This window comes from Adiantum capillus-veneris, chromosome 22 (genome assembly GCF_014529385.1).
Source record: "Adiantum capillus-veneris isolate H3 chromosome 22, ASM1452938v2, whole genome shotgun sequence".
NCBI classification, from domain to species: Eukaryota; Viridiplantae; Streptophyta; class Polypodiopsida; order Polypodiales; family Pteridaceae; genus Adiantum; species Adiantum capillus-veneris.
Window position 1 is genome coordinate 4,274,902 of NC_140952.1, and position 72,089 is coordinate 4,346,990.

Here is a 72,089-nt window from a genome sequence, read left to right on the forward strand (position 1 = left end):
CCACTATTGTAGGTGGAGGCTGTGGAGAAGCTTTTACCTCTACGGATGCATTACATGAGGAGCTAGAAGCTTCATGGGACTCCCCCCTTCCTGAGCTAGGTGGAACAAATCGTTCTTTCTTTGGTACCCAAACTAGCTCGGGAGCGGGTGTGTAGCATTCTATGATTTTTTTCTTTCCACGATCATTGATTCGTTTTGGAGCTACGGGATTGGGCTCACATGGGTCAGGTGATAGGTAAGAGCACAATCTACGTTTTGGCACCCAGATTTGATCATTTCCTTGATAGTAGCCTTGGGCTTCCAACAGTCGTTTAGGGATCCATCGCAACATTTTCTTACTTTTCTTGGAGCGAGTGGTACGTTTCTTACAAGGCTTCTGTTTTTTAGCACTAGCTATGGTCACTAAAGAAGCTTTAGGGACCCACTTGTATGTTTTCTTCGTGACATTAGGATGAGTCTTGTCAGAAGCTATATGCATTGCTTATAGCATATTTAAGGGTACATGCATTTCATCCCCCTCAGGTGTTACCCAGGTCGTCCCCCTATTTCCCCATGTATCTATAGTTGCCGCTAGATGTACCCAATCAACATTGTCTGACTCAACCATTCCGGGTAGGATATCCATATAAGGAGAGTTCTCCCCAATATCCGTGTCTTCGTTACACGTGTAACAATACTGTAATGGAGCTCAGTGAATTGTTGTGTCTGATCGATTATCAATGATGAATTTATTTCCTAGAGGATGCGTTCGACCACTTAAAAGATCAACTCAAATGACAGAGTCTTGGAACTGTAAGTAGACGTGGTTTTTGGACCAGTCATGCACCATTTTTGCTTCCCTCATGAATGGACGCCCTAAGATCATCTCAAATGACATAGGATGCTTGGAAAAATCCATAACAATGAAAGTCTGCCTTACCTTGTGTCCCAAGAGCTTGATCCTGAGATCCTTAAGCATTCCAATAGGCGTAACAATAGATCCATTAGCCATTTTTACCACTACGCTTGTGGCTTCAAGGTGAGGTCGCCCCATAGACTCCCAACAACTCTTTGTCACCATGCTGACTCCCGCACCACCGTCAAGGACTCCCTTTACAGTTAATCCTTTAGTAGTGATTGGTAGAGTAGCATTAGATTCATCACCTTCAAAGTATTGCCCCAACTTGTTAACGGGTACTTCAATTACAGATTCATGTCCCGCTAGGTCAGATGGTGGTGCTAAATGTTCCTCATCATTCATTACCAAGTCAGGTTTGTTCATATGTGCAAACTGTGGTAATCCGGCCTGTAATTCTCCATTGAGGAAGGCTCAAAGAGCTGAGACTAGCTCGGGGTCTTTATATAGTTTGGACATGATGGTGGTTCTAACTTCTGAAGACATGAAATCCATCAATTTGGCAACATTTAATGGCATCTTGTGGGACGTAGGACCCTGACAAGAGAATGGTGAAGATGGAATCTCCCCTTCCTCAAGGGGGTCGGGCATTCCCTCACCAAACATTCTCTCTAGTAGGAAAGGTGTGTGTCCACTTTCAGATGTCCTACCCTCACTTTCTTCCCGAATGATACTGGGTATAGCTAACGGCCTATAGTTCTTGTGAGGTTGAACTTGTGTGGGAAACACTGTGTCCGACATCTGGATGTGTTTGGGTTCAGGTTCTAATGTTCGTTGAGTTTCTTCCACCAAATCCCTCAGTTGTTAGACTCGTTCAATTTCCACTGTTGGGTTTGGATAGGCTCCAATCTTTCTCTTGCAATCCTCATTTTTTGTCTCTCGTGGCTTATCTTGGGGGTTCACAACTGGGTAGTTTAACTTTGAATACTCTTTTGGTGTTCGTCGTAATTCCCTCTCGTGATCCTCCTCACTGGCTTTTTCCTTTGTAGTAACAGTTTTGGTCTCCGTGGTCTCTATCGAATCTGAGTCATCCTCAGGGTCATTCATATACACGGGATCCTCTCCTGTCCCTATGTTAGTCTTTGAACTAGGTTTTGAGCTAGAAGCATTAAGGGATTTCTTTCTTCGTGTTTTCTTCTTTCTCGCTCGGCCAATGGACGCAGCATCTCTCTCTTCGAGGATGTAATTTTGCTTTTGGAGCATCGACCGTGTGAGTGCATTCACTGGTGCTATGTTTATAGTTGGTGGTGTCCCATCAACAATCTCTATTATGTTCAATGGTGTGATTTTCGGTGCGTTTGGATTGTTAGGACACTGTGCGATCAAATGATCTATGCCACAACGATTACAAGTGAGTATTGGCATTGCCAATGCACTCCCTTGACTGGTTTGCATTAGTGCGGCATTCTTTTGTATTCTAATGGGGCACTCAGCTACTCGATATGGTCCACCACATTCGTAGCACTGAAGAGGTGGTCTCCTGGCAAAACTATTAATGTTTTGGCCTCTTGCTGCTAGCGCAGTAGCTTGATATACCGGTTTGATTTGTCCCCAATGGTCTTCCATATAGTACATGGGACACTCCTCAAGCACGCGACTCCATAGGTGATACTAGAGTCTATGTCCTCTTCGCAATCTACATAAGTACTAGATGACTCGCAACCTATTTGGTTCATAGGTGTAACTCTTCGATGAGGGGGTTGCGGTCCTAGCACTGGAGGTGGCAACGGTGTGGTTTGGACCACATTTTGGGTTCTAGGGACCATGTGCTGTAATGGCAATTGTTGCTCCATGGGTGGGGTAGGCATCAATGCAGGAACTCGAGGTGAGTCTACCCAAGCTATAGGCGGTCTATTTTCCATGATGCGTTTAAGCATTAGGCAATCCTTCGCTTGATGGCCATACCTACCACACGCGTTACAAGTCCCGTTAAACTTTACTCTGAAAGTAGGGCATTCACTCGTAGTATGTGGGCCCAAGCAAATTGAGCACCATTGTTGCTCCCTTCTTGGATACATATGAGTGTTTTGTGGAGCACGATTACCCCTAAGGCTTTCTTGGATGGCCTTTGTGAGATCTGCCAAAGTCATCTCAGATATCGTTTGCTCTTTCACGATTGGCTTTATCTTCATTGGCTCATGCCCTAATGCTTGGGAGCTACTTGACTTCGGCTCGGCAGACACTCTTTCTCCTGCAATCATTAAATTATCCTCCAATCGGATTGCATTCATGGTGACTGCTTCCCAAGTAGTGATACCTCTAATGACTAGGCCATTATAGATACTTTCATGTCGTAGTCCCCTAATGAATCTATCGAGCAATTGGTTGTTGTTGAATCGCTCGTTTGGATTGCATCGAGAATTCAAATTCTTTAGGCGACTAATGAAGTCTCTCACGGATTCACCTTCTTCTCGTTGGGCTTTCTGGAGCTGAGAGGCTACACCCCAAAGTACTCCCTCTCGTATGTATTCTTTTAAGAATAGTCTCCTAAGAGTAGAGTAGATCGTTTTTTCTTCTACTCTTAAGGTTCTATACCAATCTCCAGCCTTTCCGCTTAGGGTCAAACTCAAAGCCTTACACTTATGTAGCTCATTGTGCTCTTCCAAGGAATCGCACACATGTTCAAAGACTTCCATATGCTTTCTAGCATCTCCGTCTCCATTGAATTTCTGTGTGAGCTTAGCTACTTGAACTGCCTTGCTCCTGGGCTCTCTATCAGGTGCACCACGCATGTTTTCCGCAATAGAGCGACCGATAGTTTGAGCAAATGCTGCCAAATCTCCTATTTGAGCAGGTATAATGGGTGTATGTGCTCCTGGAACCACATGTGAGATGGGAGTTGGCCTTGGCCTTGGCATACGCGCGGCTCTTGGGTCCCAAATTTCGTATGGTGGTGTACCAGACGGTGGTCCAAAGTTTACAGGCGTGGCCCTAGGCATAGGGGGTGCTTGATATGGCATGTTATTATTAAATGGCATGGCTCCACTTGTATAAGAGCTTGGATAATTCCATTGTGGATTGTAAGCTCTTGGAATAATCGGAGGTGTAGGAGCTACATGAGGCTGAGGTACGACAGGTGCACATGATTGATACATACATGTAGGTATAGTTGGGGGCACTGTGCTACTAGGCATCGGCGCAGTGTTAACAAATGAACTCCATGGTGTACTTCTTGTCATGCTCACCATTGGGATATGCATGGTAGCCGTAGTGTCATTAAGAGAAAGATGAGCTAGATCTGGGAAGGTAAAGCTGCCACTTGTGGGCTCAGATTGTACCGAGGCTCCTGGCGAAACAACATATGGAGGATCAATGGGGCTCACTGAGGGGGTCTCCATTTGTGACAGGGTTGGTTGGTTGGCCTTTCCCGTATCCAAGAATCTCATTAGGCCTGTTGAAGGCATGTTGATCCCTGTGTTCTGTCTTTCTAACTCGACAATCCTATGGAGGACATCACAGACTTTCTGTTGTTGCTCATCTTTGCTAGTAGCACCCGATGTGGATTGTAGAACATCTAACCAACCCACATGATAGGTGTGTCCTGTGTACCGATCAGTTAAAGCTTCTGCTTGTAGGTCATACTCCCAATTTTCGTTTAGGAATATCCCATCTAGGCCTGGCGTGCTGGAGGTTTCCCTTGAAGTGGAAGCATTATTGCTCCCCATTGCTTGCCCCTCCGTGACTACTACCTTGGGAGCACTCGGTTGCTCGGCTGGTATGATTGTTGTCATAGGAGCCTTTGCTTTCAGGGCTCGACTTTGTTCTAGCCCTCGTAGGTTCTCAATTTCCCTCTCCCTTGTTGCTTGCATATAGCGTTCGATCTCTTGCACTTCGGCAAGACTCCTACCATCGGGTAGTAAAACCTCAGAGGGAGATAGTCCTAAAGGATCAGGAGGTGCAGTGGATGGAACATTCACATGCACACTCTCAAGAAGCATAGGGTCCATTTTAGGTATGAATGACGAATTTACTTCCCCACTCCCTTCATTTATTTCATTAACCGCATGTTCGGAGCGAGTAGCTCTACTAAGGGTCTCTTTTAAGCGGCTAAACACGCTGGACCCGGGCCGTGGACCCATGGCATGCATGTCTTGACTTGAACTATCAGGGTTTGGTGTAGGATACCCCTGCATGACTTCGTAGTCAGAGGAAGAATCACTAGATGCGATATGAGGATCTTGGGTCGCGCTACCTCGAGTCCCAGCCGAAGGTCCAGAACCTAGGGTGGAGGAATAATGGGTGCCCGCGTAAATGGAGGCACTACCAATATGCTCGTGCTCTAACACTCGTCTAGAGCGTAGGTTCATATGACTTCCACACTCTAAGCGCGTTGGTGAGTGCCCGTGAAGGCCGCTCACTTAGTTTTTTATTTTTATTTTTATAGTTGTTTATAACCCAAGTTTTTCGTTATTTTTGGTTATTTTTTGTAACCGAGCCACAAAATATGGCGTGTAATAGCTCAAGACGAGCGTTTTAGCTAAAGGAACGTGCCGTGCTTTACAGCTCTCTATTTGGCTACGTGAAGCCCTCGAAATCCTAAAAATAGTTTTTATAGTCCTCGAAATCCTAAAAATAGATTTTAAATATAAAAAGGTGTATAAACTATTTTTTAAAATTGAGGACTAAGGTCTGGGTTTGGGCTTGAGCTTGGGGAATGATCCCCAGCCCGAAAATAAATTTTTGAATTTTTTTTTTTTTAATTTTTTTTTTTTAAAGTCGCCGCGACCGCGCCGCGCGCGCACACACACACTTAACCTACACCTAACTTATCTACTTACAGCTAATGAAGATACTGCCACACACACTCTAACACTGTTTACACAGTACTACAGTAGCTAACAGATCTACAAAACTAACCTTACAGAACTAACATTGAACCTTACAGAACTAACATTCTATAGCTAATACCTTAATTCTAACAGTACATTGCAAAAAAAATGTAACTCCTTCTTTAACAGAAAACAAAAAAGACAGTACAGTGTAACAAAAAACCTTCTCCATACAACCACACACCTTCCTTCTTCACAAATCCTTCTCCACACAACTACACACACTCATTCCCTACCTTTCCTATGATAGAAATTGCACCACTAGAAAGAGTAAAGTGCTCAATCGAGCTTAGTGTAGGGCATTTCCCCGGCAACGGCGCCAAAAATGTGCGCTCCTTGTCGCACTGTCGAAGCAAAGGACTTGCCGATACACCGTGTGCGAGCCACAAATGGCTCCAAGCACACAACAAGCCTAAACTAGCAAGCTCAAGAGAGCAAAGGGTGTGTCACTCACCGCTCTACGCTCGCCTTCGTGGTGGATTCCTCGCCGCGATGAAGAAGAAGCTGCAGTCGTGCCGTGCTCAACCGCTTCGCCGCCGTCGTGCCTTCGTAATGCTCGATCGCACACACTCTCCCTCTCTCTCTCTCTCTCTCTCACACATACACACACACACAAGGAGGTGAAGAAGAAGAAGATGGAGATGGAGATGGAGCAAGAGCACTCTTCGATTGCACAAATGAGAAAATGAGTGAATTTTAGGTTTAGTTGGCTTTTATATGAGCTCACCCCATTCACACTTGGGCGCCCATGCTTAGCCAACTAATCCCTTGAATGTCCCAGTTAGAGTGCGCCTCTCATCGGCGATCACTCTTACCCTTTTCCTATTGGTCCGACAAGCCCGGTACCTGACTCTACCAAATACATAATACACGTCCGTCGTAGGTGATGGGGTGTCCATGAGCCGTGAGGGTTAACAATTCGCTTTTGTTTCTATTTTGAGGAGATGTGGCATCATGCAAGATGATCATTTAAAAAAAACTTAGCAAGAAATTGGTAGTCGGAAGCTATTGGAAAATAATGTTGTGCTTGGCGGAAGTGTTTGGCAACATGTATGGCAAGTGTGGTGTGGCTTGGAGGGAAAACAATAAATAGCACCTTTAATTGACTACAAAAGTGGTCTTTGTCCATCACTATCTATTCTTTCGGCTATACTAGCCATTTTTACGCTCTCCCCTTGCTTTCCATAGGCCCTTTGGCATATGTGTGTGTGTGTGTGTGTGTGTGTGTGTGTGTGAGAGAGAGAGAGAGAGAGAGAGAGAGAGAGATTCTCACAAAGTGGGATCGGCAAATGGAAGTTTTCAGGTGGATTTTTCTTCATCTTATGTGAAATGTTAGGCCAAGTTCAATACATAGCTTGGTCAAAGCTCAATAACGTGGTATGCGCAAATCTAAAATGGAAAATCTAATTATTAAAGGCCAAATTGCTAAGTTGCTCTTGTAGCCCATGGAAGTATAGTTGGTTTTTTGCTTGCTATTCAAGACGGGCCAAATTATAACTAGTAGGAGCATTACCTAAGCACATCATAAAGATGTTCATGGCTACTTATTGATGGCCATGGTCCTCTCTCTCTCTCTCTCTCTCTCTCTCTCTCTCTCTCTCTCTCTCTCAATCTCAATCTAACCATCAAGATGAAGATGGCGAAGTAAAATATGCGGATTAATAGAGTAAAAAATCTATCCTATATATATAATAAGTATTTGTAGTACTTAGGACAAAGAATGGCAAGCTCTACATTCTAGTGGCTATAGACTACATGATTAGATGGGTGGAGGCACAAAGTGTGGCAAAGATAAATGAGTGAACAATCAGAAAATTTGTCTACACTCATATTTGTTCAAGATTTGTCACACCTTTGGAGATTGTTTTCGATAATGAAAGGATTTAGAAATGGTTTATTGAGGACAGAAGTTTGTGAAGAGCTTCATATTTTACATCTATAGCACACCCTACATTTCTTAGTCAAATGTATTAGTGGAGAAGACTAATGGTCTCATCGCAAGAATCATTAAGATGATGAAAAACAAGTGAGAAGACACAAAAGTGTTGCAGGTTGCATGCTTTGTAGCCCAAGAAAGATCCGTACTTAGCTGGAAATCAATGCAGAGAACAAGGACCTTCACCATCAGCCGGTCTGTGCTCCCTCGCTGCTCTCTTGATCAGAAAAAATTTGCGCTTTGACTTTTTTGTCATGACTTGTCGCCCTCTTTCTCTATATAATGTATCACAATCAGTTTGCTGCCATGCAGGGATTGTGGAAGAAGTTCATGATCTTGCAAGACTTCGCACCAGCTGGCCCAATACAAAAAATACCCCAAAGAGCAAATGTTCTGAAAGTTGCATACAACAAGATGGATTTATTACAACTCCTCAAACAAAGACGATTGAGTAGATGCGACAGCCCAAGACCCACCCTTGGTCTCTTCCAAGGTAGCCCTATCAGAGCACTATCTAGCTGGTTAACACATCTCGATTTCTCCAATTGTTTTATATAGCAACCTGCATTCAACGTGCTCCCAAACATCCCATTCTCTTGGGATATTATGTTTTCTTGGTTTGCAAGTGATTTTCAAATGTTCTTGTTTCGAGTATGTTCAAAGAGATGGGAGCTATTGTAGCTTTGTTGCAGAGGTGCTTGGTCTTTCCGCTTTGATCATAGTTGTGATGTAGAATTGCAACCCCACAATTTATCCTATCTTTAAGTGTTCAATGATAGTCTTTTTTTAAAATTAAGTCTTGTTGACCAATCCTCATCATCACACCAAGATCCTTTTTGGGTTATTATGACGCAGCCCCTAGTTGTTCCTTGTCTTGTCCATTACATTGGGATATAGACCTAACGTTTGCATAAGCAAAATGCGTGTGTGCCATGTCCTGCCCCTCCTGTTTGGCATGTTGTCAGGTTTTTTTTTTTTGAGTCCCTACTAGTCCCAAGCTCAAGCCCTTGTACAATCATTCCCCCCACATGAGGAATTGGAGTTGATGTTGTCCTTGCAGTCATGTCAAGTCCCTTCTCAGTCCAAACTTGTAAAAAGATGTTCATCTTTTTCTCCCTAAGGGAGGAGGTGTGGTGTGTCGTCATTTAGGTAGAGTCCAGCCATCTAGTGTGGTCAGACATGTTATGGTTGTAACCATTCACTCTTAATATAAAGAGGTGCCTAACCATGTTAGTTTGGTCTAGTCTCTCTTTCTCAACTCCTCGTGAGTACGAGTACACCACAACATAATAAGTGAAACTCCATCTTTGTCGACAAAAAGAAAGCATTTCTTGATTAGAGATAAAGAGAGAAAGAGCCCACAAATAAGTTCATCAATAAGGAGAGAATTTTCAAACCAAAATAAGAGTTTGTGTTTTAGGGCATGCAAATTTTTGAGGTTACATTAAATTTTGACAACAACTGGAGCTCAACTGAGCCTTTCTAATCGCGAGCTACAACTTTTGGCTTTTTTGTAGCAAGAGCAAGAGCAAGAGCAAGAGCAGTCTACTGAGATTCAAGAGCATTCGTCTGCATAAAGAGACTGGTTAGGTTGGCCTGTGGGACACGAAGCAAAATGCGAGCAAAGAAGGGGGGGGCGACAGGTAGGGTTGGCTGCTTGGAAGGACTGGTCACGACGATGAAGCATGGGGATGATGGCAGAGCACGAATGCTCATCTATAGGCATTTGAGATGCAGAAGACGACATATTTGAGCTTTGCTAATGGAGGTCCATGCCAAAAGATAGAGAGGGCCAAACAGAGTGTGATGGGGCAAACGAGCAAAAAATAGCTACTACCTAGGGTTAAAGAGAAAGCAAAGCAGAGATGAGGGTGTAGGAAAATAACAACTACCCTGTGTCAAGCGAGAATTTCATCGCTACTAGTAGGAAAGAAAATTAAGAACCTCTCTCTAACCACCCAAGGATGCTCGTCAACTCCACCAATGTGACATACCCATCATGAGGAGTTGAGAGAGAGAGACCATACCAAACTGAGCGTGCCTTCTACATGGTTAGACAAAACGATTACAACCATAACATGTCCGACCACACTAGATGGACGGACTCTACCTACATTACCACACACCACAATATTTCAATATTCAACCGTTGCTTTCTCTCTTTTTCTCTCTATGCCTATTATTAGCTCTCGAGCGGAGCAAACCCCTACGCAAGGCCTCTCCCTCTCTCTCTCTTTTGGGATAGTTCCTACGACGTTAAAACTCTCTTCTTCTTCTGCTTCCTACGACGCTAAAATTCTCTCTTTCGCTCCGTCGTGATACGCACATGCTCCCTCTCTTCACAGCTTAGTGCAGACCGCGTAATGCTTGCCATGGCTTTCCATACTTGAGGGACGAACGCCTGCCACACGGACATAACATGTCTGGAAGACGATGTTTTTGCTCTCAGGTAAATTTTCTTGTAAGAGCTTTGATGCTCGCACTGTTGCAACTTCAACTTCTGAGCTTTTGCATTTTCGTTTGTTGCATAGCAGCGTAATTCTGTACATGTTGCGACTGAATGTGGACAAGGCTTGTCCGTGTTTCTAAAGACAAGCGAAGAATGGATGCTACATTTAGCCTTGACCTGCAGCATAGCCTTTTACCTCACTCAAGCTTGAACGCCACCGTCTCTACAGCAGACATGGAAGATCTTCAAAAAACCCAGAATGTTCAACAAGAATCTTCCACTCCACCGGCAAATGTGCAAGATGAAACACGGAAGCAAGCAGAGGTGTTGGATGGAGCCCTGACCAGCACAGGCGCACTGGATTCTACTGGTCAATGTCCTGGTATTTCGCCTACTGTTGGAGCATATACTGCACAATGCGCAATGTGCATGAAATGGAGGTTCATCCCGACGAAGGTGCATTTTGAGGCAATTCGGCATTCTATCCTAGAGAGGCCTTTTGTCTGCAGTAGTGCTACTCCGTGGCGTCCCCGTGCCTCTTGTAATGATCCCTTTGAGATTTCTCCAGATATGCATGAGCTGTGGGCATTTGATAAGCCAGGCATTCCCTCACCTCCTGATGGATGGGAACGTCTCCTCGTCATTCGCCCAGTAGGATCAATCAAGTTTGCAGACGTGTAAGTACTTGTAACTCTTTATGACTTATTTCTCATGCGATATCCCTTTGACCTCGTATGTGACTTTTTTCTGTGTGCAGAGCTGTGTGTTGAGACATTTCTCTTTGGTTATCTTAATTGTAGGCTAAGAATCAAGAAAGTCTTAAGTCTGTGTTTTTTGTTGCTTTCTATTGTATGCTTGTCTCTATGGCATATTTTCTAAGTAATCATTATGCCTTTGTGCTTCTCTCTTTTATTGGTTTTTTTTGACCTTCTGAAGGTTTTTAGAGCTGGTTTGATTGGAGGCCCTCAGGAGCAGTGAGTGGGACTGAATAAGTCACTTCACATTTAGGATCCTTCTTTCAATTGGGTTCCTTGTATGAAAAATGCCAAAACTTTGCAAAGCTCCGTTTTCTTTTTGAGTACTCTTCTTGTCTGAAATTTCTTTCTTGTTGCTTGAGTGCCTTCTTCTTTTTGAAATAAGGGGTAAGTTACTAGATTTCGCGTTTTGCTAGCCTTCTCAGAGATTGTACGTTCAGATCTTCTGACTATATTTGTTAACATATGTACGTAAGTACATAGATACACATCCATATACATATGTGATTCATATTATATGCTTATTATGTATACGTATGCACATATGTGTGTGCATGTACAACATATATATACGTACTATTATGTGTGCCACACATATATGTGTCTGGACGGATATACTTTTGTCTGTAGAAACATATATGGATATATACAAATATAGGTTGGTACGGTGTACATTCTCATTTTATTCTTTAGCTTACATTAGGATTTAAAAATTATCTCTTTTGTTTCTTGTTTGTGTTGCTATATTGAGTTTGAAATGTAGGTTCTCTCATTTCATTTGCCCAACTCTTTTCATTAAGCATTTTCAAGCAACTGTTGTTTTGTTTTTTCTTGCTCTTTGTTTGAAACAAACAATTAGTGATTTAGTCTTGTGCCACTATCCTTTTTCTTACATGTCTTAATTTTGTGTTTTGTGCAAGTGTTTGTCCCTTGCTAGTTCGTTTTGTCCTAAGTTAACTCGTTTTGGACCTTCTGAATGTACATACATTTGTATGTGTCTGTATTTGTACATACATGTACTCACACAGATATATGTATATTTTTGTGCTCATACATAGGTTATGCTGGTTTCAAACTAGAGTGACAGAGTTTTTATAGGTGAACTATGCTTCATTCATCCCAGTCATGCTTGAATCTAGGCCTTCTCCATGACCATATCGTCCCAAGGCAGTGCCTGTGCTAGCTGTCTTCTGCTGCACTCAAAACGCAATCAAGTTTGGTTGAATGGTTGTATGCTCATGTTGGATCTGCCTCAAAGAGGCAGCGAAAAGTGAGCCGGATAGCGAACGGAGTGGTGACCGGTACGTGGACAGTCTTCTCTTGATCTGGACGTCAAGATAAATTTGCTCGAATCGTGATGGATTTCCTCCGAATCTGCCCCCAACAGTGGGCAGCCCTGTGCCTCGCTAAATCTCCCTTTGAGAGATGGTACATTAGCCCAGGGAGATGGTGGGAGAGGAGCCTCAACATCCAAACACTTGCACAAAGCAAAACAATGCAAAGGGGGTGGCACCGGACCAACACACTCAGCGATGACTTGAATAATTATTACAATGGGGATTGGGGTCTCTTATATACCCCCGATAGAATTGCTCGATCCAAATAAGTAAGAAAATACGTAAAATGACAAAATAAATAAAAAGGATCACATTGGCGTTCACTTGAGATGCATGACTTTAACGCCTTCATCCTATGTGTTAAGGGGAGCCTCTTTGTGATAGATCGAGGTTATGGGTATACCTTGAACCCTTGATTGTGGAAAACCCAAAACCCACAAATTACAAGTATCAAAAAAACGTGGTTGAAGGTAAACCTACAATGCTAGCTATCAAAAAGAGGAAAAAAGCCAAGTTTGGCTTAAGGAGGCAGTTGTAGGGGTAAGTCCATGTAATAGACTTGGACAACAAGCCAAATATCTATTGCAACATACTTGAGAAAACTTCAACAATTGAATAAACTGAGAGAGAGAGAGAGAGAGAGAGAGAGAGAGAGAGAGAGAGAGAGAGAGAGAGAGAGAGAGAACACGATGGAGTTCCGAGCCAAATAATCTGTTGACGTGCTCCCAAGCTAATCTGCTAAGAGGAGAGGCCCTGTCATGCTTATAAAGGCCCTTGGTTTATCCCAAAAGCAAGTACATGAAAAGCATCAGTTCTAAAAGCAACTGGGCCAAAAACTGGCGCCTCAAAAGGTGTAGCGCAATTTGCGAAAATATGTACAATTGCCACGTCAATATTCAACGCAAATCGTGGAAATTTGTACAACGTTGCCATGTCATCTGTTAAGAGTTCAATTTCGTGTCTGATGGGAGCTCCAGTATCTCCTAGGAGCACATCATGCAGTGGGGGCTGTTTTGTGGTTGTGCCCGGCCATACTTGAGGTAGACGTACTTGTTCAAGGCAGTGCACTTCACCGTGTTGCTCACTCGGTAGGCTAGCATGAGCATTGAGACGAGACCCGCGTCCTAGGGTTTCTCGGGTCAGAGTCTCGAGTCTTCTGCAGTTCTGCTACTAAATATGTGTCCGAGGTCACTTATAGCGAGTTTAGATATTTATTAGCATTTTAGGTCATTTTGCCAAGGTCGTGGGGTTCTAGCTGAGGTTGGGCTAACTGGGAGTTTGGCTATATTGGGAAGCCCACAACAAATGTTCAATCTGCTCCTTAAAATTTATCTTCTAAAAGGATGAAACAGGTAGAAAAATTTCCCAGAATCTTTTACAGTAAGAATCCAAAGATTCCGTCTTAACCATCCGAACATGGTTCTAGTCAGTAATCACATCTCGTTTGTATTCTTGTGTGAGCCATGAAGAAATAAAGAGTTTCTTAAGTTTCAACCACTTTGTCGGCGCTTGTTTCCTTAACAAGAGAGTGGACCACCATGTCCGTGCATTGCCTTTCAGAAAGGATGCCGCCCTTCTGATCTTGGAGTGCTCTGTATAGCGGCCTCCAGAAAATGCTATGTCAAACTGTTGGACAAAGGCTAAAGCCTTGGGAGCATCTCGAAACCCTGAAAAGTGCTCAAACTTTACTACCTGCCCTCCCTCTTTGAATTCTTTGGGCTTTTTGCCCTTGTCGACGAGGAAATCATATTGATTGGCTCTCTAAACATGCTTTCTTTTTGCATAAAACATGTGATCTTTCCGTCGTTTCTTGCCCTTTCTGTGCTCATCACTCAAGTGAGAAGAAGATGAGGTGTCATGTGACACATTCAACCCTATGTGTCCGTGGACAAGCTACAGCATAATAGGGTTCCGTCAGTCCAGTCAGTCTAGATTAGAAGTGATCTGGCACTTTTGTGAGTCTATTCGTAGACCTTGCATGCCCAGTCACTTAGTGTAGATGCATAGGTTGCACACAGCATGATCATAAGCATTTCCATCAGAATCCATTAGATTTCTTCAGGGGAATTTTCCAGTGCATTTAGCCTATTTTACCTATTTTTAAAATTTTCACTTATTAATTTAAGTGATTTTTGTTGGAAAGTAGGTAGGGCAAATTGGGTAAGAAAATATATAAGCAAACCAAGGTTAGCACTAAATAGCAAATGAGCAAGGAGAACAGCAGGCTTCAGCGACAGGTTCCCTCTCTCTCAGCAAGACTCCCAAGCCCTTGGGCGATTTCCCTCACACAGGCATCAGCGTTTCCAGACCATCATCGCCAGCAGCCATTTCCCTTGGCGTTTTTTAGCAACCCCCAGATCGCCATAGCATCTGGCATCTAGCGTTTTCGAGAGCCCTCATTGCCCACTTTTCCCTGGCGTTTTCAGCACCAACCCGCCGCAGAAAGACAGCGTTTTCAGCACCAAAACGCAGCAGACATATCAACGTTTTTATCAGCCAAATCAGCGTTTTTTTCAACAGCACAAAATCAGCCCCGAATTCAGCGTTTCAGTCGCAGCAGATTTCAGCCTTCAGCGTTTTTGGACAGCAGATACACACGTGCAGATTTCAGCCCTTAGACCGGTTTCGCCATCCCTGTCGTCATCTCCGGCATAGCATAGACTTGCATTAGTCACATGCATCATCATTGTACGAGTTTGTGCAATCTATCGTAGACCACTCCCGCCAACTAGAGTGGGGCCTTTGGAGGAGGGTTTTACAACGTGTCTGGTGTCGTATCTCTCTTCTCTCTCTATCTCTCAGTCTCATACACTTGCACGTACAGTGTCCACTCACTTTGTTCGTGATCATAGCGCTCTCCATTAAGAACGGAAGGCTCTCCCTTCCATGAGAACTAAAAAGAACCTTGAGCAAAATATGGAACACTCATCTTGAGAAAGAACAACATTCATTCCGCTGCACCTTACATTGGTATCAGAGCTTTGGCAGTATTCTGTATCACTTAAGGAAAGAACCACAAGAAATTTTTTTGCTTGTTGCGGTCGCACGAACCCAAGTTCGCTTGGGCGTGTCGATTCCTAATCGTGTTTTTGAAGAGTAAGAGGAATCCCAAGAAAGAAGGGCTTGTCCAACCTCCCCTTGTCCTCTTTTTCACTCATTAAGAGTGGAACGTGCACTTCGCGGCCGGCCAATAGACGTGAGGTGGGAAAAAGCAACCTTGGTGTGAGTGTAAGGCCGCCAAGGGGTGCGCCCGCAGAAAGGAGTAGAACTCAGGTGAAGAGAAGATCCTTCTCAAACACAGATTGCAAGCGAAAGAAAACCCTCAAGAACCTCAAGAACCTCAAGACCCTCAAGAACCAAAGTTCCTCTAGAACTTAAGAACCAAAGATCATAGTGCATGGTCATCACCCGAAGCGGAATGGATACTTCGCATACATGTGATGAGCATGAGAGGCGCGACGAAGAGTTCTTCCCACCAAGAGATTTTTCCGACCCTCCCTCTTCTCCATCTACGCCTCGAGTTGTACCAACTTCCATGGAGGCGATGGTCAAGTCGATGTTGGACATGATGACCCAACAACAAGAAGCGAATCGCGTGCGCGAAGAAAGAAACGAAAGAATTGCCATACAACAAGAAGCGAATCGCATTGCCTTGGAACGTGACCGCGATGAACGAGAAGAAAGAAAAGCACAAAGACAAGAGGAAGCTGAAGCAAGACGAGCGGCCTTGGAGGCCGATCGGGAGGCTCAAAGAGACCTCCGCACTCAAGAATTGGTTCGACAAGTACTTGCCTCGAAGTCGGAACCAGCCAAAGATCGTGGGAGTTCCTCAAGTGGCGCAAGCCACGAGGCGGATTCCAACAATCTAGTCACAGAGAAGTTGACCTCAGTAAATATGATGGTAAGATGGATGCTACGGTTATTCATTCTTGGTTGCATCAATTTAATGCTTATTTTGCGACAACTAAGAAGACAAGGAATAGCAAGGTTTTGACAGCAGCTATGTACCTTGCCGGTGATGCCATCAATTGGTACCACGCATGGCAAGAGGCACAGTTAGCCGCGCACCTAGAGAAGGCCGACGAACTCACGCCCCTTTCCTTCAATTGGGTTGATTTCCAAGACAAGCTCAAGGCGCGGTTTATGCCACCTCAGTACCTCGCACAATTGAAGGACGATTGGCGCGCTCTAAAGCAAAATGGTATGCCGGTTATGTCTTTCTCTAATCATGTTTTGTAGCTCGGCACTCAATTACGCAAATCGGATTCGGAGCGCAAGGAGGCATTCCTTTATGGATTGGACGAGTATATCAAGTATGATGTCGAGGTACTTGATCCAATCGATCTCAACAAGGCGGTAGCGATTGCTCTCGCACACGAGATGAAGCACAACAAGGGAAAGCCTAAGGAAAACAAGACTTCTCAAGGAACCCCCAGAATTCTCTGACCACGCAGAATGGTAAGAACGGTAAGAATGGTAATTCTGCTAGCCCTTCTTCCTCTAATTCCTCGGAAAAGAACTCTGACAATGAATCTAAGGGTAAAGCTAAAGCACCTGCAAAACCTAAGCTAACCCCAAATGAAAAAGCTGCACAAGGAATTGTAGGAGGATACATCACGGCTGAAGAACAAGTGATTTATGCTAAGGAAGGAAGATGTTTTCAATGTCACGTCAAGGGTCACATTAAGAATGTTAGGTGCAGCGGAATGAATGTTGTATTTTCTCAAGATTAGTGATCTTTACTGCTCAAGGTTCCTTTTAGTTCTTAGGGAAAGAGAGAGCTTTCCGTCTTGTAGAGTGTTGTGGTCACGAACAAAGTGGGTGGATATTGTGCGTGCAAGTGAATGAGACTGAGAGAAGGAGAGAGAAGAGATACGACACCCGAGAGGTTGTAAAACCCTCCTCCGAAGGCCCCACTCTCGTCGGCGAGAGTGGTCTATTCTTTGATTGCACAAAGGTGTACAATGCGTATGCAATGGACTATGCAACTTGGTCTATGCCGATGACGACGACGACGACGATGGCTGAAATATGAGATCTTCTAATCGTTGAATTTCGTGACTGTTTCGGTGGCTGAAAATGACTGTTTTGGCTGCGTTTTCTTGGCTGAAAAATGAGGTTTCTTAGGGCTGAAAACTGATGGTCTTTACGGGCTGAATCTGCTACACTTTAGGTGAATGATGCCGGTCTTAATTTGCTGCTGAAATCCAAAAACGCCAAGGGCTGAAATTGGTCCTTCCATCGTCGGGGTTCTGCAAATGCAAAAACGCTAGGCTGATCTGCTGTGTCGTGATGATGCCGGGGCTGATCTGCTGTGCACAAATCGCCAAGGCTGATCTGATGCAAAAACGCTAGGTCTTCTGTGGAGAAAACGCCAGAGTAGTCTCGGGGGGTTGGTCTTGCTGAGAAGTTACCTGTTGAGCAAGGTGCTCCTGCTGCCTCTTCTGCCAGAAAGGGTGAACTTTGGTTTGCTTATATATTAACTTAGCAAAATTGCCCTACCTACTTTTGTTGGAAAGTCACTTAAAAATAATAAGTGAAAATACCAAGAAATAGGAAAATAGGCTAAAGGCATTGGAAAATTCCCCTAACTGATGCTAATGGATTCTGATGGGAATTCCGATGATCATGCTGTGTGCAACCGGAGGATATACATCTATGCTAAGTGATTGGGCATGCACGGTCTACGAATAGACTCACAAAAGTGCCAAATCACTGCTAATCTAACCGACTGAATTGATCGAACCATGCTGTGGTATAGCTTGTCCACGGACACATGGGGTTTGGATGTGTCACGTGACATCCCCTCCTTTTCAAAGTGAGGTACTGGTACCGAACTGTATGGCATCGAGGGAGATCGTCAACAACATCCAGAATCTTGGAAGGGACTCTTCGCTGGCCCACTCTGCTGTGTGGGTTGAGCGGTACTTGAACTTCATAAAGGTCTGCAACGCTTGCTTCTTTGGGCCGCGTCGAAAGCGACACAAAGTCTTCTGAATCTCCTTTCTTGCTTCAACTTCGTCTAGAGTCCTGCTTCTTTCGTCTTCAAGAATCTCCATGGCTGAAAATGCCTGAAACAATCTCCAACACAAAACCATGAACATATCCATTCCATGTAAAGTGAAGGAAAAAAATCTTGTCTTCTCTAAAGACTGTGTATGCAATGTCGATGAACATAGAGACGGAGTGACAACCCGTTCATCAAACACACCCATACAATGCGATTGAATCTTTCCTGTTTGATCGAAATCAATTAACTGTGGCAAATCACAATGGAAATGCCCATTCTTGGTGCTCATACTATCATGTGCTCTGTCTACAACTGTGTCATGCCAAAGAAGAGACATGGAATGTGACTTCCTGACATACAAACTTTTCAACTTTTCATGAACAATCCGCATACATTCATGCTCATCCTTGAGAGAAACGTGCTCAACATACAATATGTCATGCCTAATAAAAGGGATCACACACCGATGCTGACTAAAATACAGGAAACCTTCACGAATAAAACACTCAAACAATGCGTGCGTACCAATCATGCGAACACATAATACTTCCTGTGATGGTTCTTTGGACCAAGGCTCGAGAGCCAAAATCGCTTCTTCAAGATCTATCGAATCTTCTTGTGGGGGATCTGTGGACCTCGACTCGAAAGCCAAGATCGATTCTTCTTGAATGATCGAATCGTCCTGTGGGGGTTCTTGAGACCTCGACTCGAAAGCCAAGATTGGATCTTCGTGATTGATCGAATCTACAACGAGGTTAGCTTCGCTCGAAAAAGCATCAACTAACACATCATCCTTGTGAACAATCACATCATCTTCATGCAACTCATCATGCTTGTGAGAAATCACATCTTGATCATCATGCAAATCATCATGCTCGTCTTTATCATTCAAATCATCATGCTTATCATTGGCATCCAAATCATCATGCTTATCATTGTGCTTCAAATCATTGTTAATCAAAACATCATGCAAGTCATTGTCAATCAAATCGTTTTAGCAAGTTTTGTATGTTGATTCCTTGTAAAGCCACAGTTACTGCACAAGATGTAGCAGGATTGTTCATTAAGCATTGGTATCCCCTCTATGGTTTGCTAAAATCAATTGTTTCAGATAGGGATGTTTTAAGTTCACATCCAATTTTTGGCGTGCACTCTTTGAAAATTTTGGCATTTAGTTTAATTTTTCATCGGCTTTTCATCCACAGTCAGATGGTCAAACAGAAATTTACAATCAATTGGCTTTTGATGTTTTAAAGTCGTATGTGCATGATCAACAGTCTCAATGGGAGCTCTATCTCCCATTTGTTCAAGCTATTTGAATGACTCTTTTTCTTCTGCTATTGGTCGAACTCCGTATGAGACAGCTTTTGGCCGTCCGTTCCAGTCACTTTTGACCCATTGGGTTAGTCAGATGCCTGATGCCAATGCTGAAAGTTAGTGATTGGATAAGATTTCTGAGAGTGTGAAGCTTTGGCTAAGCAAGGCTCAGGAATCTTATTCACGGTAGGCTAATAAGCATCGTCAGGATATTTCGATCAAGAAAGGAGATTGGGTGTATTTAAGAATCATGAAGCAACGTCTTAAGCAAGTTGGAAAGAAGTGTCCAAAGTTGTCTTTTCGTATGTATGGTCCATTTTGATTCATTAAAAAGATAAATGAGGTTTCAATGAAATTGCAGTTGCCTAACTGATGGTCAATGCACAACGTTTTTCATGTTTCTTGGTTGAAAGTGTTTCAGGGAACACCTCCAAGGGACATTTCGGAAGAAGAAGAACCGGATATCATTGATGAAGCTGAAGTCATGGAGCCGGAGCAAGTGTTGTTGCATCGGTTTCGACATGGTTCGAAGAAGCAAGTGAGACAATACTTTTTGAAGTTTGAGAATCGAGGAACCCACGAAGCGGTGTGGGTCGATGAAGAGTTTTTCAAGGATTATCCAGAGTTGTTGGCAGACTACAAGGAAGCCATGCAGCTCGGTACCAATACCTCACTTTAAAAAGGAGGGGATGTCACGTGACACATCCAACCCTATGTGTCCGTGGACAAGCTAGAGCATAACAGGTCCGTCAGTCCAGTCAGTCTAGATTAGAAGTGATTTGGCACTTTTATGAGTCTATTCGTAGACCGTGCATGCCCAGTCACTTAGTGTAGATGCATATTATCTAGTTGCACACAGCATGATCATAAGCATTCCCATTAGAATCCATCCTTCAGGGGAATTTTCCAGTGCATTTAGCCTATTTTACCTATTTTTGACATTTTTCACTTATTAATTTATGTGACTTTTGTTGGAAAGTAGGTAGGGCAAATTGGGTTAGAAAATATATAAGCAAACCAAGGTTAGCACTAAATAGCAGATGAGCAAGGAGAACAACAGGCTTCAGCGACAGGTTCCCTCTCTCTCAGTAAGACTCCCAAGTCCTTGGGCGATTTCCCTCACACAGGCATCTAGCGTTTCTAGACCATCATCGCCAGCAGCCATTTTCCTTGGCGTTTTTCAGCAACCCCAAGATCGCCATAGCATCTAGCATCTAGCGTTTTCCAGAGCCCTCATTGCCCACTTTTTGTCACGTGACACATCCAGTCCTATATGTCCGTGGACAAGCTACAGCATGATCAGGGTTTAGTCAGTCCAGTCAGTCTAGATTTAGAAGTGATCTGGCACTTTTGTGAGTCTATTCGTAGACCGTGCATGCCCAGACACTTAGTGTAGATGCATATCCTCTGGTTGCACATAGCATGATCATCAGTATTCCCTTCAGAATCCATCAGATTCAGTCAGGGGAATTTTCCAGTGCATTTAGCCTATTTTCCCTATTTTTGGTATTTTCACTTGTTATTTTTAAGTGACTTTCCAACAAAAGTAGGTAGGGCAATTTTGCTAAGTTAATATGTAAGCAAACCCAAGTTAGCACTTTCTGGCAGAAAAGGCAGCAGGAGCTCCCCGCTCAACAGGCAACTTCTCAGCAGAACCCGCAGAACCCCCCCCCCCCCCCCCCCCCCCCCCCCAACCTTGGTGTTTTCTCTCACAACAGGTAGCGTTTTTGGTTTCCCCGCAGTACCTCCACAAGATCCGGCGTATCAGCCTTGCATGTGTCGCCACCAACACAGAGCCCTAGCGTTTCCAACTCTGCATCACCTCCAGCACTTCAGCAATTCACTAACGCTAGCAAGAGCATCAACGTTTTTGGATTTCATCAGCAGTACCAGTTTGCTAGCTTTTTCAGGTCTGCCATCGTTTTTGTTTTCAGCCATTCCGCAGCAAAAAGCTCATCGTTTTCAGCATTCCGGACAGTAGCAGATTCAGCCCTAGCTGGTTGCAGAAGATAGCCATTTTCAGCCATAAAAACGCAGCCAAAACAGGCATTTTCAGCCACCCAAAACTGCCCAAAGATTTGCAGATTTTCAGCAGTTAGAAGACCACAGATTTCAGCCCTAATGTCGTCGTCATCATCACCGTCGTCGTCATCGGCATAGTCCCAGATTGCATCAGTCCATTGCATCGTCATTGTACCACTTTGTGCAATCAATAAGTAGACCACTCTCGCCGACGAGAGTGGGGCCTTCGGAGGAGGGTTTTACAACGTCTCTGGTGTCGTATCGCTCTTCTCTCTCTATCTCTCAGTCTCATACACTTGCACGCATAGTGTCCGTTCACTTTGTTGTGATCATAGCATTCTCTCATTAAGAACGGAAGGCTCTACCTTCCATAAGAACAAAAAGGAACCTTGAGCACAGTTCGGAGCACTCATCTTGAGCAAAGCGCAAACAATCATTCCGCTGCACCTAACACTTTTCCCTGGCGTTTTCAGTACCAACACGCAGCAGAAAGGCAGCGTTTTCAGCACCAAAATGCAGCAGACATATCAGCGTTTTTATCAGCCAAATCAGCGTTTTTTTCAATAGCACAAAATCAGCCCCGAATTCGGCGTTTCAGTCGCAGCAGATTTCAGCCTTCAGCGTTTTTGGACAGCAGATACACACTTGCAGATTTAAGCCCTTAGACCGGTTTCGCCATCCCTGTCGTCATCTTCGGCATAGCATAGACTTGCATCAGTCACATGCATCATCATTGTACCAGTTTGTGCAATCTATCGTAGACCACTCTCGCCAACGAGAGTGGGGCCTTCTGTTAGGTGCAGCGGAATGAATGTTTGAACTTTGCTCAAGATGAGTGCTCCGAACTGTGCTCAAGGTTCCTTTTACTTATGGAAGGGAGAGCCTTCCGTTCTTAATGAGAGAGTGCATTGATCATATACAAAGTGAATGGACACTGTGCGTGAAAGTGTATGAGATTGAGAGATAGAGAGAGAAGAGAATACGACACCAGAATGTTGTCAAACCCTCCTCCGAAGGCCCCACTCTCTATGGCGAGAGCGGTCTACTATTGATTGCACAAATCTCTACGATGCTTGGACAATGAGGACGATGACGAGACGGACTGAAATCTGAAAATTCTAAGGGCTGAAATCTGCAAATCTTCTATCTGCTGAATTCTGACTCTATGTCGGTGACGATGTCGATGACGACGATGCGACGATGGCGCATCTGCGTTTTCCGGGATGAAACTGTAAACCTTGTGAAACTGACCGTGCGGCGAGGAACTGCTGCGAGAAGGTGAGGTCTGCGAGGTTCGGGACTTCTACTGCGGGTGCTAACTGTTGAAAACTGAAAACGCTGATGTTCCTTGATGTTCCGTCGCGGTAAATTTGCAAAACGCCGGGGCTGAACTGCAAACCAAAAACGCTGATGTGCTGTCGCCGGATGTCCTGCAAATGCAAAACGCTAGGCTAATCTGTGGTTCTGTTGTCACCGAGAATTTGCAAATGCAAAAACGCATGTTGATATGGGGTCTTGATGCAAAATGCTAGCCTCTCTGCTGTGTAGCAAAAACGCTAGGCCTTGGTGGGGGTTCTTGTTGAGAAGGTGTCTGTTGAGCGGTGCTCCTGCTGCCTCTCCTGCCAGAAAGTGCTAACTTTGGTTTGCTTATATATTAACTTAGCAAAATTGCCCTACCTACTTTCTAACAAAAGTCACTTAAAAGTAATAAGCGAAAAATGTCAAAAATAGGGAAAAGAGGTCTATGCATTGGAAAATTCCCGTGAAGGATTCTGATGGGAATGCTTATGATCATGCTGTGTGCAACCAGAGGATATGCATCTACACTAAGTGATTGGGCATGCACGGTCTGCGAACAGACTCACAAAAGTGCCAATTCACTTCTAATCTAGACTGACTGGACTGACTGAACCCTTGTCGTGCTGTAGCTTGTCCACGGACACATAGGGTTGGATGTGTCACGTGACACCTTCGGAGGAGGGTTTTACATCTCTGGTGTCGTATCTCTCTTCTCACTCTATCTCTCAGTCTCATATACTTGCACGCACAGTGTCCACTCACTTTGTTCGTGATCATAGCACTCTCCATTAAGAATGGACTCCCTTCCATAAGAACTAAAAAGAACCTTGAGCAAAATATGGAACACTCATCTTGAGAAAGAACAACATTCATTCTGCTGCACCTTACATGAGGTGTCCGAGTTGTCAGAAGATGAGGACGAACTGGGCAATCCTTCGAAGCGTAGACGCTTCTTTTGCTTTCCAACGTTTTCAAATGTGGATTTTTGACCCAATTAACCGGGGAAATTAGTTCCCTTCTTACTTTGCTTCAGTTGCTTTTCCGACGGCTTCTTCGTGTCCAGAAGCTAATTGATTTGGGTCTAGAGCGCATCATGGATTCTTGATCGCCGGTTTAATGGGTGGTTGTGTGGCTTTTTGCCACTGGGTGTGCACTTTTGCGATGGATTGCTGAGATAAAAATTTTGCAAATTTCGGATCCTTCACAATTTTAATCATCTGCTTTGTTGCCTCGTCAACCTACTGTCGATGTTCCATCTCTTCAAGTTCGTACTTGGTAGGCTGAGGTGGACCATACTCCCACTCTGTTTGATCATGAGAATCTTCTTCGTGATCTCCTCCCGTAGTAGCGGATGCAAAAGAAGTCGACTGATTCTTGTTGGAATCCATAAGTAATGTGGGATTCTCTATGGCTTTATGTCCTGTAAGACAGAGCGATGAAGATAGGAGCGCGCTCGATGCGCGATGTATGAAGGGTGGCAGTGGCTAGTAAGTCCGGGGTGGGGACCGAAGATGCCTGATGCTTTGATACCACTGTAACAAACTTGGGCATCCCAAGTCTAGATTCTGTCGTCGCGACACGAGAGAGAATCGCTTAAAATACTTCACAACTTGAAAATCACAGTTTAATTTGGTAGACACGGCTTGGCGTAGTTCTGTGCCCAGGAGATTGGCCCCAAAGACTAGCGCCCTTTTCGGTATTTCTTTTATATGAATCTTTGAGCAAAGCACAACTACCGCAGGGTCCTCCGCTCTCAGACTTTGCGTCCAGATGCTCTGTAGAGTGAGGCCCTTAGGGCTCTTTTATTCTTACAAGGGATGCCAAAAGCATAGCCCCAAAATTAGTTAAACTCAAAAGCAAAGGTTCCAAAAAGCTTCAAACTTAAAAGCAAATAAGTTCCAAAAGCAACTAGTCCTCAAAAAACTGGCAAAAAGCAGCCATCACAAATTACGGAATTCCGTATAACTGCCATGTTAGCTTGTCAGTGCAAATTGCGGGCGTCTGTATAGCTGCCACGTCATCAGCCAGTGAGCCTTTTTATCGTCTTGCCACGTCAGCAATCTGCGTGTGTTTGTTCTGGGACCTGCCACGTCACCAGTTTGTGACAACACCAGATCTACATCCGCAGTATCCACCCGCTTGGCGGAATCTTTATTGGTTATGTATTCACATGCATCAGAAGCATTCAGCATCAGAAGTACAGATAGAAGTTCGGCAATTGTGCCTCACCTTTAACGGGGGGATGCCACGTGCGCACCTCACTTGCGCTACGTGGACATGCTTTTGCTACAGTCTAGCATGAGTCATTAGCTTAGGACCTAGCTTGGCACCTTTGTGAGCCTCTAGCTGGACTTGCATGTCTAGGCCGGTCACAGTTGCATTACCCTCTCTTGCACAAAATAGGCATTTCATCATGCAGGCATTTTACCTCGTGAACCACCTCTTAGTTGGGTCATTTAATTAATAAATGACTTTAGCCAATTAATGGAATCGTGGGGGCTGCCTTTTGTCTGCTCGACCCAGCCTTTGGAGAGTATAAAGGGCAGCCCATGGCCAGCGTCTCCGACAGGAAGCAAAAAGGGGAGAAGGCCAACGTTTTCCTCTCAATTCTCCTTAGCGTTTCTAACCAGGTTGCTCAGCGTTTTTTGTAACAAACTTGGACACCCCAAGTCTAAGATTCTACCGCGAGCGGCGACACAATAGAGATTCACTACAATACAGTTCACAATTCACACTTGAGTCAACACGGCCCGGCGTAGTTCTGTGCCTAGAGATATTGGTCCCAAAGACTGGCGCCCCTTTCGGTATTTTCTTTTGTATTAATCTGTTTTTGAAGTACAAGAGAGTGGGTAGGTGCTTTCTCTCAGACTCTGTGTCCAGATGCTCTGAGAAGTGAGGGCCTAACCACTTATTTATTGGTTACAAGGGCTGCCCAAAAGCAGAGCCCCAAAAGCAGTATCGCACACGACAATGCTTGAGGCAAAAGATTTCTCGCACACGATAGTGCTTGAGACGAATGACTACTTGCACACATCAGTGCTTGAGTCTAATTTTTTTAAAAAAAAATCTCTATAGACATAATCGCAATATGGGATTAGTTAACCTGACATCAATGAGGTCCATAACGGATCTAGATGTGGTTACTAAATACGAGCTGACAATTATTGTCTGAGATTTGGAATGAATGTTTCTGTGATTGATTGTCATGTGATGTCCTGTGATGTCATGTGCAGTGATGTGAGTGTCGTCTTTGTACAAGTGCTAGATGTGTCATGTCTAGTGCATCGGTACTAACAGTCAGTGTCTACTAAGACAGTTTATGGCCTCTATTTGCTTTGCAGGTGTAATCGAGGGCGATTAGAATTCTTTCAAGAGGGGGGTATGTCACAAACTGGTGACGTGGCAGGTCCTCGGAGACACACATACACACGCGTGCGCGCTGACTGTTGACGTGGCAGGTCGGAAATAACGTCGACTGGCTGATGACGTGGTAGTTGTACGGACGTCCGCAATTCACATTGACATGCTGACGTGGTAGATGTACGGAATTCCATGATTTACGTTGGTTGCTTTTTGCCAGTTTTTGAGGACTAGTTGCTTTTGGAACTTATTTGCTTTTAAGTTTGAAGCTTTTTGGAACCTTTGCTTTTGGGGCTTTGATTTTGGCATCCCTTGTAGATGATCTTTTTGTCCCTGACGTCCTTCTTTTCAAGATTTCATGTACTTGAATTCGAGTTCTGTAGACAGAGGAATTTATCCCAAGGAGTTTTATGAACTTAACTGTACCACATATAGTGATTGTTGTGCCTTTTTAGACCTTAAGATTTTTCAGACTCCCTTAAGTAGATATCTATGATAAGCGCCTTGAACCAGAATATGCCAATCTAAATATCATGCGTATGCCTCACATTTCTTCGAACATTTCTCTTTTAGCTAAGTATGGTGTCATTTGCTCTCAACTATTTAGATTTTTCCGTCTTTGTTCTAGTAAATCTGCTTTTGTTGTTCAATCTTGCCATCTTATTTCTTTACTAGTTGAAAAAGAATACTCATTCAAAAGAATCATGAAAAAACGTTCGTTCATTTTTGCATCGTAGTAAGTTTATCTTTAATGTTTCTTCCTTTGGAATGTTCAAGATAATCAATAGTAAATTCAATAGAAGTGGGGAGCTAAAAAGTCCACTTATTGTTTGACTTAATAACACCTTATGTTGTTGTTTTGATCTTTAGCGCTTCTAGTATTTTTACTATAGCTTGACAAATGCTAGCCTTTATCATGGCTGAGTATGCCCATCACCTCCGGAGGGTGATAGAAACTCAGCTCGTTGGTTTTATAGAGTACATTCAAAGCATGAATGACCTCTATATAGATGTGCACCTACTCTTGGGCACTGACGACGTGAGTAGGGATGTGATAGCTGTTGTCCAAGCTATGCATGATAAAGGTGATAATCTTATTCTTCTTGTTTGGACAAGCAGCGAAGTTGAGATCACATATTGTCAAGTTTGGTTCTTTGCTCTTTGTAGGTTTGTAGTAGTATTTATTTTTCGATTTCGTATTTAGCTTACCTGAGGACTTAAGAATGTGTTCTATTAGAAGTTGTTGTGTGAAGTTTGATTTCTAGGATTAAGTTTTTAAGATGTCTTATCCTTTTTTGCGTAAAGTTGAGTACTTGTTTTAAGCCAAGTAAGTTACGTCAACTTATTTTACACATGCCTTTTCAATAATGTTTTGTTTTATCTGCTTTTGTTTCGTAGCAAACTAAGTGATTTAGTTAGTTTGTTTGTTTGTTTGTTTTTGTTTTTCTTTTCTTTTCTTGTGTCCCTTGCTTTTATAGTTTTATGAGTACTTTATTCCCTCTTATAATTCGTGAGTCCGGACTATTCTAAACTTATGAAGATATATCCCTTGTAAGAATAAAAGAGCCCTAAGGGCCTCACTCTACAGAGCATCTGGACGCAGAGTCTGAGACATAGTGGTCTCGTACGGTCCCGTACGTTTTGTACACGTACGATGATGTGCGGTACTAAACGAACTAAAAAATATTAAGATGTACGATGATGTTACGTACGTTCAAAATAAAAAAACAAAGAATTCTTACGTCTAAGGCTCAGGCCCTTGGGTTTAAACTTTACACTTAAAGAAACTTGACGTTATGAGATCTTCAATGGGAGCTTGAGAGGGAGAGACCCAATGGAGAGAAGATGGAGAGGCAAGACTCTAGTCTCTAGAGCTTGTCACTTGAGAGCTAGAACATGGGAGCATTGAGCAGTGAGAGCATTGAGAGCAATGAGCATTGAGAGCTTGGAAGTGTTGGAGAACAAGATGGAGAGGCATTGCTTAAATAGGAAGAGACTAGAGCATGAGAGAGAGAGAGTTGGGCTGCTCAATGTAATCCATTCACAATTGTGAATTTTGCTTTTATTATATATATATATATATATTTTAAAAAAAGCATACAAAACGTACGGGACGGTACTTGACCCGCAGTACGGAACGAGATGTTCCGTACGTCGTACGAAAACTACCCTGCGGAGGACCTGCGGGAGTTGTACTTTCCTCAAAGATTAATATAAAAGAAATACTGAAAGAGGCGTCAGTCTTTGGGGCCAATCTCTCTGGGCACCAAACTACGCCAGGCCGTTTCTACCAAATTGAACTGTGATTTTAAAGTTGTGAAGTATTTTAAGTGATTCTCTCTCGTGTCGCGACAGAATCTAGACTTGGGGTTCCCAAGTTTGTTACAGGTGTGATGTAACCACCTACTATACGAGTTACCCCGTAGCCTTACTACTGTCGCGGAATACAAACCTTCGTGCTGACTGTGCCTTGTGAGCAAGTACTACCACTTGAATAGTCTTGTCGTGAGAACATTGTGAGTGAAGCTTAAAGGTAAGGATGCTCGGAGGTAAATCCAAGGGTTTCTTGTCGACGGAAGTGGACGTACGCTACATGCGAATGCGAACGCAGAAGAGGTTAGGGATCCATTCACCAACTTCTTCCATATCTGCAGAAGAGGTAAGTAGATCTTGGTACTTGCAAAACTTAATAATTTTGACCTAAATACATCCTATACACCTAAACCAAGTCCTAAATTGAATTTGGTCAAGTTTGGTCTTGTTGGCATCACTTTGTGCCTTGTCGACTCTAAAATCACCAATTTCTGTGACTACACTGCCTGTGGAGTTGGTTTGTCACTTGTGAGGCTTTGGACTTGTCCGCAACATAGTCGTGAAGCAACTCATCCAATTCTGGCTCATTTGGAGTCAGTTTGACCTCGTATATCGAATATGATGCTTTGTAGCCTTTGAGCCGTTTTCTGCTTTTCGAGGGCTTTGCTTGATTGATTTCACATGTCGATCTTTCTTCAGAGACATGGCAATGAAGGTGGGAGCTTAATAATTCCATGATCGGGTCTTATAACACTGGGAGAGGCTCTTTGGGTTCTTGGTTCTACCTGGGTTCTTTAGGTTCTTGGTGTCCTTGGGATCTTGGGGTACTTGGGTTCTTGGTTCTTGATGGTTCTTCTTTAGGTTCTTCCTGAGTTCGCGAAGCCGAAGCACACACAAAGCTTTGATACCATTGTTAGGTGTAGCAGAAGTGTGTATGGATTTAGCTCGGATCTAGTACTCGAATACAAACACAAGGGACACTTTACTTCACTTGAAAGAACTGAATTGAATTGAAAGAAAGAGAGAGACACAAGAGAGATAGAAAAGAGACGACATTGAATGTCGGGTCCCAAACCCTCAAGGCCCCCCTTGCTCTGTTGCCAGAGCAAGTACTTTCTTTATTCTTGCACAAATGCTCATATAATGACTGAATGCTGAGATTCTGATGCTAATGGGTACTGATGCTACTGATGTGGGGTTCTATTGGTTCTATGTCGAAGTCGACGACAATGACGACGGCGGTGACGAGGCTATGGCTGAATGCCGAAGTGCTAGCTCTGTCGAGTGCTTGCACATGCAACCATGATGAGGCTAGGGGCTGAAATCTGCTGGTAAAATGTGGTACTGTGCAAGAGAGGGTATGCACATGATTGGCGTGGACATGCACGTCCTGCTAGAGGCTCACAAGGGTGCCAGGCTAGGTCCTAAGCTAAGACTGACGCTAGACTATAGCAGAAGCTTGTCCCCATGGCGCAATTGCAGTGTGCACATGACACCCCCCCTGTTAAAGGTGAGGTACAACTGCTACACTTCTATCTATACTTTTGATGCTGAATGCGTTTGATGCTTGTGGATGCATAAGCCGATGGAAACTCCTCCAAACATGTGGATACTGTGGGTGTAGGTATTGTTGCTATGTAAACACCAACCAACCGAGTTACTAGGTAGCCTTACTACTGTCGCAGAATACAAGCCTTGATGCTGACTGCCTTGCGAGCAAGTACGACCACTCAAAATAGTCTTGTCGTGAAAACATTGCGGGTGAAGATAAAAGGTAGGTTACTTGTCGACAGAAGTGGATGCACGCTACATGCAAATGCAGAAGAGGATTAGCGATCCTCTCTCCAACTCCTTCCATATCCGCATAGGAGGCAAGTAGATCTTGGTACTCAAGATCTGGATTGTCATGTGTCCGATGTTGATCTTAGTTCAAAGACATAGCACTGAAGACGGGAGCGCGCCCAATGCGCAATGGACAGAGGGTGGGAGTGACTAATCAGTCCGGGCTCAAGACATGAAGATTCTTTGAGGCGGGAGAGGTTCTCTGGGTTCTTGGTTATGCTTAGGTTCTTGGTAATTCTTCCTTTGAGTTCGCAAAGCCGAAGTGTAACAAACTTGGACACCCCAAGTCAAGATTCTACCGCGACACGGCTCGACATAGTTCCGTGCCAAGAGGTATTGGCCCCAAAGGCTGGCGCCCCTTTCGGTATTTATTTTTATATTAATCTGTGTGTAAAGTACAAAGAGCCCGCGGGTGCTCACTCTTAGTGTCTGCGTCCAGATGCCCTGCAGAGTGAGTTCCTTGGACTTATTTATTCTTACAAGGGATGCCCAAAAGTAGAGCCCCAAAATCAATTAACTCCACAAGCAAAAGTTCCAAAAGCTAATGGTTTTCAAAAGCTGCTAAAAACAGCCAGTGTGATTTACAGAAAAATCTGTACGTTGCCACGTTAGCACGTCAACGCGTTCTGCGGATCCGTACAGTCCGTACGCTCACGTCAGTAGTTAGCGCATTTGACGGAATTCCGTGCACCTGCTACGTCAGCCTATAGACGCATATCTCGGAAGGCTCATCCATTTCAACAGTAGGTAAATGTATGTGTGTCCAGGGGCCTGCCACGTCACCAGTTGAAAGAATTGTAATCGTCCTCGATTACGCCTGCAAAACGGATAGAGACCATAAACTATCTTAGTAGACACTGATTGTTAGTACTGACGCACTAGACACGACATATCTAGCCCTTGTATAAAACGACAGTCACATCACCGGACATCACAGGACATCACATGACAAATCACAAACAATTCATTCCAAATCTCATACCATGACCATCGGCAACGTATTTAGTAATTGCATCTAGATCCATTCCGGACCTCACGGATGCCCGATCAACCGATCCTTATTACAATCATGTCTATAGAGATTTATGAGACCGAAATGCTGCAGTCATTTCGTCTTTCAATTCCTGCCCTCAAACAAGTCAAGTACAAATCAATCATTTTCATTTTTGGGAATTCCTATCATAAAGTCATACAACAGAATACTACTCAGCCCATTAGTATCCCTAAAACCCAAAGGGGACATGAGTGACTCTTTTCAAAATCCAGGTAATCCGTTGACAAAGGAGTTGAGTGACTCCCCTCTTGTGCGAATCAGCTGCACTAGATTCATCCTCGTTGAAATAGGGGTTCTATCGAAGTAGACTATGCTAAACCGAATGCTTCAAGGTAAAGTTCCAAAATCTGAGAAGTATTTGCTAGGTCCTCCTCCTCCATCAACTTCGCATCCAATGCAGGATAGTTCTTAAATTTAATCAAGAACCGCTCAATCACTTTACATTTTATCTTTTTGTCCTTGTGTGCCAAAATCTGTTGTGGAACGAGTACTTCCTGGCTTTCCTCCACTTCGGGCTGCTCATTAGGCTCCCCATCATCGGTGTTACAAAGTGATGACGTGGCTATCGACAACAGAAACCCTAATTTCTGTCAGAAATCCTAAAATTCTTGAAAACCCTAATTTTTGCCAAAAACACTAATTTTCAAAAACCCTAATTTTTGGAGACCCTAATCCTAATTGCTGGCTGGAAACCCTAATCAAGCGAGAAATGCCACGTGGCAGTAGTGTACAGATTTTCGGGATTTGCGGCGTAATTTACGGAAGTGGAAAAAAAGCCAACGACGCAATTTGCAGCTTTTGCTCCACGATTTGGAAGATAGAGAGAGAGAAAGGCATAATTGCTTTATTTCGCTCTCATTGAGAGAGAGAGAGAAACTGCTTTTGAACTGAAAGCTTTTGGGGCTCTGCTTTTGGGCATCCCTTGTAATCTTTATATTCGCGGTGAGGGCCTCACTTCTCAGAGCATCTGGACTTAGAGTTTGAGAGTGAAACCCTAACCGCTCTTTGTACTCTGACATTGATTTTAATACATAAAGAAATACCGAAAGGGGCGCCAGTCTTTGGGGCCAATATCTCTAGGCACGGAACTCCGTCGGGCCAGTGCAAATCTATTGTGATCTGTGAATTGTTTTGAAGTGGTAATTTGGTGTTGTGGTGATTGATTCTTGCCTTGGAGTGTCCAAGTCTGTTACAGTGGTATCAGAGCACGGCCGATTTCTCTTCTATGGGAAATCCGATCCCCAATTTCTTTTCTGCGGCACCTATGGCTTCACGCAAGGATCAGTCGACTCCCTCTGCATCTAGAGATGCGGGCAGGGATCACAACGAAGATTCCGGCAGAGAGGATGAACCACCTTGGCCTACTCAGGCGGAGCAAAGAGAGATGACGCGTCGTCAATTGATCGGCGATGCAACAAAGATGATACTCAGTTTTGCGAAGGATCCGAAATTGGCAAAATATATGAGCGAGACTTCTTTTCAGGAAGTGCATGCGCAGTGGCAGGAAACCACTACACCATCCCTAAAACCCGCTCTCAAGAAACCTTCTGGTCACAAACAGTATTCAGAGAAGAAATTACAAGAGGTGGTTGATGCACGGATTGCTCAGCTTTTTGACGCGCAAAAGAAAGCCAAAAAGCACGGCAAAAAGCAAAAGAAAGGCACTGACTTCCCGGGATATTTGGGTCGTCAGTCGACATTTGACAAGGCAAAGAAACAAAAGAAGCGTGTTCAATTTGAAGGAGTACCCAGTTCTTCTTCTTCTTCTTCTTCTGATAGTTCTAGCTCTTCAGATTCGAGTGAAAAAGACAGTAAAGGTAAAAAGCGAAGCAAGAAACAAAGCTTCGGAAAGGGCAAGAAAAAGGCAAAGAAGGCTAAATGTCGCCCAGAGTCTGACAGTTCTACTGAGAACTCATCTACAGACAGCTCAGATTCCGATGACGGAAACTTTTATGCGAACAAGAAGAATTTTTACAAAGCCAACCAGTATGACTTTCTCGAAGATAAAAGCAAGAAAGTCCGAGAGTTTAAGGAAGGTGGCCACTTGATCAAGGTTGGTACTTTTTCAGGATACTCAGATGCTTCGAAGGCTTTGTCTTTTATACAACAGTTTGACATCGCTTTCGCGGGAGGACGCTATTCGGAGCACTCCAAGATTCAGAGAGCTGCCTCTTACTTTAAGGGGAATGCTCGTACTTGGTGGTTCACGCTTCTTTTAAACAAGATTGCGCCAGTTAAATGGCTGAAATTTAAGAAGCTTTTTATTTCTTCTTGATTGACGCAAGAGTATGAACGAGATATACGAGCTGCTTGGAACCATCTTCGGATGACCAAGAAAGATATAATCAATGCTTACTGTGAAAAATTTTGGAGCCCGCCTCTTCATTCAAGAAGATCTCATTCAGAGAACAGATTGAGCGGTTCACCTTGGGTCTACCTACAGAGATCCGAGATCACTGCTTGGAGCAAAAGTCAGCTTCTATTCAGGAGTTAATGAGTCATGCGAAGCGGGGCTTTGCCATTCACTCTGGCAGTCTGACCTACCCCACAGATGAGGCCATGACACAACGAGCCGAACAGACTTCTGGGAATGAAAGTAGAAAGAAAAAGAGCAACCCAGAGAAAAAGGATGCATGACCCAAGCTTGCTTCTCAGAAGCGAGCTCGATTCATCAAGAAGGGGAAGTGCTTTGGATGTGGGGAACATGGACACATCTCCGCGAAGTGCCCTAAAAAGGGACAGAAAGAACAGAATGATAAGGACGACGACAGGCATGAGAGTTCGAGAGCAGCTGAGGAACGTGGACGGAAAGGCAAGATGAAAACAGGACTAATTCCAGATTGTGTGGGTATCGATCCCAACACCATGGACGAGAGTACAGAACTTTGCCGAGCTTGGGGCAAAGTGAAAGATCAAGAGGCCCTGATCTTCTTTGATGGAGGAGTCAAGGCCAACTTCGTTTCACCAAAATTGGCGGCGTGGCTCGAGATCACTCCCGGTCGGATGGGACCACTTACAGAGGCAGTTCTAGCGGCACCCGGTAGGGACGTAGCCATTACACCTGTCATTGGCAAACTTCGGTTGCATTGTCAAGGGTATTTGGGGCATGAGTACTTTTACATAATGCCTTTGGAAAAATGTGATGTCCTCTTGGGAATCCCTGGTACCACAAGAACAACGCCATGGTCGACTATCGGGCAAGGAAAGCGACTTTGACTATAGAAAAGGGTAGAACAATTGTACTTGATATTAAACTGAAGGGCGAGTCTGTCCCTATTGTATCGGCTTCGGCTTCGGCAGCATTTTGGTCTGATTGATCTCGAATAGACATGGTTGCAATAGGGGTTAGTCAATCGAACATCGATGAGGTCCCGATTGGATCTAGATGCAATTGCTAGCTACATTGCCGATAAATCATGGTCTAAGATCCAAATGAATGTTTAATGTCACGTGATGTCGTGTGATGTGACTGTCGATTTCGTACATGTGCTAGATGTGTGTTCCTAGTACGTAGGTACCAACAATCAGTGTCTGCTAAGACGGTTTATGGCTTTTGTCGGTTTTGCAGGCGTAATTGCGGTCGATTACAATGCTTTCAAGAGGGGGGTATGTCACAAAGTGATGACGTGGCTACCGACAGCAGAAACCCTAAAATTCATGCAAACCCTAATTTATGTCAAAAACCCTAATTTTCAGAAACCCTAATTTCTGGAAACCCTAACCCTAATTGCTGGCTGGAAACCCTAATCAGGCGGGAAATGCCACGTGGCAGCAGTGTACGGATTCCTGAGATTTGCGGCGTAATTTACGGAAGTGGAAAAAAAGCCAGCGACGCAATTTGCAGCTTTTGCTCCACGCTTTGGAAGATAGAGAGAGAGAAAGGCATAATTGCTTTATTTTGCTCTCATTGAGAGAGAGAGAAACTGCTTTTGAACTCAAATCTTTTGGGGCTCTGCTTTTGGGCATCCCTTGTAATCTTTATATTCGCGGTGAGGGCCTCACTTCTCAGAGCATCTGGACGCAGAGTCTGAGAGTGAAACCCTAACCGCTCTTTGTACTCTGACATTGATTTTAATACATAAAGAAATATCGAAAGGGGCGCGAGTCTTTGGGGCCAATATCTCTAGGCACGGAACTCCGCCGGGCCAGTGCAAATCTATTGTGATCTGTGAATTGTTTTGAAGTGGTAATTTGGTGTTGTGGTGATTGATTCTTGACTTCGAGTGTCCAAGTGTGTTACAATCGGACACATCACCTTTAAAAGGCTTCAATAGACTCACATGAAATGCATTGTGAATCTTCCAAGTATCGAGCAGCTTGAGTCGAAAGGAGACATCATTTATCTTTTCTTTTATTTGGAAAGGACCATAATAATAAATATGTCACGTGCACATCTAACCCTATGTGCATGTGGACAAGCTATCTCAGGTCTAGGGTTCGGGTCAGCCTAGGAAGTGTTCTGGCGGCTTTGTGAGCGTGTGAGCAAGCCGTGCATGTTCAGGCACTTAGATCATCGGACATATCACCTTTAAAAGGCTTCAATAGACTCGCATGAAATGCATTGTTAATCTTCCAAGTATCGTGCAGCTTGAGTCGAAAGGAGACATCATTTATCTTTTCTCTTATCTGGAAAGGACCATAATATGTCACGTGCACATCTAACCCTATGTGCATGTGGACAAGCTATCTCAGGTCTAGGGTTCAGGTCAACCTAGGAAGTGTTCTGGCGGCTTTGTGAGCCTGTGAGCAGGCCGTGCATGTCCAGGCACTTAGATTGGTTGCATATCCTCTGATTGCACACATCATAATCATCAACATGGCATTCAATACCCATCATAAGCATTTTTTCATTATAACCCTTTTTCCAAAATACACATTTTTCACTTATTTATTAATAAGTGACTTTTGTTGGAAAAGTAAGTAGGGCAAATTGCGAAAGAAACCCAGTGGTCACTCAGTAGAAGCAGCAGCAGCAAGACCAGTAGGAAACCCAGCGTTTTCAGCCTACAGGACTCAGCTTTCCGCATCAGCAAAACCAGCCAGCGTTTTCAGTTTTCAGCCCTTTGCATTTGCAGATTTAGCCATAGCCTCGCATATCTCACCTACCCGCAGCAGATCCTCACCATACCGTCGAGTCAGCCAACGTGTACATTTTCAGCCCGCTGTTTTCAGATTTCAGCTTCTGCTTTTTTAGCGCATCGTCGTCGAGTCGTCGTCACTGCCATCCTCGCCGACACAGTGAGCAAAAAGTCCGCGTTTTGCAGATTTCAGCATTTCAGCCCTAACGTTTTCAGTTTTCAGCCCGTCCTCATCGTCGTCATCATTGTCGTCGACATCGTCGGCAAGTCCATTACATTTAGACCATTGTGCCAGATTTGTGCAATCTATAGCATAGACCTCTCTCGCCATAGAGAGGGGGGGCCCTTGGAGGAGGGTTTGAGAACCGTATGGTGTCGTATTCTTCTTTCTGTCAGTCTCAGCACTTTCATTCACAGTAGCATTCACTTTATTTGTGATCATTGCACTCTCTCTCTAAAGGAACGGAAGGCTCTCCCTTCTGTAACTGAAAGAAACCCTTGAGCACAGTTCGGAGCACTCATCTTGAGCAATATCAACATTCACTTCCATTAATTATGTTTTTGTATGTTTTCTGTATCTGACAACTTGGCCATTGGAAGGGAAAATTCATCCGGTATGAGAAACTATAAAAATGTATGTTAATATAATCTAGTAGGATTGTCTACGTTGGTATTTGATTCTACACCACTATTGGGCACTGATGATGGTAGTGGGGATGTCGTAGTATCTAGTCAATACTATACGTGATGGAGCTGATGGTTATATTGTCTTATGGGTGACTACCATGAGTCTATATCTGCACTCTGTTAAGGGTGAATCTAAAGTAAGCACGTAGCAGTGTCATGTCCTTTATGATGGCCATTTTAAAAGAGTTGAGAGGCTAAATGAGACAAGAATGGGCTACTTGGGGTTTTCCAATAGATGGTTCAAAATTGTAGCTGAGTAGAGGTAATATGGAACTTAGAGTATGGGATGCACCTTGCTATTGGCAAGCTCATTAGGGGGGAGAGCAATGTTTTACCTGTGGTACTACTTAAATTTCCCTATCTTTCTGTGGAAGCTGGGGCTAGTGCAATTCATATTTTCACTTGTTTTCTTGCAACCTTCAAAGTTTTTGTTGGTTCTGGATGGTGGCAACATGGACACGGCTTTTTGCTCTGCTAGATCCACAATTTGATTGCTGCATACTGAATAGGATGGGATGAGGGTTCATGTGGAGTATTTTCGACAACTACTGACATAAGAGCCAAAAGTTGCAAATTTCTAACTACTTGTTTGTGTTGCTGATTGCAGATACTATGTTACACCTTCTGGGAAGAGGCTTCGCTCCATGCCAGAGATAGATCGGTAAGATTTTGCAATTGATAGGGAAAAGGAGATATTTTTTCAAGAACAAGACACTCACTAAGTACTTAAAAACATTTTGTTTTTCAGTTTCTTGTCAGAGCACCCAGAATATGGCCATGGAGGACTAAAACCAAGTCAATTTTCTTTCCTGATACCTAGGCCGCTTGATAAAGATTATTGCAAGAAAAAGAACGAGAGCCTCACTTGTGGGGATAAGAGCACCACCTCAGAGAAGGCAGCCAACTCAAAGAGCCTTCCAGCAGACTCTCCCTCAAGCAAATTAGGTGTAATGCAACCCTCGTTGAAGGTAGTCTCTTCAAAGCCGCCAAAGTTGGAAAAGCTCAAGTTCCGGAAAAAGGTTGTTAGTGGAGTGAGTGGGGGTGGGGAATTCCAAGTGCTGCATTCAGAGGAGCGAAGCTGTAATACTCTGGCTTTTCAGCAAGCTGTGATGAGTCCTTCTATGTCACAAGTAGCAATCACACCTGATACAAATGGTCCCAATCCAGTTGCTGGCAGTAAAGAAAATGAAGCAAGCACTGTTGGAAACTGTGCTGAGTCAGCTTCTTTAACTACTGGAATTATGAGCAAGGACCAACATGGTATGGCAAGGTAAAGCTCAGTCAGCAAGCCAAGTTATTGACTGTGCAAATTTTTTACTAGAAAGGATGGCATGAAGCTTTGTTCTTGAACTTGCGTCTGGAATCTCTCTGCAACCATGTGCTACAGTTTTGAAACCTTTCTTTGGACGTGGTTTTTCCAGACAGCAAGCATTTGACAGTCGAGAAAGTGAATCAGGTAACCTCACATGCTGTTAGGGTCTCCGATGAAGTGGGTGGCTTAAAGATGCTCCTTTTGTGCTGCATTAGAGATGCATGATGAAATTTGCTCAAATTTTTGGGTTGTGTGGCCTCTGGGCTCACATGATCGTGTAATCACATTTGCTCCACCAATCATGTCTCGAAGCGCATGTGTATACTTCATTCCCCTGTGGTGTCCATGTAATTTTCTATCAACATGAAGGGTGGTACTTTTTGACTGGTGCCGTTTGATTGTTGATTTGGTTTGTTTATGAGCGTGATTTGTTTTCGACATGTGCTGGTTTCACAATTTGCAGTGCTGCACGTCCAACGTCCATGACTTGGAACAATATCACTCTTGTGGCCTACTCTTTTGGAGACATGCAGTGGGATGCAAATACATTGCTCTGGAGTGCTACCCTCTCACATGTATGCTTCATTTAATCCATTTTGCACGCTTAAACAATCTCTCTCTCTCTCTCTCTCTCTCTCTCTAGGAGTCAGGGATGGGTACCCTTTGTCATCTCCCCAAAACAAAGCAGAAAAAGATCTCTCTCTCTCTCTCTCACACACACACACACACACACACACACACACACACTCCCCTGCTGTGTTAGAGCTTCATTGCCTGGCTGCATCGGCGCTTTTGTAGCGCACAGCCTCAGCATTCCACCATACAGCCTCCTTTCCCACCGCCGCTATAAGGCTTTACTTCAGCGTTCCTACCACATTTACAAGGTTCAAGAAACTTACAATTTAGAGCGAGCGAGGTATGTCGCATCGGTTGAAGTCTGTGGCAATGATTAAAAAAGAACTTCCCAAATCACTGACTGTTGGGAGATGCACCCGTCAAAAAGTTCGACATAGACGAGTTTACTATTTCAATTTAATCTCTAAAAAGCAAGCGGATGAAGTTGGCTTAGCATTCATCCTCCTTTTCTGCTGAAAGGGAATGAATTTTTTTTTTCGCGACGATACCAATCTTGCAAGATCCCTTCAGGAGGAGTCGTCTGGCGGTGAGGGAACCAACCAGGGGTGCAGGCAGGAGGGGGCAGCCAAGGACGGGTGCAGGTTGTGCGCGAGGCAACTTGGTGAGGGGTCGGGCCAGCATGCTAGTTGGTAGAGCAGCGTGCGGGACGAAGGGGAGTGCAGCAAAGTCATTATAAGTTGGTTGTCACGGTAGCTCTCTTGATGAGTTGGCTTAACTCAAAGAACTAGTTTCCAGCTTGTAAATTGCGAGCTCGATACGTGTCCCTGATTCCTCATATTGGAGACAAAATGGAAAGTACAAACTTCAACTAGAGTGCTTCGTTAGCTTGCATGACTGCAAGTGGATAACAAACTGGTGTAATGGTTCAAGCCTTCATGGCGATCGGAATTAGAGAGAGATAGCTTCTCTTTGGTAGCTGCATGTGTATGGAAATGAATGGAGAGTAAGGGCACTATCGTAATTACTATTTTGTTCTCATCAAAGCATTGAACAAGAGTATACATTAGTAAACAAGAACATAGAGAGAGAGAGAGAGAGAGAGAGAGAGAGAGAGAGAGAGAGCGCTTATTATTTGTTTTCGACAAATCTTGGTACCCTAAGTGAGTAGAAATCACTCATAAATACAAGATTGTATTTATTGTTTTGTTCTCATGGTTACACTGAACAGGAGTATACATCCATAAAGAAGAATGTGGAAATGAAAGGAGAGAGAGAGAGAGAGAGAGAGAGAGAGAGAGAGCTTATTATTTGTTTTGCACAAATCTTGTTACTTTACGTGAGTATAAGTCACTGAAACGATTTGATGTAAAGAGTATGCAAAAAAAATGTTGATGAATCAAGAATGAAACTAAGCAAGCGAGAGTTGGGAAGACCTTGAATGCAGGATGCAGTGGTTGCTTTACTATGCAATGGACAAAACTTTTGTGGAGAAGAGGAGGACTACATAACAACACATATCAGTGGGAGTTTTTGATGCAGGAAGAAAGGGCTATATCGGTAAGATGCTGTTTAAAGTTGCGCGTGTGGCTAATTGGTTGTCAGGAAAGTAGCGTGAAACGAATTGTTTAGTTGACTGAAGGTGGTTGGGGACCACATTAGAGTAATTTAATTCTATAGTCTTGAGTAGGCTGAGCACGTCCACAATCTGCACGAACAACATACAATGGTGCTTTGTGGAGCAATTAGCCAGTACGGTGATGTCGATGGTGATTTGTCGCCCGAGTGTATTCCAAGTGATGTAATGTGGATACCATGAGGTAGGTGGTTGAAGTGGCTATGGAATGAACTCACTCCATTTATGCATGTAGTGTCTGAGCATCCGCTCTTGCAAATTTGGGTAAAGACAGTATTGCAATTTATACATTGCAGTCTCAAATTCTGCCCGTTGCTCAATCAGATCAGCTTGAATTGGCCTACCCATTCTAAACGGAAAAAAGAAAAAAGCATTTAAATCGAATCAGCCGATAAGTTGTCATGTCTTTTATAGTTTGAACGGAAATAAAAAGACATTGTTGTAATCAATGATCAAACTTATGTGACAAAGACAGTGAACAAAACAATGAAATAAAGACGACAGAAGTTCGCAACTATATTTTCTTGTGTTTTTTCAAAAAATAATATTTTCTCAACCTTGATGGATGTTCAGAAAACATTATAACCTAATGCAGTTGTTGTTTTCTGTTGTTTAATATAGAATTGTTCTAAGTGTCTAGCTTTATGTATATTGGTACTAGTTGCTAAAGTGGTAATTTCAAAATTGTCCTCAAAAGGACTATGTGCATGCATGTCCGTTCGCATTCTCTTCGAAGGATTGCGTTTGTGCTGGCCAACGCGTTTATGGATGTTGTTTGTAACTCCGATATATCTCATATCATTTTTCGTGCATCGTATACTATAGACTATGTATTCTTCCCGCGACGTTGCTTTTTCTGGGGTGGAAGACCGGTGCTTGTCTTTGGTTGTTGATGAGTGTCTATATCTGTAGTCCATGCAGATTGGTTAGGTCAGAAAAAAATGACGGTGCTACAGAGAAATGAATGGAAGCTAGTGATACTTGTTATCCATACTTACCTTGGTCTGTTGCAGCTGGCTTGTATGGGGAGGCTGGTTGGCCGTAACTACTGCCTTGTGTTCGCTGTAGTGCCATGACCTTCTGGATTGTGATAGGTGGATTAGTTGCATCATGCGTGTGGTTTGCCGAAGTCATGAAATTCGCCAAGATAGCGACACAGTTTTCTTGAGTAGCTTTTGAAAGTTCAGCCAAATCAATGTTGTACCCAAACCGCAGCTGCTCCATTGTATACAACGTAATTCCTTCGGTTTTTGTGTTGAGGAGTTGTTGTGCTTCAACATTATGTAGCATGCTCTCATCATCCTCGTACTGGATATCAAGCTCTTCAAGTATTTGCTTCAGGAGACCTGCATGATGTAGAAGCAAGCTGGTTAGCATGACAGACAGAAGGCATTAGATTTTTCTTTTCTAATAGTACCTGTTGTCATCCTGTCTGTGTTTGGTGTGGCCATCGTTTGGTTCAGAGCTTTATATCTTCCGTCGCACTTATTCATGAAGTTGCAATGCTCTTGAAAAGTATGGAACCCCTCAATGTACGCATGGGGTTTCTCGCCTGCTGAGTTAGCCAATCTCATCTGCTTAGTCGTGAGGTAAAATCTCTTAGGTTGTATCATGGGTTGTGTTTCCTTTGCATTGTTCGTGTATTGCTTGAACAACTGCACAATAAGATGAGTGATTGATTGGCATGTGTACGTATAGGTAGATGCATGATCAGACAAGCGTGGAGAATGTACCATGTTGTGATCCATGTTTTGTTTCAATTTCCTGCACATAGAAATAATTATTTTGATGATCTCTTACAGTATTTCTAAAGCATAAGATCCGATAAATGTTTAAACACAAATGAATGAAGTGAGGAAGGGAAGAGCAGTAAATTTGCAAAAGGTGGATCAGAGTGAGCAGAGGTGATAGAGAAGTTGTCTCAGCAATGTAACATATTGAACATGACAAGTTGACAGAAGAAAATATAAGCAGTTGAACAAAAATTTCTGTTTTATATACAATGCAGATACAAGGTGATTCAATCAATTTAATACAAAGAGGAACTGATACTGAAGAGGGGGAAGGAAAACTTTCATGTTTAGATGGTCAGAAATCTAGATGGTGTGAATATCTCTGGCGTAGGGAGCTGCAGTAAATGTAGCCAGGTTCGCTCAGTGACGCGCGACAACATCACGTACAGAAGGCCAGGGGCGAAAACTTCTTTTAAAATGAGCAAGACATTTGTGTTGATTGTTGCGCCTTGCGACTTGTGTCCAGTCATAGCATAGACGAGAGCTATTGGGAATGTGGACTTATGGTACCAGTGCCCATTGAATGTCCGTCTGCTATGCTTTGACCGTTGAAGTGTAATTTCCTATTTGGATGTGTCCAGTGTCACTTTGATTGGTTTGACGCCGCCTTCTTCATCTTGGAGGATTTTGTCTGTGCGACATAATGTTAGCGGGTACGCCGCGACGAACGATGGAGCACAGCGAGAACACAGACCAACAAACTGTCAATCCGAGGACGTAGCTGACCCGACTAGGGCATGGAGGCAATCTCTGGGTTGTCAACCCTGAGTTAGACACGAACAACACTCTATAGTCACTAATCCTACCACAACATTACCATAAAGCAAAGAAACAGACAACGTATCTTACGAAACACTACAAGCTCGAAACAGTCTCAAATCATATCGGAATGACTCGAAATCGGAGGGCAAGACTCACAATGACATATCCTATATGGCCAAACACCTAAAACCTGAAAACGATAACTGTAAGACCTCTAATCGCTGTCGCGATAGACTCAAAACAGCAATTTTCAAAGTGTCCGGAACTGATCTACAAAGACATCAACACAAAGAGCTTCTCGCCCTGATTCTAACGACTACTCGATCATTCAGAACGGATGTCGTTTGAGGTACTTACGATCAAATATAGCTCGTAGCAGGCGGGCTCGCGATGTGGTCCTCAGCTTGTATTGCTTGCGTCGACGCGGAGAGCTCCTCGATGCTAACACGCTCCTGCTCTCATATCTGCAATGTGATTAGTGTGCGCGATGGTGTGTGTGCGTGAAGCGCACTACTGTGTGCTGCAGAACCCATGACTGTATATTAATTGAGATAACGTAATGTGTTTTTTACAAAGCTTTAGGTTTTAGCTTATATACAAAGCTTTCAAACCTAACGTCCGGCCAAATGACTTGAATTGTCCTTAGGCTTCTACAGAGCTTAATTACAAAAAACTCAGTTGGCTTTACTCATTATACAAGCATCTGCAGCCAAAATACAAGTGCCGATTTAAAATATGAGGTTCCCGTAAACATTACAAAAGTGACCGTAATGGCTCAAAATACTAATAACGGGATATTCGATGACGTCCATGAACTCGTATCTTCATGTTGCAGCATCTATCTTCATCTTCATTACTTCATCACCATCTTTACAGAATCTTTGAAGAATCTTTAATGGAATCTTTATGGAAATGTTGTTGAAAGGGCGTCCTTTCAACACTCTCCCCCTCCGAATTCTTGTCGTCCCCGACAAGACCCTATGTCTTTGCTGGCCTTGACGAGTTCTTGATGTCTTGGTGTTGATTGAAGTTGTTGTGGCAGTCTCTTCTGCAGTTGGTTGCTTTGCGTGATGTTAAAGTTGCCTTGAAGTTGCACCTGTAGTGTATCTGAAGCATGGAACTCTCCCCCTCCGATTGGTTGTTGTATCTTGAATTGCATGGGGTTGTATCGACTTGTTGGTGCAACAGGTCATTGTCATTGTAGCTCTAGTTTGCTTTTCCTGTGGTTGTTATCTGGCAGTTGTACTTGTAAGTTGACTTGAACCTTTGTCAAGCTGTTTTTTGGCCTCTCCCTTTTGACTTGTCAGTATATTTGCAATTAGTAGTGTGGGGATATCGTGGTTCTTCTTGTTTTTGTTGTTATAAAAAAATAAAAGAGTAAAAGTAAAATGTAGCGTATATACAAAATGAAGGTCTTGGATACCTGGATAACACTAAAGGAAAAAACCCAGTGGAAAAAAATGTCTTTAGTCATCATCAAATGCGAGGCTATATGTACATAGGTTCTGATGTTATAGAGTTATGCTGAGTTAAAGTACATATGGCTATATGGCTACTAGTATGAGCTTGATATACATGGATAAGTGTTAGTAGCTTGAAGTCAGAGTTGATGTTGTTGAGCAAAGGCTTATAAAACCTGTTTCTGCTTGGTCATCGTCATTTGTTTGTGTAAGTGCATGGGTGGAATAAAAAAGAGTGCCTAATGCATATGTCCAATGATGGGACAACTATATGCTTGCACAGAGTGATGCATGTTAAACAAGATGTGGTGCGAGAGAAGAGTATTGATGGGTTCTTCATGGAGTTAGTGTAGCGAGCAAAACATATAGCATGAGTGCTTAAAAAGCTTTCACTACTCACAAGAAGGGTTTTTGCTGTCGAGGTTTCTCCACTCTTCCTCACTGTGTCAAGTGCGTGAGTGTTTTTGTTTTGGACTACTCCGCCTTCTCCACCTTATATATTATATGGACTTTGACTCTTATGCTCACCTCTTCCAGCATGAGCGACATGACTTTATGTATGCTCAACTCTGCAGCTTGAGCTTATACCTATTAGCTAGACTCATAGACCACAGAAAATATTAACTTGAAGCTTGGGTCTGACACTTTGCTCATTTAGTGGCTTAGCTGCCCGATGTTAGCGGGTACGCCACGACGGACGATGGAGCACAACGAGAACACAGACTAACAAACTGTCAATCCGAGGACGTAGCTGACCCGACTAGGGCATGGAGGCAATCTCTGGGTTGTCAACCCTGAGCTAGATACGAACAACACTCTACAGTCACTAATCCTACCACAACACTACCATAAAGCAAAGAAACAGACAACGCATCCTATGAAACACTACAAGCTCGAAACAGTCTCAAATCATATTGGAATGACTCGAAATCGGAGGGCAAGACTCACAAGGACATATCCTATATGGCCAAACACCTAAAACCTGAAAACGATAACTGTAAGACCTCTAATCGCTGTCGCGATAGACTCAAAACAACAATTTCCAAAGTGTCCGGAACTGATCTACAAAGACATCAACACGAAGAGCTTCTCGCTCTGATTCTAACGACTACTCGATCATTCAGAACGGATGTCGTTTGAGGTACTTACGACCAAATATAGCTCGTAGTAGGCGGGCTCGCGATGTGGTCCTCGGCTTGTATTGCTTGCGTCGACGCGGAGAGCTCCTCGATGCTAACACGCTCCTACTCTCATATCTGCAATGTGATTAGTGTGCGCGATGGTGTGTGTGCGTGAAGCTTACTACTGTGTGCTGCAGAACCCACGATTGTATATTAATTGAGATAACGTAATGTGGTTTTTACAAAGCCTTAGGTTTTAGCTTATATACAAAGCCTTCAAACCTAACGTCCGGCCAGATGACCTCAATTGTCCTTAGGCTTCTACAGAGCTTAATTACAAGAAACTCAGTTGGCTTTACTCATTATACAAGCATCTGCGACCAAAATACAAGTGCCGATTTAAAATATGAGGTTCCCGTAAACATTACAAAAGTGACCGTAATGGCTCAAAATAATAATAACGGGATATTCGATGACGTCCATGAACTCGTATCTTCATGTTGCAGTATCTATTTTCATCTTCATTACTTCATCACCATCTTCATGTGGAATCTTTACAGAATCTTTAATGGAATCTTTATGGAAACGTTGTTGAAAGGGCGTCCTTTCAACACATAATGATCCATTGGCTGCTCCAATTGTTAAGTCTATGTTCTCTGTTATCAGCGCCTTTGCTCCTTCTGCTATTTTGTCAATTGCGTGGAAACCGGGATCTTGAAGCCATGCTTGGAGCTCAGGGACGTTGTGTGCATTCGTCTTGAGGTCGATTTGGATGATGTGACTATGCCGATGGAAGCGTTCCAAGAGAAGGTTATTATAATATCGAACGTCACTCTTGTGTGTGCAAAGGATTGTCATGTTCCTATCCATTCGTTTCTCTATTTTATCCTGCTTTATGATTTATGATACCCAACATGAGAGAGAGAGAGAGAGAGAGAGAGAGAGAGAGAGAGAGTTCTTTTAGGGAGAGAGTTCTTTTAGGGTTAAAAATGAAGAGAGAACTTTGAGGAAAAAATTGAAGAGAGGGGGGTAGCTTGCCTTTCATTCGCATCACATAGAGCAAGGCCATTTAGATGAGAAGGAGAAAACAAGGTCGGCTCATTTGGGAAGAGGGAGTGGAGGCATCGATTAGACACACATGACAAATGTGTGACTTGCACACGCACTCATGTTACGCCAATCACTTTATCAATGCAAGAGGAAGGCCTTTACGGGAAGCAAGATAAGTGTGTATGGTGGTGCTTCTTGGTCCACAAGGTCAAGAGTATTTTCATGGATCTTTCCTAAGAGGGATGATAGTGATTTAGGCCTAACAATTGGGTGGGCTGGAGGTAGTAAGGAAGTGTAGAGACTGTGGGGTACTGCATGCCTTTTATCTTTGCAACCACCTTCTCTTATAGATGCCCCCTGACCCTATTTTTAGAAGATCCCTAAAATTAGCATGCTAATGGCCTTGCCCAGGACCTTGTCTCACCCTTGCTACTCTTGTCCTGATAGGAAGAATCTTCGCACCAAAGACCAACTATGAACTCTACTTTTGAGAAGTGGGTGATTAGACATGCTAGATGTCTCAAGGTACATATTATAGGAATTGTTGAAATATCCAAATCTATTTTTGAGAGCTATTATGCACTAAACTTGGCTACAAGGAACTTGAAATGTCTTTTGTGTTGTTATCTAGCTTAAATTGAAACACACAAATGAAGCACCCATTTCTTCCATAAGTTTTTAATTTCATATATTGACCTTTAGGCTGGCATTCCATGTTGTGTTTATCATGAGATGAAAGGTACGAAGAGCTGGTAAGAACACAACCCAAAAGACAACACTCACCTTATAGGTCCTCAACAGGGAGTCAACAAGGACTAGCTTTATGAAGACGGTGATGGTGAAGGCTTGTAAGGCCTATTTTCAACCAGAAGAGAAAGTTTGTAGTGCAATATTTTCCCACTAACTCTGGCTCTAGTATGTAAGATAGTGATGAAATTCTTCTCACTATACTCCATTTGTACGGCTGCATTCCCTTTGTATGCCTTGTTGTATTCATGAAATATCTTGTGGATGGCATTGGCTTTCCTATTATTCTTAAGAACACTTGTTTAGCCCTGTTGGCCCACAAAGTGGTGATTGGTATTAAGTTCTTGAGTTCCTCCCATAAATTAGGCCTTATCTTGAGTAGATTTTCTAGGGAAAGAGTGCATGCCAATGGGACTGGCAATAGAGCTTGCCCTAAACTTGTGTCCTTTTCCTTATGTGTTCTATCTTTTGAGCTTGGCACATGCACTCTCTTAGACATAGGTATTCATAATTTCCTAGGTATTCAAGAAGCATAGCTAGAGTGTTTCTATCACTTTCGTGATCATGGTTTCACTCTAGGAGGTTTCTAACATAGGCTCATCTCAACAAAATTATTGTAATTCCTTGCCGTCAGTAGCCACTTTGGCATCTCAGCATATCTTCGATTTCTCCTTGGTCAAACCTTTGATTTGTTTCATGGACCCATGAGGTAGTCCTTGGTGATTGTGCCTCATCAAAGTCTTTTATTTCTCCTTGGTCAAAACTTTGATTTGTTTCATGGACCCACTCTATTTACAACCTTTTGTAATTTCATCTCTTTCAGATATTATGGACAACAAAGGTTCATGCTTGTGTTTATAAGGAGGGTGCAACTCAAAAATGGCTCGTGTCTACTCAAACAAATTTTTGTTGGAGGGAAATTGCCAGTCTCTTCTAGTGCACATGGATATCTTTGGAGGTTCTTAGCTAGATCCTTTTTAATACCCTCTTGCATCCATGGAAATCTTCATAGCATTGATGGGTTTATTAATTTTTTTAAAAAAATAACTACAGTTCCACCCAAGGATATACTTGAGACATCCAAAACATAAGGTTTGATTTCTCACTTTACTTTTGAGGGCTCTTGATGCTTTGGAAATTCTAAGTTCTTTTGTGCATTTGATCCTTGGGATGGTGAGACAATGAACTCATCTAAACTTCACTAAGTATGTTTTAGCTTGGTCACTGCTTTCTTGGTTAGATTCCTGAAAAGAGGATGTTAATGCAAAGGCAATAAAGCGTTCAGCTCCACTACCATTTTCCTCATTTTTAAAAATTCTTCCTAGTCTTAGAACCTTGTTTGAGATTTTTTGGGCTTGGGAGAGAGCTCTTGTAGCACTGGAATTGTCAGTTGAGGGCATCCTAGGTGAGATGGTTGCTTTGACTTGGGCTCTTGTCACCATTATGAGCAGGAGCAATTCACACTCATTTTAGATTATTAGAGAGAGGGGGCTACTCAAAGATAATGTAATGGAATAATACATCTCTACTTGAACTCATCTTTTGACAAGTGTCTAGGTTCTTCTTGGCAACGCCACAACCTGCTCATAGTCTACGAACATCTGACCAACTGTCTTTTTTTTGCTCTAACTACTCACGTCAAAGTCTAAGGGGAAGTCTTGATCACATTACATGTAGATTTCAGGTCTCTTACTAAATTTATAGCTACATGACCACCTGTGGTATCATTCGCAAAAGGCTTTCCCTCTCTATGGTACACTTGGGTTGTCGCCACCAATGACAATTCCTTGCCTTCACTTGCATGGATTAAAGTTTCCTTGGGCTGCACGATGTTTGCCGCATTTGAATCATTGAGCACATGTGATCTTGCATATAATGTAATGTATGATGACAATGGAAGTGCTTGTGATTTGTCCAAAGGAGGGAAAAAATCATCGTAAGACAAGTCTTTGAGCTCGCTCTTGGTATAGCCTTGCTTCACGTGCTTCAGAGGGATGGTTGATGCTTCCACATATTAAGAATATATGCACATGTGGCTCTACCCTTTGCCGTCTTTGAGGGGTTGGATTAGCCTCTAAGAAGTGCATAACAAGATCTTTAGCAAAAAGATGCACCTCTTGGGTTCCTTTGGCATGGAGGAAAAAGTTTCCTATTGTCTTGACCTAACCTGGATATCAAAAGAACCATAATTTTGTTAGCATCAACATCTTAGTAGCCACCCTAAATGTTTCATCTAGAGAGGCATCAACATCCTTTGGTCAATAGTCAACAAGGAGGATGGGCTGTTCAAAACAGTTGTCCAAATTTTCGTACCCCTTGGCAAGCAAGGGGTACGAAGCAAGTGAGTTGAAAGCTCTTGATTTATCAAGACCTCAAGGAAGCATGCTACTAATCACTCTTGGGTTGGCATTTCATTGCATGGACATTTGATTATGTATTGCTTCAACAGTGCAATACTATTCTCATGGATTTTTCCTCTTTTTGCTTGAAGTACAAAATCTAGGCTAGGGTGTTGTGCTTGCTCGTCTTGATGTGAGATTCTATAAACAACTTTTTTAAGGTCTCAAAGTCATGGAGCACACATGGATTAGGAATTTGAAATCAGTCCATAATGCTTGTCCCTCTAAAGTGAGACCATCTCCTTCCACCATTATCTTGTGTATGCCATTCTTGTTGGGCATTCAAGCCTGGGTTCAGTTAATATGTCAAGCCCATGGGAAACTCCTCCTAAGGCATGCAGATAAACTCCTCTACTTCGTTTAGAAGTTTGCATGGAAAGAAACTCTATATATGTAATAGTTTTTAATCAAATTCACAAGGCGTTATTTTTATTGGTGTCGAATCTCTCTCTCTCTCTCTCTCTCTCTCTCTCTCTCTCTCTCTCTCTCTCTCTCTCTCTCTCTCTCTCTCTCTCGTTCTGCTGCACACTCTCCAACAACCATGGCTCTTGCTCGCCTTCACCCACCATAGGTGCAATAACCAGCAACTGGTATCAGAGCCCTTGCCTTGCCTTGCCTTGGTTGGCCTCGGCTCGACAACCGCGCAGGAGCATCCGCTTGTGGAAGAAACATGGAAGTCATCGACTTGCAAAAAATCAAGCACAATCCACATCAAACTCTTCGCCTTGGGTTTCTGATGATTTTTTGTCACCTTCCCTCCTCCTAATTCAACATGCTGCAAGCAGAATTTCCATCGATGTCGTGGTCTGCTGCGCTCAAAGTTATTTTGTTTCATTTCACACCGTTTTTTTTAAATTAAAAAATTGGCCGCCTTTCTTGAGCCTTTGGGAATTAAGCAAGAGCTTATTCACACCTCGCAAGAGATTTTGCACATCCTCATTTACAACCTCCAAGTTTGGTCATAGCATATCAACAGGTGGCTTTGAAGGCTTACAGAAAACTATAAATTTTCAGATCGACAACATATTGGCAAGTTTTTACTCAGAGTTTAAAAACCACAATTTGAACGACAACAAATCAAAAGTGGTCTTCAACATCAAGCTCTGAAAGCTTATGAGAGCGCAGCATATCAAAAGGAGTACAAGAAAGCAAGATACCTTGTAAAGAATTTCGTGTTTATCAAAACTATCCAAAGGTGTTTTCTTGGTATTATTGCATTGCTCTAATAGCATATGAATAAGCTTGTTTTTTGAGCTACATGAGAAACACAAAGACGAAGACAAAGCCAACGCAACAACCACCCTCATTACCAAGTTTCTTGAAGGCTTCAATATGGAGTCAAAAGTCGACAAGCTTAATGGTTCCAGTTTTCACACCTGCCAAATTAAAGTGAAAGGCTATTTAATGCGCAAGAATCTTTGGAGCATGGTCAAGCCCCTATCAATAGACGAAGCAGGCATATCGGATGTAGTTATGAGAGCACTATATTCTGAGCAACAATGCAAGCACAAGTAAGCATTAGGTATTATGATGACATCTCTCAAAGACGACTTTATTTATTACTTGGATGACGTGCAATCTTCTAGTGCTGCCTGGATACAGTTAGAGAAGGTTTTTGGTGCTAAAGCTAAGTATTCAATGACGAGTTTAAAGATGGAGTTGTACTCTCTTGCTGTGCGTGCCGATGAAAACATTACATATTTAGCTAACAAACTAAAGAGTATTAAAACTCAACTTGTTTATGTCGAAGCCCCAGTACCAAAAGAAGATCTCATAGTTGTTTTGTTAAGAAGTTTTCCATTAGATTGTCACGTTTTAAAAGAGAAAGATCCGCTGCCCTCCTTGGATGGATCATCAATTCATTGCAGGAAGAAGCAAAAAGGGTATCCCGTACCAATTCTCTCATTATTTCTAGTGCATATACAATATCCCCAATCAGTTCTTCTGATACTCCTAGTGCCTATGCAATCACTAATTGTGCTTCTACCTTAGCTTTATCTCGACCATCCATTGGTCTCTTTTAGCAAACATACATCTTTAAACTTAAGACAGGGTACAATCAATCAAAAACATTGACCATAATAAACCATGAAAAAAACGGCACCCATTCCTTATTCATAATCCAGGGTGGAAACCCATCACCCAAAGTTCAGGGTGCCCATACACCAAACCAGCTGCCTATACAACCGGGCAGCTCCCCTAGGATAAAAAAAAATATCTTAACTTATGTAGAAACATCAAGACATGACACGGAGTAGAAAATCATCATTCATGGGGGTAACCGACTTATCCATGGCTGAAAAGCCGTCATTATTCATCAATTTATACCAAGGAGTTGGAGGTGTCTTGAGACAAGCTTTCTTAAGAATGATCAATCATATCTTTCCTGATTCAATCAGTCTTAACCCAAACGATTCTTTCATAATTTACAAACAAATGTACATTGGTGTCTTAAAAGATTCCTTCTGTTTTTCAGCCAATTTCACCTTTCCTAATTCCTTACCACTCTTTTATGTATGCAATGTTATTACTTAAAAAAGAAATTGAATTATTCAAAACTTAAATTATAATTAAGACCCACCTAGGACTTGTCAGGTATTTGTTGCAGTGCTGGGGGCCTGAATGCTCTCCTCAGTAGGCCTACTACTAGGCTCGGCCTTGTGGTCGTGCGGCGCTCTAGCTCTCTTGGGAATACTACCCTCATCATCAGATTGAGGGTTGGCTTGGGTCCTTTTTGGTGCCATGACTTCTATCCTTATAAAAGAGGATGTCTATTTATTAGGTAAATTGTCCAAAAACTTGACTTTACCTTCATATTCAATGTAATTCCTCTTTTTAACCCAGTAAGGTAGGTCAAGAAATTACTATTTAAGACTACAAATCTAAGTAATTTTTTAGTTTCTTTTATAGATAAAATAACTTTATCACAGCTTTCTTAAGGATTTTCTAAGCTCTCTTAATTTTCTTTTCAATTTTTGCATCTTTTTTTTCTAATTTTCTTATCTTTATTAAGCTTAAAATCTGCTTATTTTTTCTTAATATTTATTAAATTCATTATCTCCTATAGATTGAATTTTTTGAGATTCATATCAATGGTTTATACTTCCACTAATTTTCCTAGAAACTTTTAACAATAATTTCTATTTATTCTATTTACTTTTTAGCTTAAAAAGGGGTTTTTGGTCTATTATAATAATTACTTAAAATAATTAAATAATTATATTATAGTTACCACAACTAGATGATGATGTTTACCAACTCTGATAATTATCTAATTTCTCTCTTTTATTTTTAGTTAAATCAATTTGTTTTATCTTAATTAAATAGCTAGATTAACTCTATGACCATAAGTTAATTATCACTTTTACTTATAATATTTATTAACTATGATAATGTGATGTGTGGTCGTGTAGGTAGAGTCCGACCACCTAGTGTGGTCGGACATGTTATGGTTGTAACCAACTCTCTAGTCTAGCATAATATAAGGAGGTGCTTGCTCCAGGCAAGACACGCTCATTTGGGTTCTACTCTTGTCCACATGTGAGCACACCACATTGGTGGAGTTGACGGGCATTCACCTGCTTGCACAGTCTTCACTTTCTTACCACAGTTTCTTGCTTCATGTAGCTATGGCATTTTCCATTGAGCCAGACTAGGAGCCCAAGGGCTTTCGAGGCTCACGCCGTCCTACCGCTTCCAATTCCTAGCCGTTGCACCCCCCCTACAATCCTTCTTCACCCAATAATCTCGCCAGCTCCCCTATAGAATAGACCCATGCAAGTAATGCCTCCCCCTGTCTCCGATGCCTTCAAGGACAAATTCAAGCAGGTCGCTCCAAACCTACAGTTCCCTAAGTTCCCTTCCCAATTTGTGAAGCCTTGCCCTACCATCCCAGTAACCCTACTCACCAAGCTCACCGTCAATTTCGTCTTTCCTTACAAAATTGAGTTGGATGCTAAGGAGGTTGACATGATAATTGTGCCGGCAACCACTGGACAGATGGGTATTCTTACTGGGCATGTACCCACCATTGAAAAGTAGAAGCCTGTCATCATGTCTGTTCATGACAGCTCTGAAGTGACTCAATACTTCGTGAGTGGGGGCTTTGCTTTTGTGTATCCAAACTTTGTTGCAGATGTTATTGTTGTAGATGCATATCCTCTGGATGTTTTTGATCCGGAGGAAGTAAGGAAAGGGTTGACGGAGTACAATGCGAAGTCTTCTACAACAAGCACGGATGCTGAAAAAGATGAAGCCCAGATTGGCGTTCAAGTGCATAGTGCACTCTTGTCAGACAAACAACAGTGTAGCCCTTCCTTTCAATCGATGGCAGCCACCAATCCCAGCTTGTCGTATGACCCACTCAACTCTCCAGTATTTGATGCTTCTCATCCCGTTGAGGTGACGACGGTGCCAGAAAACACCTCGATGATGAGCCTACTTTCATGGCTTCACTACTTCAAGAATGGTTTGTCGGCGCTTGCTTCTTCAAGAATGTCGCTCTCTACAGCGAGATGTCGTCGAGGTGGCCAAGCCAGGTTGGGCTATGATAACGTCAAATGCACTATGTATACACCTTCAAGGTCTGTTGCGATGCCCCTTAGTTCACTACCAAATCCAATGTGGCCGCCGCTGATGATGTTGGGTTCTTGGCAGTGTCAAATTGATCTCAACGGAACGTCTTTGCTTCCCTGTCCATCAATCCGTTGCATAGTCTGTGCTACAACTTGGCCAAGAAGCAACACATAAGACTGTAGCTGGCATTGTATTCTACAAGTGCAAGGATGGGCAGGATGCCACATTCCATTGCCGCTAAAGGTCACCAAGTCGAGATGATTCATTTAGCCTGGAAAATGGCTGCAGAGCCCAATTCATTAGCTCCTCTCAATTAGTTTTTCCCTGTTTTCATCATGTTCCGTTTGACTTATTTTCTTAACAGTAGATTGTGTTCAATAAAGCATCAAATCAAGCCACCAAACCGCTTATGGAAATGGGTGAATGTCGCCAAAATATCTTACCCATACCTTAGTTTGTCCTTCCTCATCTTGTCCATTAGATTGGGATAGAGACCTAATGTTTGCATAAGCGATATGTACGAGTTCCATGTCTTGATGTTGATCGGCATGATGACGAGTCTAGCCCTCAATTTCAGACCATAGCACCTAAGACGTTGTATGATCACTCCCCCAAGATGAGGCGTCGGAGTTGATCCCTTTGTGTCGAGTCCTTTCTCAATCCAAAATTGTAAAAACGATGTCCATCTTTTTTCTCCCTAAGGGGGGAGGTGTGATGTGTGGTCGTGTAGGTAGAGTCCGACCACCTAGTGTGGTTGGACATGTTATGGTTGTAACCAACTCTCTAGTCTAGCATAATATAAGGAGGTGCTTGCTCCAGGCAAGACACGCTCATTTGGGTTCTACTCTTGTCCACATGTGAGCACACCACAATAAGTATCTTATAATTATTTGAGTTGATTAGCTAATTTCTCCTCTATTCTGGCTTAATTAAATAACTAGATTGACTTTATGATCATAAGATAATTATCACAATTTACTTAGAATGTTTACTAACTTTGATAATTATCCTATAATTATCTAACTTAAATAGATAATTTCCTCTTTATTTTCAGCTAAAATCAATCTATTTTGGCTTAATTAGATAGCTAAATTAACTTTCTGACCATAAGCTAATTATCAAAGTTTACTTATAAGGTTTACTAACTTTTCTAATTATCTTATATTTTTTTGACTTGATTAGCTAATTTTTCTCTTTTTTTCAACTAAAATCAATTTGTTTTGGCTTAATTAAATAGTTAAAGTAACTTTTGACCATAATCTAGTTATTTGAGCTTACTTATGATGTTTGCTAACTTTGATAATTATCTTATAATTATCTAACTTGATTAGCTAATTTCCTTTGTTTATTTTCAACTAGTTTTTTTTGCTTAATTAAATAGCTACATTAACTTTTTGCTAATGAGATAATTATCCCATGTTTTTAACAATGTTCTCTAGCTTTAATAATTATCTTGTGATTTGTTAAGTTGTTTTTATTGAATTTCTCTTTAATTTATAGCTAAAAACAATTAATTTTTGTTCAAATTGTTACAAAAATTAATCACAAAATTATGATATAACTATCCTAGCTTATTAATAGTATGATTAAGCTTTAATAGTTATCTTGAAATTAACTAATCTTGTTTAATATTATTCCCATAATTAAGACCAAAATTAATCATTTTAAGTCCTAATTAGGATTAGTAATTAAGTAGACTATTAATCTTCATTAAGATTAAGTAATCAATAGATAAATAATGTATAATATAGTGTTTAATAGTATAGAGTAATATAATCTTCTTAGATTAATTAAGAAAAATTAGATCTAAACTGTTAATTAATTGGGATTAGCATAATTACATCGCTTAATCACTTAGATTTTTCTCTCTTAGTGATTTCTAAGAAGTATCTTGCACAAGAGATTTCTTGCTAGGACTCCGAGTCTGAGTGAAAATGAGAAGCCTAGGGTCCTATTTATAACTTTTTCTGGCACTCACAGGATGAAAATAGGAGTTGTTTGCACCTCAAGCATCCCCTAGGCTCAAGATGGTGCCCCCTACTGCTAGTCCAGTCCTTGGCAGGTCAATGATGGCCTCCCCTAGCACTTGCCCAACTTGGTTGGTCAATTTTACCATTTTTGGATGAATTTTATGCTTTTGTATAAATATCTGGTAAATATCAAATAAGATCTAAGAGGTTAAGGTAAAGACCTTAGCTTTAATGATTATTTAAAACTATCCAATTATTTTCATAATTTAAAGTGGCACTGAATCTTTCACAGAGGATAGCGATGTCAGTTTTTAATGGAATTTGGTTATAAAAGTTCCTAGCTATAGGTTTACTGTGATTAAGATTTTAAAACTATTAATTTTAATTGCTTTCGAGATAGTGTTTTACCTGTTTGTAATCTCAACTCTTTTTCCTAAAGCTTTGAGTTTATTTCTTTGAAGCTAGAAAAGTGGAAACCTTATAATCACCCCAACTTAAGAATTTGAGATGCCCTCATCTCAACCGAAATTGGGAAAGTCTTTGAGAAAAGAGGTTTCATTTTCCCAAGTGGCATCTTTCATGGGATAATCTTTGCACCTTAACAAATGTTCCTCATTACTGTTAGAGTTCTTTCTAGTTTCAAGGATACAATTTGGTTGGAGTTTCCACAATTCCTTACTAATTACTTGCTACTCAATTCTTCCCAAGAAACTCTTAGTCTTGAGCCCATCTTAAAAACCTTTACAAACCAATTGTATCATCTCAAAAACCAGGTTAAATCCATTCCATAAAATCCTTATATCCACCTTATGAATATGAATACGCTCGGTCTAATTGGCCATTCAGAGCAATCAACGTTCGACAAGTATCATGTATTCCAGCTTTGCCAATTTGAACTCTCTTGCCATCTTGAGCAATCTGCATTTGGCACAAGCTTCCATTATTGCACCAGAGGTACCCCCTCTGTGCTCTAACTTGGTTGGCCAACAATATGTAAAGGGTTTTAAGAGGTATCATACCAACAGTTCTTTTGGCTTCCTATTAGTCTCGTACATTATACTTCCATATCTAGGTCAATTTTGAAGGAAGACTATCTTGTGCACAGGAATGTGAGTTGGTTTTTGGATAACTATCTCATTTCTAAGATTCAAATTCTACCTTCCTAACGAAAACCTCTTTCTCATTTGCTAGATCTACCTTTAATTTCCATATTGGATGCTAATTTAACTTTAGATTCCTTAAGTAATTTGGGAAAGAAAATAATGTATATCATTTATAATATATAAGTAGCTCAAAGTTTTACATTATCAGTTTGTAGTGGTTTACAAAACTGCCTATTGTTGTTGAGTTCTAGGATTGCTAATTGTGGCCAAGCGAGTGGCTCTTTTATCTTCTTTGTTCATTAGGGTTGGTTCTCCCATGATTGCATAAGATCTGGATCCTCTTGATCTTCCTCTACCTCGTCCTCCATTTCTACCTCCTCTTAGATTGTCTCCTTGATTTATCTGAGTTTGAGGAATGGCTCTAGTGGTAATTCTAGGGTTTTTCTCTTTTGGACAATTGTTTCTATAGTGTCCCATTTGATTGCATCCATAGCACCTAACTTTTGGGAAGGTCTGCTCCAAGTTCACTACTGCAGCTACTCCACGTTGTTGTTATCCTTGGTTGAAAGTTTGTGGCTAGATCTTCCCCTAAAGTTATTATATCCATTATAGTTCCTTGTAGAGTTGGTTCCTTCAGCTGAAAGAGGCTTGGCCCTGAGAAGGGCATCTTGAATTGATGTAGGCCTCATGGCTTCGAGACGTATACTCAAAGGTTTGTTGAGGCCCTGACAAAATCGAGTAATTTTTTGCTCCATGGTCATCTGGGGACCATAGCGTTGTAAAGACACAAACTTGGTGTAGTACTCCTCTAGTGAAATTCATATCTGGTGTAGACCAAAGAATTCATTCATCTTAATAGTCTGATGTGCAGGAGGGAGATAGCGTTCTTTGATTGCCTGCTTCATTTTCTTCCAAGATGGAATACTCATGGGATTATCTCTGTAGTGTTGCTTCCACCAACGTTTGGCATCTTTGCTGAGACGGAACATACCTAACATTGTTTGGTTTTCTTGGGCAGTTCTTGCAGCTTTAAAATAGTTGTCCCTAGCATCTAACCATGCTTCGACATCTCGCTCTCAATTGGGTCCCTCTCCCTTGAAGGCAGGGAGTTGGACTTGCTTTAGTAGTAATTTCTTCTCTTGAGTAACAGTGTAAAGTCTATTTATGTGAGTATTACCCTGGGATTGAATTACTGGAATTTAGTACTAGATAAAAATCTATCTTACTTATGCTTTTAACCTATCTCATACTAAAAAAAAAATACACACTAGATGAAGACAATTGCCAAACCATAAACAAAACTGCTTATAGCATACCCATGAGAACCATAGTATATACAAGAGCTGATATAATCCATGAAGATTCTACTATGTACAAGGGTGACGACAATCCTATACTAGAATCTTGTGGACTTTGGGTGGATCAGATATAGGGTCAAAATATACAACATCTTTTGGTCCACTAAAAATAGCTATGGGCCTAATTCTACGTGGGTAGGTTACTCTAGACACCTTATCAAACACCCACTGATTCTGTGATACTTGGACACCATCTACTACAAGGGTTTCCTTTGGATTCTCTGTCCCAATGAGAAATTATACTTCAATCACTTGAAGATCTTCATCCCATTTGAGTCTCTTCATATTTAGTGTTAAATGTTCTAACTCTCCCACATCAATGAAGAAAATTTCACCAGATTCTGACCACCTGATTCTCCAAGTGGGAGGATAAAATATCATGTCTACCCACTTCATCATGATTTTTCGCATTGAATAACGTCGAGATAGGCATGCTCTCATAAACCTAATGTTGAAATCCATAAATTTGCGGTCGGCCTGATGGAAATCTTCCTGCAAAGATGGGGATAATTTTCTCTCTTCTTTCTCTCCCTCTTTTCAATTAAATACCTCTTTAATTGAATTTGTCAAAGATTGCTTACTTCAACTTAACACCTTAAATTTTACTAGGTTCAGGATCTCAATTAACACACTCTTTAATACCAAGTGTGAGAGTCCACGACCTGTCGACACCAACGTCGAGATGGGGTCCTTGACAAGTCTCTAGGACTAATGTTGAAAACCATAAATTTGCGGTCGGCCTGATGGAAATCTTCCTGCAAAGATGGGGATAGATTTCTCTCTTCTTTATCTCCCTCTTTTCAATTAAATACCTCTTTAATTGAATTTGTCAAAGATTGCTTACTTCAACCTAACACCTTAAATTTTACTAGGTTCAGGATCTCAATTAACACACTCTTTAATACCAAGTGTGAGAGTCCACGACCCGTCGACACCAACGTCGAGATGGGGTCCTTGACAAGTCTCTAGGACTTATAAAAATCAATCTCCAAACAAGAAAAATCCAAGGAATAGACCTCTACCATTGACAATGGCTTGGGTCTATAGCCCTAGGAGAAGACCTAGTCCTATCTCACAACAAAAACGAGACAACATATCCAAAAAAAAAAAAGGCCCTATAAGTTCCACAAATTGGGCTAAGGTATCCTTAACCAACGCTTTTTTCCCCCTAACAGATGTGAGGACACAACCTTTGGTGGAATCCTCTTCCAAAAGAAGAATTTTTCTAAACGTTTTAGTGCACGGGGATGGATAGTTACCTAACTAATCAGGTTCACCCATCCATGATTGACAACCTTAGTCAATCCACACTAACACCCCGCACTCACACATGATTCTTTTGTTTTTTAATTACTATCACATTGTTTTAACATTTAAAATAATGGTTTCTTTTAACTTTTCATCACAGTGATTCCTTTGGTCAAGTATTAAAGACAGCATTGAAAAACATTATTTTAGCAAACAAACATCTTTAAACTTAAGAAAGGAATCAATCAAAAACATTGACCATAATAACCATGACCAATACTCTTCTTGTCTCAAGACCACCTAAGGGTGAAAAAGTGGCACCCATTCCTTATTCATAATCCAGGGTGGAAACCCATCATCCAAAGTTCGGGGTGCCCATACACCAAACCAATTGCCCTTACAATCGGGGCGGCTCTTCTAGCATAAAAAATGGTATCCTAACTTATGTAGAAACATCAAGACATGACATGGAGTAGAAACTCATCGTTCATAGGGGTAATCGACTTATCCATAGCTGAGAAGCCATAATTATTCATCAATTTATACCAAGGAGTCGAGGTGTCTTGAGACAAGCTGTCTTAAGAAAAGATTTAATTCAAACAGTCTTAACGCAAACAATCTTTCCTAATTTACAAACAAAATGAACATTAGTGTCTTCTATTTTTCATCCAATTTCACCTTTCCTAATTCCTTACCGCTCTTTTACGTATGCAATGTTATTACTTAAAGAAGAATTACTCAAAACTTAAATTATAATGAAGACCTACATAGGATTGGTCGAGTATTTGTTGCACTGCTGGGTCTGAATGCTCTCATTAGTAGGCCTACTACTAGGCCGGCCTCGTTGTCGTGCAATGCTCTATCTCTCTTAAGAATACTACCCTCATCATTAGATTGAGGATTGGCCCAGGTCCTTTTTGGTGCCATGACATTTCCTTATAAAAGAGGACGTCTATTTATTAGCTAAATCATCCAAAAACTTGATTTTACCTTCGTATTCAATCTAATTTCTCTTTTTAACCCACTAAGGTTAGATTTGTAGTCCTAGATGGTAATTTCTTGACGTAGTAATTTCTTATTTACTTATATAAATAAAATAACTTTATAACAGCTTCCTTAAGGGTTTTCTAAGCTCCATTAATTTTCTTATAATTTTTTGCATCTTTTTTCTAGTTTTCCTATCTTTATTAAGCTTAAAATCTGCTTATTTTTTACTTGATATTTACTAGATTCATTATTTCCTAAAGATTGGATTTCCTTAGCTTCATATCAATGGTTTATACTTCCACTAATTTTCCAAAAACTTTTAACAATAATTACTATTTATCCTATTTAATTTTTAGCTTAAAATAGTATTTTGGTCTATTATAATTACTTAAAGAAATTAAATAATTATGTTGTAATTATCACAGCTAGATGATGATGTTTACTAACTCTAATAATTATCTAATTTGATTAGCTAATTTTACTTTTTATTTAAAATCTATTTGTTTTGGCTTAATTATTTTCAGCTAAAATCAGTCTGTTCAAGCTAAATTAAATAACTAGATTACTTTTTGTCCATAAGATAAATATCACAAATTACTTAAAATTTTTACTAACTCTAATAATTTTCCTATAATTATCTAACTTGATTAGCTATTTTCCTTCTTTTATTTTAGCTAAAATCAATCTCTTTTGGCTTAATTAAATAGCTAAATTAACTATTTGACCATAAGCTAATTATCATAGCTTGTTTATGATTTTTATTAACTCTGATAATTATTTTATATTTTTTTTGACTTGATTAGCTAATTTTCCTCTTTTATTTTCAGCTAAAATCAATCTATTCTTGCTTAATTAAATATCTAGATTAATTTTTTGACCATGTTCTAGTTAACACGGCTTAGTTATGACGTTTGCATTTTTGATAATTTTCTTACTTGATTAGCTAATTTTTCCCAACTATATTCAACTAAAATCTATCTATTTTGGCTCAATAAAATAGCTAGATTAATTTTCTATTAATGAGATAATTATCTTGTGTTTTTAACAATGTTCTTGGTCGTTGATAATTATCTTGTGATTTGTTAAGTTGTTTTATTAAATTTTCCAATAGTTTTGTAACTAAAAATAGCTAATTTTTTTCCAAATAATTACAGAAGATAATAAAAAACTTATAATATAATTCTCCTAGCTTATTAATAATATTATTAAGTTTTAATAGCTATCTTAGAACTAACTAATCTTGTTCAATATAATTCTCATCAATTATGGCCAAAATTAATCAATTTAAGTCCTAATTGGGTTAGTAATTAAGTAGATTATTAATCTTCATTAATATTAAGTATAGAGTGTTTAATAGTATAGATTAATCTAATCTTCCTAGATTAATTAAGAAAAATTAGATCTAAATTGCTAATTGATTGGGATTAGCATAATTACGTGGCTTAATCACTTAGATTTTGCTCTCTTTATAATTTCTAAGAAGTATTTCTCTCGCATAAGAGATTTCTTGCCAGGACTTTTAGTTTGAGTGAAAATGAGAAGCCTAGGGTCCTATTTATAACTTTTCCTAGCACTCACATGCTCTCACATGCTAAAAATGGCAGTTGCTTGTAGCTTAACCAGCCCCCAGGCTCAAGATGGCACCCCCCTACTGCTATTTTAGTCCTGCGTAGGTTTGTGATGGCCTTCCCTAGCACCTACCCAACTTGGTTAGTCAGTTTTACCATTTTTGTGTGAATTTTATATTTTTTTTGTAAATATCTGGTAAATATCTAATAGATATCTATGAGTTTAAGGTAAAGTATTTAGCTTTAATGATTATCTTAAACCATCCAATTATTTTTATAATTTAAAGTGACAGCGAATCTTTCAGAGAGGATAGCGGTGTTAGCTTTTAACCGAATTTGGTTCTGAAAATTCATAGCTATAGGTTTGTTGTGCTTAAGATTTTAAAAATACCAATTTTAACTGTTTTTGAGATAGTGTTTTACATGTTTGTAATCCCAATGATTTTTCCTAAAGCTTTTTCATTTCTTTGAAGCTAGAAAAGTGGAGACCTTATAGTTTTGTAATCTTTTCTAGATCAACGTCACAAGCAAATCTTTATATCATACCGAGGTCAAAACTGGTCAAGTGTGTAACCTACTATTAAATCAAGCCAAGATGGGATAATGCATGTGAATCGGCTTTGAGGCTTTTCAACATGCAAAGTGTTAGCCAAAGTCAAAATATATGTAAGAGTAGGGTCAAGCTGAGCAGAATATAGAAAAATTTGACTCCCTAAGCATATCTAGTCTAACCATGCCTAACCGTGCATAAATGCGCATGAACGGGGGGGTGTATACAAGGTGTGTGATGGATGTGGGAGCCAAAGGGAGAGTGAGGAGTTATTTTTCTCTTTTTCAATTTTTCTCTTGAGGCTCTGATATGATTTTTGATTGTTGACCTGGCTATAAATACTTCAACTCTTAAGATAGTATTTTGATGCTTTTGATCTCTTGATTCACAGTAAAAATTTAAAGATCTTTTTTTTAAATTCACTTATTATTTTTGGGAAATCAAACCCTTAGTATTAAGAAAGCAGTCAAAGGACAATCTTTACATTTAAATAGGTAAAATGGCTAGTTTATTTGATTTTGATTTTTTTTTGAAATAAAATTTAAAATCTAGTAGGTAAAACCATATCATGTAGCATATCTAAAGAAAGATCTCGGTGCATGTAGATCACAAATCTATTAATCTCTCCTCAAATCGAAGATTGAATGTAGCAGTTATAAAATGCCAAAAACCATTAAATTGTCCACCATCTTTTTGGGGAAGAAAGTGCACCCTTTGGCCACTCTTACACCTCTCTTACACACCCGCCACTCTTGCACACATGGCATGCACCTATTTGTCAAAATGTTAATCACCTCTATAATCTAATGGCAAATAAAGAGTCCTTCCTAGATCCCATCCTCTTCAAGCAAAAACTGAGATACTAATATAGATTCTATCACAGAAAAGGTACTTTGTAGTGCTTTGATACTAAATAGGGAGATGCCTTGTGTAGCACAAACTTGTGGGTTTTGATCATCAAGGACCACTCCTTGAGTAACAATAGGATTTTATTTCTTGTATTTTTTTAGTAATTTGCTCAACATTATTTTATTTGAAACCTTCTTTTCCATACTCACAATTGTGCATGGATATGTTATATTAACCCAGAAAGGAATGTACAATTATCGTCAAGTATGTTAGTTTCCATGAGGGGTCATAACACACATTTTAGAGCTACACAATCCCTTGCAAACGAAGACTACAAGAAAGGGTTATCGCAATATGGTCTAAAGTTGGTTGAAAATATAAGTTCCCATGTTATTTGGAACTTGAATTTTCAAGTTACTTTAGGTCTCATCATGGCAAACCTTTCCCGTACATTGCTCTCAAGCATATATACATCACTTAGAATACACTTACCATAGCTGTAAGGTTCCATCTTACTAGAATAAAGAAAATGTGTTATAATCTTAAATTGAGAATATTGGATATATAAAATAGTAAAATCTTAGCCTAAACTAGTTGCAATCAGTATTTCTTGAATTCCTAAGTTAGCTTTTGTTCAGCCAAACAAAAATTGAATTTAATTTGGATATAAACCAACCTTGAATCACTTTTGAAAGGTTACACAGGCAATTTGAATCAATAAAAAATTGACCCTAATGGATAATTGAATCACGTGGTCTAGAAGATATTAAATCACATGGCCTAGCGGATAGTTTCTCACATGGGGCATATATTATCAGTTTAAGAGATGAGGATTCCAAATAAAGCCTGGAACTGACATAGCAATAGTGAGTGCTTCCTGTAGGTTCAAGGCTCAGGCACTGCTTATCGAAAATCTATAAAAACTCTGGTAGCTCTCACATTTCTCATATTTGGAGATCCTAACATTTTCTCTCTAGCTTATAGAGAGTCTTCTTAAAATTCACTAGGAGATCAAAACTCTTAACTGGTCTAATCCTAAATCCCATAGATTAGTGAAAGGCAAATTAATTTAGGTTTATTTTTATAATGATATATTATTAATTAGAAAAAATAGGCTTCTTCACATTGGTAATTAGCTTCATTCTATATACTTAAACTCATGAATATTACTGGTCTGAGTAGGAACAATAATTATATGATTATTAAAATGTATAAGGACTAAATTTGCTTAAGTTTAACTTAAATTAAGAGAAATATGATAAAATAATTTAGATAGTTATAAAATAATTTTTAGATCTTCCACCACACACTGTCCAAATGCTCTAGAAATTACATCAAAATTATCTTCATGATTTTGATCATTATCATAGTAAAAAATTGTATGTTTTTGCCTTGAAATTAACGAGAAATATAAAAACATAACTTAAAAACTCATGAATTAATTATAAAAAACTCCATAAATTATTAAAAATCCATGGTAATTATAGAAAATTATGTTAATAACTTTGATGACTATTAGGTCCAAGACTGTGTTTTTAACATAAAATTAAAGGGAAAAGTAAGTAGATTAACTCAAAAAATTATGTGATAATGTTTAGAGCTAGAACACATTGTTTAAAAATTTTGACTAAAATATCTTAATCAGATATTTATTTTTTCTAATTACCAAGGCTAAAAGTTACTATTTTTAGCAAAAAATAGAAGGGGAAAATTATGTACATAAATTTGAGCGTCTTGACTATGATTCCATTAAAATTCCATTCTATGTAATGTATCATCAATAGCATGATTTAAAGAAAGAAAAAATATATATTTTTAAAACAAAACTAAGCATTATCTTAATAGCATCATAACCTACTTTTCTACCTCTTTGATCAATGAGACAACACATAATGAAATTGTGGTGGACAAAAATATTATAGACCCCACCTACCTAAAGCTATTGCCCACATCCCCTCCCCCCTTGGGGTATGTAAACTCATATCTTCTTCAAGGAGAACAACGTAAATTTTGGCAAGTGTATGACCAACCACAATAGCTCTATAATTTTTGAGATGGAATATATCTCCAAATTTATTGATATGCATTGTAGGATTCAATCCTCCAAAAGCCTTTTTTCTAGTTGCTATTTTCAAAGTGTACAAGAGCGAGAAATAGAGTACCTATTGTGTACATTAGCAAATTTGTGTGATGTACTTGAGCATGATTTACAAAAAAAATCTTTAAATTGGGTGCTATCGTCACCAACACAAAGGTAGCAAGAAGATCTTACAACCCTTTAGGCTATAGTGCATTGTCAAGATTTTTGTTCCATGAACAATCTAGCTTCCATTTGTTAGCAACTAGCTATTTGGATGGTCACTTGGCATAGTAACCACCTATACCTAGCAAACAAGAGAGATAGGGGCCAGAGAGACAAAGAATATGAAAAAGACATAGATAGATAAAATTTGTGTGATCTCAAGTAGCAAATTTGTGTGATCTACTTGAGCATGATTTACAACAAAAAACTTTAAATTGGGTGCTATCGTTACCAATACAAAGGTAGCAAGAAGATCTTACAACCCTTTAGGCTATATTGGATTCTCAAGATTTTTGTTCCATGCACAATCTAGCTTCCATTTGTTAGCAACTAGCTATTTGGATGGTCACTTGGCAAGGTAACCACCTATACTTAGCAAACAATAGAGAGATAGGGTCCAGAGAGACAAAGAATATGAAAAAGAGATAGATAGATAGAAAAATATGCAAAGATAGAAAGACATAAAGATACAAACACAGAAAGAGAAAGATCAAGAAAGAATTGTTGCTTACCACATGGTTGGATTCTTTGGTAGCCATGGATACTGCTGCATGCTTATTTTCTATAGTGCTTTGATTTGGAATAGCCCTTTTTTACTCCTCCTCCTAATATTAGATGCTATATCAAAAGTGTAACATACAAGGAAACTTTCACATTTTTCTTGCTCTGCTTTCTAGTCATAACTCCTATGATTCACGTACTAGTTCTTACAAAAGCAATCTTTTGAGACATGTGGCATGGAGCTCTGAGCCCTTGTCTTTTTTTATTCAATGAAGTACATCATGATATAAACTTTAAGATTTTTTCATATATTTTTCTTTTAATAAAAAATGAAGAAATATTAGTTTTGATTATCTCTCTCTACATTGACATGACATTTCTTACAAGGCCCATATTTGAGTCCAAACTTTTCCTAATGCAACTCAAACCTTACTTTTGCCAATATTTCCTTTTGCAAAATATTTTTTCTCAAACCAAATTTCATCATAAAAGTTTTTTTTCTCTTGAAAAAACTATCAATAATCAAAACACTAACCCTTGATGTCCCATATAATGATTAATGCAACCATTGACCATCTTAAGAGACCACCTCTCTAAAATACACTATTGTACAAGGAAGATTTGATTGAATGCAAGATACATTGCAATAACCTATTGGGTATGTGGCCTTTGACTTATGCCACAACATGTTTGTGTGTATCATCTCCAGTTTAGTTAGCATCAAGTAAGCATCCAATCTGCAAGAAACCATGATAGCACGTCTAGGCTTAAGCGAGTTACGCAAGGAGCCAAAAGAGTGACCTTTGGAGCTTACATTGAGAGGTTGACTTATGCCACAACATGTTGGTGTGTACCATCTCTAGTTTAGTCAACATTTAGTCTACAAGAAACCATGTGATAGCATGTAGACTTAGGTGGGTAACACAAAGAGACAAAAGAGTGCCCTTTGGAGCTTATATTGAGAGGTTGAATGCCCTTTGGGAAGATATATCTTGGCTCTTGAGAGGTACACCTAACCATTGTACTACCACTTGCACTAGCTACTTCTATATAAGTAGCCACATCTTGTACACACACAAGTGGCTTCTATATACCGCTTGCACTAGCTACTTCTATATAAGTAGCCACATTTTGTACACACACAAATGGATACTTATATAGAAGTAGCCATTTTGTACACACATTATTGGTGTTCCTAGTTCATTTCATACTTAAGCTATTGTCATTGGATTTATACTTTGTGCATTGTCTAATTGCTATCTCTAATATCTCATTATGAATGCTACTCTAGTTGTGTCTCCCTAACCCTAACACGAACCCTAATCATTGGTATTAGAGCTTGTTAGTAATGGTGTTGGGGGGTATGTGTTTGCGAGGTGAGTCGGTTCAACGCCGGGCTGCTCTTGTGGGAAGCAAAAGAGAGAGAAGATGCACAACACAAAGCAAATGGTGCAAAGGGTGCACTTGATTATAGAGCTTGGTCATTAACAACACTATCCTATCACAATTAATCGTGACATACTCTTGATTAAAAGATACCAAGCTGCTAGCAAAGGGGAGTGCAAGTGAGAGCGAAAACTTCCTTGCCCTATTCTTTAATGTTCCCTTGATATCTATAGCCTAGAATCCTGTTTTCTTTCTTGCCTTCCTTATTTCTCTTCTTTATAGAGAAAGAGAGAACCAAATTTCCATCTTCTTCTTTCTTCCCTTGGTCTTCCCTTGTTGAGTACCCTCCTTCCCTACCTTCTCACCTTGCCAAGGTCGAGTGAGATTTCAAGAGAGAAAGAAATCCCTTATATTTGTTTGTCTTTCCTCCCTCTGTTGATGCCTCTTTCCTTGCTGAGGTTGATGGAGATCTTTGACTTGATGGGAGAGAGAGAGAGAGAGAGAGAGAGAGAGAGAGAGAGAGAGAGAGAGAGAGAGAGAGAGAGAGAGAGAGAGAGAGAGAGAGAGAGAGAGAGAGAGAGAGAGAGAGAGAGAGAGAGAGAGAGAGAGAGAGAGAGACACACATAGATATTGCTTCCCAATGAGAGTGAGTCATAGCTTGAGAGGGAGAGAGAATTGCTTCCAAATGAGACCGAGAATGATAGAGAGCTACCTCCTTGCTCTTCTTGAAGATAAGACGAGAGAGACTGAGAGTGGAATTCCTCCGATGAGAATGAGGGAGAGCTTGTGAAACAGAGAGCTTACCCTCAAGAATTTGCTCGCCCCGAACTCCTTGTCCTCTTGGATCTCAGCTCATCATATTCTTCTTATAATTGGCACACACAAACCTTCTCACCCAAAATCCACTCCTTTTTACCCCATTTACCTTCCCACAATAATCACGGCACCATGACTAACGGGGCATGGGAAGGGACCCCATCAATGCACAAAAAACGACAATTATGGAGCTCAAAAGATGTGCAAGGTCCCTAGCAGTGATTTTCATTTCTATGCCAAGCTCGTTTTATGTTTCCTTTTCCTTGTACAAGCTTTGTAAGCTCCTACTTCTTCCTTTTTTAATTATGGGCTGTCGTTTTGGTCCTAAACTTTAATCTTGGGTGGCCTTATCTTCGTAAGAGAGGCCATTGAACTTCCCCAATGGGTGGCCTCAAGCCCTTATATTAGGGTGATAGCATGAAAGGTGGTGCAAAAAGTAGTGTCCTTGACACTTCTTGTGAGGCACTTTTACAAATGTTCTTGTGAGACTATGTTTTATATTTATTTTTTTGAAACGTTGGCTCCAATCACTTTAACAATTTCTTGAAATCTCTATCCATCTACCTTTCATGCATGCTGCTATAGCTGAGCGCCTCTCTCCCACTCTCTCTCTCTCTCTACTTGCATGTTGTTCAACAATCTACCTCCATCTCTTCTTCTCTTGAAGAAAGCAAGCATGGCTTGCACAACCATCTGCCTCAATGTCTACCTAGCTTCATGCAAGCTGTATCAAGTAGAGATTACAGTTGATAGGTTGGGCTCATGCCTTGAGAATGCTGGAGATTATCCACAACAAGGTATTGGTGTGGCTTAAATGTGGCATCAAATGGTGCTTTGCTAGAAAGAATCTACAAAAGGCATGAATTGCAAAGCTAAGAAGTCCACATTTCGATTGCTTCTAGAGAAGCCAACTTTTTGACGGTTGCATTGTGGATCAATTAAAAAGAGAATTATGCATGATGTTGGTGAATAGAGAAGGGGGTCCATCAAGGTCTATAAGCAATTCGGAGATGGCAAGGTTCACAGGGTGACATCGATAAAAATTTTCAACACCTAATTCACGACTAAAACAGGTTGAGGCAGGAGCATTTTAATTGCAACTGTGCCAGCGTCAATAGCCTCAAAGTCATTGCATCATGCAGGAGATAAGAGAAGTTTTTTCCTTTTGGAAAATGGAGACACAAGTGTCCCCAAACAAAAAGGATGTGTGTCAAAATGTCCGGGGAAAAAAGTATCTAGTACATTTGCTTGATGCATCATAGGTATGCTGCAAAAGTTCTTGAACTATTTTTTTCTCTTGCATGCTCTAGTATAGGTACCATGCATAAGATCTCTCTTAGATGTTTTGAGGGATTAAAGTCTTGGTTTGTTTGCAAGTTGAAGGATAGGTACACTTTTTCCATTGCTCACATACAGATGATATACCTCAAGGATGCATTCAACCAGATGAGACAAAGAAAGATAGAAGTGCACAGTGAAGTGTGTGGCTGCAAGTGTGATTGATGCTTCACAAAAGAGGTCATATGAAAGTGTGGAGTTGTTGCATACACGCACAATAGCATCAAAACATTGGCTGAGATGGTATTATGTCCGAAGCCAGATGATCCTACATTTCATAAGCTGTCTTGCTTGAAGGGAGAATGTGATCAATGTGGACCGCATCAGTTAGTGCTCTGTCCAAAAGAAGAATCTAAAAATGCATTCTAGATTCTAGTGAAGATGTTGTGTCAGCCCATCAAGAGGGAAAGAAGCACAAGGATCTACTGGTCAAGGAAATGGGATGTGCAGATTTTACATCCTTCCTTAAAAGGCCTCTAACCACCTACATCAGACACAATTTTATTGCCAGGTGGAAATCTCAGCAATTCAAAGACTACATTAAATGTTTTCTAAAGATGTGGCTCTCTGTTATAGACTTTTTTGAGAATTACTCTTTCAAGGAGCAAAATGAAGTCCAATCAATGCATTGGTACTCTTCACAAGTCACAATCTTGGTGCACATCACCTATGTTCAAGACAAGGTTGATAGGGTGTTAAAGTATATATTTTTTACATCTCTCATGACAAAGATCATGACACATTGTTTGTGTAGCATTGCATGAAATTTCATAGTGTGTGGCTACAGGAGCAAGGATTCAACTCCTTGAAGTTACAATGGGTCTTGTTAGATGGATGTGCTTCTCAATTCAAGGCATCCAAGCCATTTTTCTTTGTGTCTAGGTATTCTAGATTCTCTGATCTCTTGATCATGATTTCAAGTTTCTTGTTTTTTCCTAGCCTTTGAGGCGTGTCATTAATCTAGGTGCTACTCTTTGACTGGCATTAAGATGCTATAGAGTTTCTTTGCATTGGGCCATGGCAAAGGAGAGCATGATGGGTCCGGTGCAATTGTCAAAAGGGCTCTGACACATGAGAAATTAAAACTTGATGCATGGCACATGAAGTGTGCCAAGGATGTGAGTTTCTTGAAAAATAAAATTCATTATGAAAACACCCAGTGAGAGGTGACTCAAATTTTTTGGGATGTTGAAGCGGATGATGTGACGAGGGACAGGAAATGGAATTGCAAGCAAGTGGAAGGGTAACACTCATTGCATTGTGTGAATGGACACTCTAGGAATGACAAGTGTGCACTTTGTTGCAGAGCTCTCTCATGTTTTTGCCAGTTTTGTATGTCACAATGTTGGAGGCAATGCCTTAACTATACACATGTCAAAAATTGGTAGTATACCACCATCAAACCCTTGGAAAATAGTGATGAAGAAAGTGATCATTCCAGTGACAACAATGAAGGATCAAATTTTCCTATGTATGGTGGATATCATGATGCAATTAGTGAT

At 41.1% G+C, this 72,089-nt stretch overlaps 1 protein-coding gene across 4 annotated transcripts; it reads left to right on the forward strand.

The window, feature by feature from the left end:
• The first annotated feature begins 9,865 nt into the window (after positions 1-9,865).
• Positions 9,866-38,883, forward strand: LOC147428863 (uncharacterized). 4 transcript variants are annotated; one of them, XM_086495738.1, is made up of 7 exons: positions 9,866-10,109; positions 10,195-10,235; positions 10,432-10,565; positions 10,678-10,786; positions 37,791-37,844; positions 37,932-38,453; positions 38,605-38,883. In XM_086495738.1, the coding sequence occupies exons 1-7, from the start codon at positions 10,080-10,082 to the stop codon at positions 38,657-38,659; spliced, it is 945 nt and encodes a 314-aa protein (XP_086351864.1). In that variant the 5' UTR covers positions 9,866-10,079; the 3' UTR covers positions 38,660-38,883. The 4 variants fall into 4 exon arrangements, with proteins under 4 accessions (XP_086351864.1, XP_086351863.1, XP_086351862.1 ...); XM_086495737.1 differs by having other exon boundaries at positions 9,874-10,109; positions 10,195-10,786; positions 38,004-38,883; XM_086495736.1 differs by having other exon boundaries at positions 9,875-10,109; positions 10,192-10,786; positions 37,932-38,883.
• The last annotated feature ends 33,206 nt before the right edge of the window (positions 38,884-72,089 follow it).

Excerpts from the sequence above, each read along its gene's own strand:
- LOC147428863 (XM_086495736.1), top strand. The coding sequence starts at position 10,221 with ATGTGGACAAGGCTTGTCCGTGTTTCTAAAGACAAGCGAAGAATGGAT. Across the intron at positions 10,787-37,790 it reads TCAATCAAGTTTGCAGACGT|ATACTATGTTACACCTTCTG; the intron begins GTAAGTACTTGT and ends TGCTGATTGCAG. Across the intron at positions 37,845-37,931 it reads TCCATGCCAGAGATAGATCG|TTTCTTGTCAGAGCACCCAG; the intron begins GTAAGATTTTGC and ends TTTGTTTTTCAG.